The sequence below is a fragment of the Cajanus cajan genome, chromosome 3 (assembly GCF_000230855.2).
Source record: "Cajanus cajan strain Asha chromosome 3, NIPB_CcT2T_4, whole genome shotgun sequence".
NCBI classification, from domain to species: domain Eukaryota; kingdom Viridiplantae; phylum Streptophyta; class Magnoliopsida; order Fabales; family Fabaceae; genus Cajanus; species Cajanus cajan.
The window spans coordinates 63,835,186-63,907,274 of NC_138519.1; the positions used below are offsets into that span (position 1 = coordinate 63,835,186).

Consider the following 72,089-nt stretch of genomic DNA (forward strand, 5'->3'; position numbering starts at 1 on the left):
CCACTGTCTCCAACTACAACTAGTGTCAACAATAGAGCTAACTTGGAAGGCACCAATGCTAAGTTACTATTGTTTCTCTTTGTTCTAACCTTGTGTTTAGCAATCAGGGTCTAGAGTTACAGTGCCACCACTGGACTAGGAAAAAGTTTGTGGGGTTTTCATGTAATTTTACTTCTTGGAGTCATCCACAAGCAATTCAAGCAAACCCGGTTTTGGTGTTTTTTCTTCCTAGTGAAAAAAAAAAAAAAATAGGGCATTTGGTTCCTTCTTTAGTTGTGATTTATTTTGATTATGAGTTTATGACTCTTATAATGGGGGGTTGGAAATAGAACCAGAGTTGATCATTTTCCTCTTGGCTTTTTCTCCATTTGTACATCTAAGACTATGAGAGGCACTATTTTTTAATTTAATGGAATCCGGCTACCCCATATATAATCTTTTTTATTCATCATTCAATTTCATGTTAGCTGCCCCTCAAATAATTTTTGTTTTTCAACATTGTACTGCTTGATTTGCATTCGACGCCATTGTTCATTCATTTTCTATAGTTGTTGTGCTTGATTCGTGAGACAAAGTGTTGGGTGTACGTAGCCTAATTAAAAATTCCTAGACTATATTTTTAGTTTTTCATTTTAAATTAAATTACTCTTTTGGTCTCTCTTTTGATTCAATTGATTTAATTTGGTCACATGTAATGACATATGTCATATTTTTTATGGTGTGTAGTATATAAGATATTAATGTTGTTAATCTAAATTGGACAAAAAGGTAATATTGCATCATTTTTAAAAATTAACAGATTAAATATTTTGATAATAAAAGGATCAAACAAAATCAATTAAATAAAAAGAGACAAAAGAATACTTTAGCCTTCAGTTTAAACATGGATGACTGCAACTTTAATAAGATTTTTAATGTTATTTTGAGGTATATATAACTATATATTCTCTTATTATTTAACATATTTCATTTTTAAAATTTATGCATTTTTTATTTGTCTGGATAATTAGGGGCTGTGGTACTTCTTTCTACATTTTGAGGCTGCAAGCGTTTTTTGAAAATTCCAAGTAGCCAAAAGAAATGTGCATATTAAAGAAAAGTAAAGGTGGTTCTAAGGTCTCTGTATCAATAATACGATGTCACTAGTGAATTTTCTATCCCTTTCTCTCCGCTGTGGCGTTTCATTCATGGTGTGGAACAATTTTTCCCTTGGACGTAATTGCTTCTAAAAGTCAATAACAACCAAGAATACTTTAGTTTACATAATGACATGCATAGCCGACAAATCTGAAATAAAAAATACCACATGCTTTCATCGGCATTTTTTAAAATTGCAAAAGAAATAGGGAAATAATACTAAAATGTACTTAAAACTAATTTTTGTATCTAAATAAATCATGAACAAACATAGCTAGTTGATAGAGTGCTTTTTTATATAGAAAAAAGTCTTATACATAAAGATGTTACTTATAATTAGAGAGATTAGTCAGGTGAAAAAAAATTAATATTAGCTCAATAGTTTCATGATTTTTTTTTCTCTCTAGATGATGTGCATGATTTTAATACCACCAAGAAGAAGAAAAAAAGAAAAAGAAAAGATGTTGTGCATGATTCCTCCACTAAATTGAGGTTGGTAGCTTAGAATGATTCCTTCGAATTTCCAACCTGTTTGAGACTATGTAACTTATTTGTACAACAAGCCAGAGAATAATTTAACTAAAGGTAGACGAGACAAGCCTAACTCACAGCAATTTGTACATTTTGCTATCTTACCAATCAATAATCATGTTGCCAGTTGCCACCGTCACAAACATTTTAAATGACCGATTGCTTTCATGGGGAGGTCGTTTCATCCAAATTAATGACATAAAAAATGGAGTGTCATTCTCAACAAAATCTTGATGAAACAACTAATAAGAATTATCTCTTAACAATACGTAAGCATTGAAATTGATATTCCAGAATATGAATTATCTCTAAACATTAATGCATTGAAAGTTGATATTCTTCAATATGGCGTGTTTTAGTATTTTGGGGTCAACGAGTATAACTCATCAACATTCAAAAGAATTGAACAATACTTGCATGACAAAGGCTTACCATTCAACTATATTAGGCTACCCTACTCTATACTATTAACATAAACACAAATCTTAAATCAAAAGAGAGAATTGATGTTATAAAAGTGAACATGAATCACTGTAGACATAATAAAAGGCTATAGTATATTTATTTTTGTGATTTATATTTTGAATTGGAGTAAAGTTGAGAAAAATAAAAGTAAAAAAAATATAAAATTCTACTAGGAAAATTTGAAGTGTCTAAGATGGATACGTGTCCAACACAACTACGACACAGACACGGCATGCTTCCTTGTCATACTTGTGAAACACACTGATTTTGATTTTCTGTCTTGGTTTTTCTCTGAACAAATTCAACAATTAATTTGACAACAGAATCTGGTCTTTCAACATGAGGAATGTGACCACAATCAGGTATTTGGCGTACAATGGCATCAGGTAATTCACAATGCAGCCGCTGAAAGAGTAAAAGTTCACAAGTCAACTGCAGTCATAGTATTAGCAGACAATATAGAAGTCAAATCAATTGGAATAAAATTAGAGTGGAGTGCTGTGTAACATCTTTTGTGTGTCATAGGGAAGTGGAGTGCTGTGCATTAACTAACCACTGCAAGCTTATTGCTGATTATGCGGTCATTTTCCCCCCAAATGATGAGAGTTTTCTGCTTTACCTGTAAAACAAATTCAATATCAAAACATCTTGGTCAGGTGTTTACCAAGCACGAGTTCAAAAATGCATCAATCATCATTAACAGAGAAAACACACAAAATAAACTGACAAGTCCTAACAACCTTCCAAGGGATCTAGTGTATGCATTTCATCCAACAGTCTCCAAATTGAATATGATTAACTGTTCATTATCTAATAGTTTTTTAGTAAAAACTACTGAAAAAAGTGTATAATCGTAAAATTATACAATAAGAATTTTCCTAGTAAGATAGAACTGTAAATGAAAATCTGAAATTATAGTCATGTACAAAGGGACGGAACAAGGTTAATGATACAGGGGCAGTCTCCCCCGAAAAAAACAAAAAGTCTCTTAATATTTATAGTTAAACCAAAAATTCAACCCTGCTAATATTTAGCTCGAAGTATCAAATTTGGAGTTTTGTAATTTGTGATATTTTTTGCCCGCTAACAATTTTTTCCAGTTGTGTGGCTACATGTACACCTTAAACATTCTTTTTTGAAACTTAGGAAGAACAAAAGTGTAAAGTTGGTATAATTGATTCAATCTGGGAGATAATAGAATTCAATGTGAAACTAAATATCAACGAAATCAAAGACAAAAAAAAAATGCCATTGATCATGTATAATTTCTACAGCAAAGATGACCAGTGAATGATGAATTCATGAGATAAAAAGAATTTTACAATCAGCAAATTTGTAGAAGTGGAGATAATAGTGGTTTGGAAGGGATAGGGAGCAGAGAATATCATAGGAACACAGTATCTTAAGGAATTAAAAAAATGTATATGCTTATTTCTAAGTACTCACTCCAAAGGTTATCTATAGTCCAGATGCCTTAAAAATAGACTATAATGAATACAACAATTGCCAACTTGTAAAGCTTCAAATACCTTTGTTATCTGAGAGGCAACATTATAACCACCACTAGTCATAAAATCAATTGTAGCATCCTCCCACCAAGGTAATAAACAATGCAAGCGACCCACCTATATAAGATTATATGAAGACCATGTTAACTAACTTCATTCAGCAACATCTAAAGATGACAGTGTATGAGTGCCATTTAGTGTGATGTACCATATATGGCTGATAAAATTATATCTAATAAACCCCATATAATACTCCTAAGTCCTAATAAATATATTATATCTGGACTATGAGCTGTCCTATAAACAATAATATGCTTCAGCTTGTGATGCTGAGGTGTTGAAGTGTGCATGTGCCAAGTGGTGCATTATGGACTTAAAATAAATACCAAATATGTACAGCCCCTTATCTAAATTGATAATGTTAGGATTTGGCAACTCACATTAGTCCAATCAAGGCTGGTACTGAAAGATATGCTAGTGAAGCTCAAATAGTTAGCATATAAGCGTAATGGTATGCTCTTCAATACATATACCTGATTCCAAAATAGAGCCAGTGGTGAGCACAACTTGCACCATTCAAAACAAACCAATACATATAAGCTAAAATATAACGTTCATCCATAAACCATGGTTGGAAAGGCAATTCAAATAAGCTGGAGACGCTACAGAGGCAAATGCAAGATAATCATTAGCTGCATTAGGCCATTCTCTATGAATACTTGGATACATCAAACGAACATATCAGAACAGGGACTTCTCTTTTAAGACCAAGGTCATTCTTAGATTGTGGATTTTACATATGCAACTTGGGCTGGTTCTGTTTTAGTTATATGATCAACCACGGGTTATTGTGTGCTAATTGAAGGCAACCTGATATTGTAGAAAAGCAAGAAGGAAGATGTCATTGCAAGTACAAGCATAGAAACAGAATATTGAGGCATGGCATTAACAACATGGAACATGTTTTGATAAAACATTTGCTTCATTGTACAGGGTGAAGCAGCTACCAACTGACCCTTGAAATATTAGAAAAGGTGAATATTATATTTTCTAATTAACAGTGTACAGGGGAATTACATATATATACTAATTCTAAGGAAATAATCTTGTTAATATAACTACAAAAATTAAAAGGGAAACAAAATTACATGGAAATATTTTGTGCATGTGATACACAAATAGCACTTGTCAAATGCCCATTTATCACATGTCAAATATGTTTCAACAGTGACAATCATTCTGCTTTATATATTTCATCAAATTCAGTTTTTCATTAGCAAATAAAACATATAAAAGCAGACCCCCACCACCTCATCTGAGAAAAAATCATATATGGACGCATTGTTACCAATTTGGCCAATTTTAAAGATTAATGTTGGAGATCCCAAATTGACTAGTGATTGGTCAAAATATAACATATAAGTGAAAAACAATCTTCATCTTATAAATTGGTTTTGTAAAATTGAGTTAGGCTCATAACTCACTTTCTAAGAATTAATTTCATGTGTTATTCACAAAAGCTCTATGAAGTCGTCAAAATCATATTTGTAATTGTAGCAAGCTTGGGTCATACAATATACCCCAACTTGAGAGGATGTAGAAATAGAATCAATGAACAGTGTACGCATTATGATATGAATCAGTTCCAATCTAGTAAAAGAGAGATCTGTATTGATTGTAGATATAAAAGTCTTACATTTACATAAGAGCAATGCTTGTTCCCTGCCAGACTATGAGCTAAGAAGCTGATAAAAAAAAATGTCCTAACCCTCCCCCACACTTCTGCGCATGCACAAACTTGTGTGTGCATAAATATCTTTTTATTTCATATTTATATCTTTTTCCCTCTGTAACTAACTTTCCTCCAATTACTCATGTCTCTTTTAATTACAATTAAGCTAAGTTTTTGTGCTAGGCCTATGGGTGTAAACTGCTAGGGCCCACCTTCTGTGTGTCTATAGTATTAGTATGTACCATCAATACCATCCACCAAAACAACTACTTAATCCTCAAGGCAGAAAGAAGATTGAAGATACTGTCAGCATCTTCCCAAGTTACCTCCTTTATTGGCTTAGATTTCCATTCAGTTACTTGTGTTTCCACGCTTCTGTCACATGTGAAGCTTCTTGATCAATAGGGACTGGATCATCAATGCCAAAGCCATTGGGTATAGTTGCCTCCTCAATGTCCCAATGCCTTCTTAAATTGAGAGAGATGGAAAATTAGGTGGATTTTAGCTGTATCAAGTGGCTGCAACATATTATCCCTTTTGAATCAAAATACTGTTACATATTTCCGGTTTGGGTATAAAAAAAAAAAAAAAAAAAACTTTGGTCTGACTTGCTAGATCAAAAGAAGGGGGAACTTCAGTTCATCACCAGCATTAACGAGTCATCCTCCATGCCACTGAAGGTGTCAGACTGAGTTTTGGAAGCAAAGGTGGAAATGGTAGAAGCTAATATTGGATAATTGATGGATGCTATGCAAGACATCCACATGCCTTTCTTGCAATGGACAAAATTCTCAAAAAAGGAGAATACATTGCCCAGCAAGGGGGATTTAATATACATGTGTAGCATAGGAGGAAGTAGTGGAGGGAGAGTGTAACAAATTGTATTAGTGGCAGCAGGGAAATGGAAAGGAAAATTCTACAATGATGAGACAGAGTAAAGAATTCGGAGGGAGGAAAAGAGCAGAGACTAACAATTTTTTAGAGGGTTTCGTGGTTTAGGCTAGGGAGGGAAGAATCTTTCAATTCAACTATGATTGTTAATTTTCTTGTTTACTCATAGAAAGAGAGTTCCCCCTTGAGTTTTATTATAATTTCAGTACGTGTCAATTTGAAATAAAGGCAACAGCTCTTTGTCTTAGGTCAAAATAAGTAATGGCTTGTTCCAAGAGGCTATGAGCCATCCAAGCTCAATTCATTATATGATATTGACTTACAAGTTACAAAATGGCAGAACATGTGTAACTGATGTCTAAGAAAAAGAGAGAACACATTTCCAAACAAAATGCCCTAATGATCTAGCTACTTGAACGTAATATGGAGAACCAAAAATAAATTGAATTTCAGTTTAGGAGGGTAAAACAAATTATTTCAAATAAATTTCTATAGACAGAATATGAAATAATGTTCTAGGTGATTAAATATACACATGAACTTCGGCTAGAGAACATTGGTATGGATAAGACATGATATTCTAGACAATTGCTAGTGACATATGGCTATGGCCTAAGGCTTTATTAAGTTGGAGATATACTCACCCCAGCATATGCTGCTGCTCTAGGTAAGGTTGCTAGATTTCCTGTTCCTTCTGCATAAACACTAGCATCAATCAAAACAAGCTTTTCCACCTGAAAAATGAACTGTGTATCACTGACCAGATCACAACAGAATCACTTGATATAATTGTTTTTTAATAAAAAAAAATCCTCACAAAGTAGGTTAAATATTCAGCAGTTAAATTATTGGATAGCACGTACAGCTTCAGGATAATTGACCGCAAAGTCAATGGCAACTGCAGAGCCGAGGCTTGGACCAACCAATATCATTGGCCTTTTGATGTAGGACTTCCAAAACTGGTAGGTAAATCCAATTCATCCTCAACACATAGAGAAACAATTAGAAAAGCCTATATTATAATGATTTCTTACTCCAAATCATAAAGTTTGAAAAAAATAAAAACAATTTAACAATTATACTCTTTAGAATTATATATAACTTTATAATGGCCAAACTGGCGACAAAGCTATCAAAAATATCATTGCAAAACCCAGGATCCAAGAGATGCATAAATTAACACCTAAGTACCTGATAAAAGTGATCACGCTTTGATACCACATCACATGGAGGAAGTTTTTCTGATGAATACAAGAAGAAAAACTGAAGAATGCATGACTAAAGTGAAGAAGAAAAAGAATGAAAATAACATAGGAAAAGTAATAAAGCAAACCTAGATCAGAGAAACCCCAACCAAGAATGTCAATGGCCCATGTCTCAAAACCAGCTTCCTCAAGCAATGGATATGTGTATCTCCATTCTAAACATGAGCTGAACAATGAGAAGGAGTGAAATGAAATCCATAGGTAACTTGAACATAAAAATGTACAAACTAACTCTGTCCCTTGCATGTTTTGAGTACCTGTCAAAACCATGTAGAAGAACAACTGGATTTGCATTGTTCTGCATCAATGGCTTCACACAACTACTCATGATAGGATTTTCAGAGAACCTAACCTGATCAGGAAATATGGAATAAATCAATAATTTACGAACAATAAAAAATTATTACGGAGTGGGCTCACACATAGCACCATGAAGTGACCATGATCACCCCATTCAGGATCAACAATGTTAGCAAAGAACTCAAAAAACTTGCCAAACTATTTTGCTTCTCTTGGAAATTTGGAAGATAAGCTATATTTCAAAGGAAGAGAACATAAAGAAAGTTCCTATGTGTTAGGAAGCGAAAAGTCGTCTAATTCTGCAGGCTTAAGAAGTTAGAACTGGTTACAAGAAATAATCTAGAAAGTAGAAACATAAAACCCTCTTAGTTTGGTTAAGAACTTGGAATTGGGAGACTTATGTTTTAAGAACCCACAAAAACAGTTATTTAGAAAAATCACTGCTGCTATTCAATTTAAGAGTTGGGATTGAGAGGGAAACAGAAACAACAGTCTAAAGGACCACAATACAATGGGTAGCATGTAAGGAACTTGATAGGAAAATACTTGAGAAGAATGGATAACTCAACAATCAACATATTAGCATAATGCATCTGACTACAACATAAAAATGACACCAGCACATAAAGAAACACAGAAATTCCTGTGCATTTCCAGAGTGCTGCAAGTCCACTAAAACCCGATGGATTACTTAAGAAAGTAACTCAATTTTATAAAATCGACTTGGAAGGTGAATATTATTGCGTACTTATATATCATTGACTTATAAAATGAGGATTGTTGTCCCCTTATATATCATCTAAGAAAGTGAATTATGGATATAACTCGAACTCTATTTGGGTTTCTTAAGAAATTAAACTAAATTAAAAAAATGATATGAACTATTGGAAACAAGAACGACACATACACGCATAACATTATGCAAGTAAATAAGTAGGAAGCAAAAATTGATAAAATGTAGAAGTTACAGAAACGGGTAGTCTCTGAATCCGCATGGCAAGGTTTCGAGCAAAAGGGTCTTTGATTGTGTGGACTTGGTTGGGAAGAAATGAAGGGAAGTCATCAGCCTGGGACAGAGCCTTGAGTTTGAAGGTGGAGGGAAAACGCAAGCGCGTTTGGGAAGCTAAGTGAGGAGGTAATAGCAATAGCATCGCAAAACACTGAAATTGAAAGCACAGAGGGAGAGGCTTAGGTGAACGTGTTACGTGGCATGTATGTCAGTCTTGTGTTCTTCCAAGTAACCGCCACCCAATATTCATCATCAGTTGCAGCACCAACTTCACGCTAGTTTGCTCGCGTAACCTTAACACACTTTTTTTTTTTTTTTTCGGTCACTGGAGTATCCACAGCCCAATAACACACTTCCTTTTTAACATTAAAGATAATAGAAAATAATTAAAAAAAATAAAACAAATAACAAACAACTGTTTCTTTTAATTCTAAAATAATATAATTAATGTTTATTTTCAATTTTTATAGTTAAAAATTGACATTTTTAATCTCTATAACTTAAATTATTTTTTTTTTATTTTTTTTATTTTTTTTAGTTTATGTCCTTAATTTTTTTTTTAATATTTCTTAACATAGTAAAGGTTTAGAGTTTCTAATATTCCCCGTTCTCAGTGACAGTAATTTTTTTTTCCTTTTCTCAAACTAATTCCAACACTCTTGACACCAAACAATGTCTTGATCACAAGTCACAACACGTTTACTCTTGTGGAAAAGTTTGTGTAAAGTATATTTCACAGTCATGGAAAAAAAAAATAACGTGAAAAAATCAAGATAACAAAGTGTGTATTTGGTTTTACGTCCACAACACTTAACTCGCGTAAAAAAACGTGAAAACAAGAAGTTATTATTTCTTGTTTTTCCATCAAATTCATTAAAATGTTGATCAATGACACGAATCCAAACATAAACAAAATTAAATGTAAAAAATGTTTAGGAGAGGAAGAATTATTATAGTTTAAAAACATTAAATAAATAAATAAAATGATACACAATCATAGTTATTTAAATAATCCAATGGTTGAGTTTTAATTATTAGGACTCTCTTTAGATAGTAATATTTGAGTTGTATGGGTAAAAAATAGGGATGTAAGGAAGTTAAGTTGAGTTGAATTTAGATGAACATGTTTTTTCATTCAATTAAAATTTAACAAGTTTGATTGGATTAAGTTTGTGCATTTTTTTTTTAAATCTAACTCAACTCTACTCAATCACGAATGAATTAAATTACGTTAAATTAATCAGATCAACATGATTAAATTTATTTATTTATTTGTAAAAAAATTAAATATTTCATAATAGATATAAATCATTTGATATATTATTTCAAATGTAATGTTATCAACTTATAAAATAAATAATGATACGGACTAAATCGCAAAGTAAATTTGTTGATTTACTACATTATTATTAGCTCAAACAATCAACATTAATACAAAATAAAATTTAAAATAAATATATTGCATTGTTATAATATTATCAATCTAAAAACACAAAATTTGTTATTGAACAAAAGTGATAAAGAGTATTATCATGCGCAGATGGTTACACTTACTTATTATTACTATTATTATTATTATTATTATTATTATTATTATTATTATTATTATTATTATTATTATTATTATTATTATTATTATATATGACTAGATCAAGTTGGATCATGGCTCAAAAAATTAAAAATTTGTTACCTAGCTCATATAGTGTCGAATTTTGATCAAGTTGAACCACGTCTGACTTAAACACTAAAAATAATCTAATTCAAATTTATTGAGTTGGTTTGGGTTAGTTCAGACTCACGAGTTACTCATATTTGTTTACACTCATAGGTAAATAAATGTATGTAATAATGTATGCATGTTATGAGTTGTTTGATGCTTTGTGATGTTTTAATTTGTTGCATTGTGTTATACGTTATTTGTGAGCTTTAAAAGTTAAGGAATTCTTATAATTTAAGTTGTTTAGAGTTGTTTAAGGTCAAAGTTGACCAAGAGATTTAGGTCAATGAAAATTCTTGTTGTTGGAAAGTATTGTAATATTGTAAGTCGTAGAGTGTTGTAGTTGTTTTAATTATTATATGTTGTTGTATTGAGTTGTTGTTGAGTGTTGAGAAATTCTAGAATCTGAGGACTCTTTATGAGTTTAGATAGTTTTGGGAGTTTCTTTGAACAGAGGTCAACTTGGACATGTAGGAGAAAGGTATTTAAGGCCTTACTTTAGAAATAGACTTCATAAGTTCATTTCTTTAGAGGAGTTAGAGAAAGAGTAGTGATAGGAGCTCTGAGGATTTTGAAACCTTCATTTCTTCTTCTCATATTCTTAAACGAGAATTGAAACTTGGAGTGTTAAAAATCTATTCCAAGGCTTAGGGTGGAAATTTCGTGGAGCCTCTTCTTCCTCTTCCCTATAGATTCTTGAATTATAGAGGTAAAGGAAGTTGGAATTCTTGATTGTAATTTAGTTGTTGAGTTATTGAATGATTTATGAATTGAATGTTGTTAGAATCTTTAAGATTTGTATTTGTGTGGATTCATTTCAGAGTGGGTTGCATGTTGAAATTGGGATTCTGGTAATCCCTTGAATGGCTCGAGAAAAAATTGATGATCTTGATACATTTGATGGTTGCATGTTGCATTTTATGAAAATTTTGAGTGTTATGATGATAGTAGATGACTATTTTTGAGTTTCAAGTATGAATCTTATAGTTGGATGAGTGGATTTTTGGAGTGATTAGGTTGTTCTTTGACTATTATGTTCATTTTTGAATTCATGCATGTTTTCTAGGTTTACTTGCTTAGAGTGTAGATGTGTTCGCTTAGAGCAAGTAGGTTTGGTCAAGTCAGGTGTGTTCTCTAACTTGACTCACTCTGAGCGAATTAAGATTGCTCAAAGCAAGATACAATGGTTTAAGGTAAGAACTTACTCACTTAGAACGAGGTGATAAAGTGTTGCAAAGGTAGTCTTTGACTGCACTCACTTTGAGTGAATTCTTTAACGCTTTAAGAGAATCTCACTTAGAGTGATGGTTGACTCATTTGAAACGACCAGATCAAGGTTCGCAAGAGTGTTCTCTATCTAGGTTCACTCCAAGCAAATTCTAAATGCTTAGAGTGAGTTTCTATCCCTCAAAGCAAGCCCAGAGACACTTGAAGCGCTAAATCATTACTTATTTAAAGTTGATTTTCTTTATGTGTGATGAAAAATCAATGTAATTTATTATATGATTGACATAATAAAATATAACATTGAGAGTTTTCAAACCTTATCAAATACTCCATCAATGAAAAGATTATAAAGCAATATCAAAGGATTAATTTTGGTGAGAGCTATACTATTACTCCAACCATAGGAGGAGGTAGATCGCATATCTCACGAAAAATGATGGGTTAAGGATAAAAATTGTAAAGTAGCCAAGTTTAGGATAAAAGGTAAAATAACTACTAAGCTAAAATGCTTATGTGGCACAATCGTGTTATACAATATTGCTTACTTAACGACGATACAGTTCCCCACTTCAAAATTTATATATTTTAAAATAAATAAATAAACAAATGGGAGAGGAACCGCTCCCATATTAAAATAAATATAACTTCTTATATTGATGCATGTTTTATTTTGGAACTTAATTTTTTCTTCTTCTATTGTTGTCTTTTTTTTTCTTTATCCAAATTAATCTTCTTATAATCTTATTTAATGTTACTAAGTAATTAATTTAGTCTTATTTATTATATAAATTTTTATCATATTTTGAATAAAAAATAAATATTTATATATATAACAATATATAAATGAAATACTCATATTTTCAAAGATAATTATATTCTTATCTTGTATTTTTATTTTTTTCATTAATTTTTATTTAAAGATAAAATAGGAACAATATATATATAAGGAGAAATCTATTTACTTTAGGAGTAAGTCTACCTAGACTTATTCTGTTTAATAACTCATGTTCTACATCAAATTTCAACGATCCAACCGTTGAATTTATAGTTCTTAATGCATAGATCAAATATGCAAATTTGAAAACTATTTTATACTTCATTTCATTAATTCAAATTGATGGATAATCATAAAATTATTTTATACATTGATTTGAATTAATGAAACGAAGTATCAAATGATTTTTAAATTTTTTAAAATTTGCAAACTTGATCTATGTATTAAGAACTTTAATTTCAACGGTTGGATCGTTAAAATTTGATGTAAAACATCAGTTATTGAACAGAATAAGTCTAGGTAGACTTACTCCTGGAGTAAACGGATCCCTTCTCATAGAGAAGGGATCCATTTACTCTGGGAGTAACTCTTTAGAATTACTCCACATCCTTACCCTTTATTTTATTTAAATCTAATGGCTCATAATGAGTTACTAAAAAGGGTCACGTGAGAGCTTCTCATAAGTTACTAAAAAGACTTACGTGAGAGCTTTTCTTGTAAAGTTACTTGTTGGATCGTCTCGCTTCCTTTATACTTCTTTATTTCCCCTTCGATATTGATTCTAGTTCATATGGTATATGATTTGCAAAACGAAAAAGAAAAAGGGAAAACAATTGTTTGTATGATATTTATTCCCATTTTACTTGCTACATGAAATCTCACCTACTTCTTTCCACATATTCTCAATCACATTTTTCCTTTTTCTTATGTCATCCGCATTGGACAAACTCAGAAACTTTGTAAAATTACAATGAAGGAATATGACTGCATAATTTTTAAAGATAGTTCACAATAAGCTGCAATTTGCGCTACTGATGCCCTATTATCTGAGTATCAATTGTTTGCCAAAATGATTCACAATAAAGCCTTTTCTTGTAACACCAAAAGGAAGAAATGATTTTTGACTTTGTTTTTTATAATATTAGTATATTATAAATTATTACTTAGTTAATAATTAACGTTAGAAATTTCTTTATCATTTCATAATTTATTATTTAATATTAGTATTGTATATCATTAATAGTAATTATTTTAATGATTTATTATTTATTTGTGACACTAGCTAGTTGTTGGTAATATTTAACATTAGAAATTTCGTTAGCATTTTATAGTTTATTTATTAGTGTCTTAATTTATTTATTTGTTAGCCCTATCATGCATTAATTTGATAGGGGCAAGCTATGTGGTACTTGTTAGTGTGTTTTAAAAAAAAGAAATACTTACGTTATAGTTTAATTTTCATTTTGGTTGTGTGGAAAGGAGGTGGATGTTGCAATTTATAGGACTAAACATGTTCATTTTTGTAGTGTGAAAGGTGCAACATTTCAATTCACTATTCAAATTATCATTAATTAAGCAAGTCAAGGTATCAATAGTTAACACAAGTACTGTATGTGAGCAGATTTACAACAACACAAGTTACAATTATATGATTATCACATGAGTTTTACAAATTGAAAAAAGCGAATGCGTGCTAAATTATTTACGACAAAAGATTACATGTCATAGGATTACCAGATAACATCAACTTAAATCTAATAATATCACCATGACAGGAAATTTTCCATAGCAAAATCGAATTTCATACCAAGTACACCCACAAGCTTACAATTAGTAATGATAAATCAAATCCAACTACAAAATTTAATTGTCAAGACTCATAGTAGAGTCAACAAAGTTTATTCCATGAGTATAACAAAAGCTATAAAAAGAAAACATAAATCAAAGTAGCAAAATATAGGGTAAATTATTAGCTCAAATGACTCCAAATTTGTCATCATGAGTCAAATCATTGCAAAAAAACTGCAAAGATAGAATTGCACATTAGTTAGTCACTATAATAATATATTTAAATAGAAAACAATGAAAATAATTCAAAACATGAAAATCATTACATAAATATTAACCTTGTCTATTTTTTTTTCTTGCAAGTTCTACTATTGTGGTCGTTCTCCCCACACTCATGGCATGCTTTCCTTTTGACTAAGGATTTATTAAGTGATACTTCTAGCCCACTTTTAAGTCTACAACTTTGAGTTATTTTCTCTCCATCCTTTTTTCTCCCTTTTATTTGTGATACGTATAGGTCTCTAATAATCAATTGTGGTATTTCACTTCCTTACTTTATTAAGAAAACTTGGTTCTCATTGTTTTGGATTGGCTCCAAAGGAGTTACTCTATCATCAGTAAACGATTCAGTCTTCATTATCATAGCTAAGGTGTGAACACGATTGATTTCCATAACAATGAATTTATATATCTTTTTTGATTCTTCAACAAGATCAATTAACATGTTTTCTTCTTGTTGTGCATGCATTCTTCTCAAAATCTTTGATGTATTAGATTGACCATCAAAGTTATTTCTAGTAAAACTAATATCAATACCTTTGTTAGCATCCTTAGTCCAGTGTTGAAAAATGAAATGACTAGGAATTTGAACAACACCTTTTGCTTGAAATATTACCAATATATGTCTACAAAACATCCCTAGGAATTCATAAAGTTGGCAATTAAAATGAGTAATCTTTGTGGTCAAATCTATGTCAACAATGAACTTATGTTGAGCTTCAAAATTGTTGGACACTTGATAGACATATCTAGGCCTATCCTTTTGATCTTTTCTTTAGTAAATTTGTTGATCTTCTCAAGCTCATCTTGAAATTTAGAAAACATATTTCTTGTATAAATAGATGCACCATGTTCCTCAAGTTTTGACCCTGTTGTCAAGATGCTTGATTTATGTCTGGATTCATAATCTTTTTTTCTTTCTACCTCTAAGCGACTATCAACTACCTTTTCAAGCTTTAGCACAAATTCTTGCAATGTCGTTGATGCATTTACAAAAGAATCAAAAAAATGAATTAATACTCTCACTTCTTTGAGTTGTATTCATCCCAACAAAAAAGGTGCTTCTATTGTAAATTGGTATCCAAGACTCTCTAATCTTATATAACCCTTGAAGCCATTCATTCTCCTCTAAGTTATACTCATTCATTAAACGCTTCCATTCTCATTCAAAACTTTGAATATTAGATGCATTATGAATGCATTTTTTAGCTCTTGCTTCAAAATGGATTTTTTGTGATAGATATAAGCTAACTTTTTAGGAAACTTCTTTCTAATATGTCATAAACAGAGATGGTGTCAACTTTCAGGAAATACTTTTTCTAAGGCAACATTCATAGCTAAATCTTGAACAGTTATGATAGATATAGGTTTTTTACCATCCATTGCCTCAAGCCAGGTTTCAAACAACCATATAAAAGAACTCGTTGACACATCTTGCAACAAAACACAACCAAATAAAATTGACTAACGATGATTATTCAATTCAACAAATGGAGCAAACGACATATTGTACTTGTTAGTTTTATATGTGGTATCAAAAGTTATGACATGCCAAAATTTTTGGTAAGCTAATCTTGATCTACCATCAACCCAAAAAAAATTGATCATCCGAGAATCATTATCACATTAAATTGCATAAAAAAAAGTTTGAGTTTTCAACCTGTTTTCGTTTACAATAATTGAAAACAACTTGAGCATTTCCAACATCTAAATTTTTCCTCCAAAATTTTTTAGTATGATTCCAACAATCTCTGTTAGAGAATGTTGGTTCACCATTATTGAAAATGGTAGCAAACTTTCCAATTGGTATGCCTTCTTCCTTAAATTTTTCAACAAGACTCTTTGTTGCACTACTCATCTTTTTATGACTTCATATAAGAAACACTTCTTGGTCTAACCATAACATGGTTATGGTCATTGCTAAATGCAATTATAATCCAATTGTTATTTATTGTACCTCAACCAACGAAGTTGGACAAGCATTTCAAAAGATTGAACACTTATTTTCATTTTTATATATATATATATACATATATATATATATATATATATATATATATATATATATATATATATATAAGGAGAGATCCTTTTATTCTAGGAGTAACTCTATCTAGACTTACTCCGTTCAATAACTCATGTTCTACATCAAATTTCAATAATCTAACCGTTCAATTTCAAGTTCTTAATGCATAGATCAAATCTGCAAATTTTTAGAAAATTTGAAAATCATTTGATACTTCGTTTCATTAATTTGAATCAATGTATAAAATGATTTTATGATTATCCGTCAATTTGAATTAATGAAATGAAGTATGAAATGATTTTCAAATTTTTTAAAAATTTACAAATTTGATCTATGTATTAAGAACTTGAAATTGAACGGTTGGATCGTTGAAATTTAATGTAGAACATGAATTATTGAACAGAGTAAGTCTAGGTAGACTTGCTCCTAGAATAAAAGGATCCCTCCATTTATATATATATATATATATATATATATATATATATATATATATATATATATATATATAACCACTCTTTTAAAAATTAATAACTACTCACGTTTTTCTAGACTAATATAAGTACAAAATATATTTCTTCTGCTAGTATATATAATGATAATTATAAAAGGTTAAATATTAATTAAAATAAATAATTATTTATTAACATAAGAAATACTGTTACGTTGTATTAATATGAAACAAAATTTATATAAAATAGACAAAAAAAATAGAGAAATCTTTTGAAAAATATAATAATTTTTTTTACTTAAATATATTTTAAATTATTACAACAGGCTCTGTCTTATTTTAATCTTTACAAAAATAATATAGTTTTTAGATCGTTAATATTTTTTTAGCATTTTTTTTCATATTTACCATTAATTATAGTTAGTTTAGTGTTGATATAATTAATAAAATAAATAATATTAATTAAATTAATTAATATAACAATGAATATTTTAAATTAAATTAATTAAATTAAGTTTAAGTATATAATTTTTTTAATTTATATAAATAATATAATTACATATTATTTTTTTTATAAGTGATTTAAAAATTTTAATATATTATGAACAATAATTCTTATTATTATTAATGTTCTTATTTTTTTAATTCATTAATTCACTTTTTATATTGTGCTTTTTAAAAATATTATAATTTACGCAGATGTTTATAATGTACTTTTAATATATATATATATATAAAATATTTTTTATATTTCAATTTATTAATTTGATTGGTTGTAATATAATTGTTTTTTTAATATATGACAAGCATGATTCGGTCTTCAAAGACAAAAGTAATATATTATAAGAAAATTATAAGATTTGATATTATTTCATTTTCAATACCTTATATTTCACATTAAATTTACTAATTTAATTATTAAATTAAAATTTATTAATATATAAATTAAATTTACAATATTTTTTAAAAAATTGAAATTTTTTAATATTTTATTTTATTAATTCAAATTGATGGATATATATATATATATACACGTTTATTTGAATTTATATAACAAAGTATCATATGACTTTCAAATTTTTTAAAAAAATTATAAATTTAATTTATACATTAAATTTTTTTAATTTAATGATTAAATTTTTAAAATTTAATATAGAACATAAGTAATTGAATGGAGTAAGTCTACTAAAATTCATTTTTAGAGTAAATGGATCCCATATATATATATATATATATATAATGTTAAATGTAAAATAATGATTTAAAAAGTAAAAGTAGTATTAAAAATCATTATTCATAATATATTAAAGGCTAAAAAATTTATAGAAGTAAATTATATGTTATTATATTATTTCATAAATCAATAAATATATTATTTAATTATATTGTAAAGCTATTTGTTTTTCAATATAAGTGCTTTGTATAATTATATTGTTTTATTTTAATATTATTTGAATTGGTTGAATGAGATTAGTTATGAAAGGACTCTAGAGTGAAGTTATAATGAAATAAAATAAAATGGAGTAGAGATAGAAGAGAAGAGAGAGATTGGGAAAAAAAAAAAAAAAAAGAAGGATGAACTTCATAAGTTTATTTCCTAAAATTCTTGAAAGATATAGTTAGAAAGTAGGGTTTTGGGTTTAAAGAAGTCCTCTTCCTCTTCTAGTCCTCATGTAAGCCCTTAATATTTCCTAAGTCATTGATTTAAGTCTTATTTAAGTGAAAGAGGATCCTTAGGACAAAAGTTGTTGAGGTAAAATTGAGAAGAAAAAAATAGCTAGAATCCTTGTGTTTAGGGGGTGTTTCTCTTGGGAAGCTTAGGCCAAGTCTAAAAGTTTGTAAAGCCTAAAGAGTAGAGAATAATTGGATTTTACTCTAATGTTGAATAGTGAAAATCATTTAGTAAGGAAGGGATTGGATGTAGCTCTTGGTATAAAGTGAACCATTATAAAAAGCTTTGTGTGTTTCTTTCTCTCTACTCTCTATTTAAATATTGGACAGACAATTCTAGCCTTTGTTTTCATAAACTAACTAGTTTTGAAAAAAAAATTCAAAAAATATCAAACACATAATTTAACTCCCCTTCTTGTAGTCTAACCTATTTCTTTTTCAATATAGTCACATCTCATTTAAAAGAATAATACACATCATTATATACATCTCATGTCATGCTTCATTGATAATTTAATGCAAGTATACATACAATGCCTGTGTCAAAATACCATGATATGTAAGGTAGCTTAGGAGCACATGATTGACAAAATATCACTTCACCATGAGTATCTTCTAACACCATTCTCACTAAGGTGAACATCCATTAGAACCTGGTCAATGTTATAAAGTCTTGCTAGGGTATTTCAACCACATGGGATCAATCATGGGCCATACGGTGATCCTAAACTAATATCACTGCCAAGGTTCAAATCTAAATGTTTGTAAAAGGGTCTCCTAGACATAGATTCACATTTATACTTCCAATATAGTTTTATATGTATATGATCCATAGCTCAAACAAAATTCGCATCATCACTTTAATTCTTGAGTTTTATTATTAAATAGGCCACACATCAAATGTCATCACAATCTTTTTATTTTTCATCTTAAGGAGACCACACATCAAGTGTCATCAGAAAATCCTATACATCTTAGAAAAGTTGCACATAAGTGTCATCAAAAGCTCTTATTCATCTCAACATCATTATCTATTCATCTTATCATCTCATGTTCTCATCTATACACAATATCTCCTTTCATCTCATCTTATATTATTTCATCAAAGGATCTTAAACTCTCAAAATTCACCAAAGACTAAGTTCAACAAAACAAAGGACTTACGATTACCACCATAGGCATAGTGACTAAAGGTTACTCCTAGTGGCTATCACGCTTAGTGCGACTTGATTTTCACTTAGCACCAAATCACTTGAAGTTCTTATGATATTGGCACTCCTACTTGCACTACTCATTAGGCCCCTAAGAGCTTAGTCATTTTCATTGATACACTCTTAGATACTTACACCATTGTTTACTCATATCAACGGAACATGTTGCTTAACCTTCATACTATTAGGGATATTTTTGACACAATGGATCTCATGGATTTATCGTCATTCCATTGCTTAATACTCATCTGAGTTGATCACTTAATTGAACCATCAACTCTAATATTAAGCATTAAGAACACGAAGGGGTTAACATTTGGGAGATCTACACATCTAGGACATTAGTAAACAACACAACTGAACTTGACACCACATCTTAACCAAACAACTTATTGCATTAGGTTTATAGGTCTTTCTCACTCATATGTTACTCAACATACCCAACTTTATCAAATATGAGACTCTCTTATTCACATTTTCACAATCTCTCCCTCAAATATGAGTCTCTTCCATATGGTACACCCCCCAAATGCAAGTCTTTTTTTACTCATGAGTATTAAATGGTTGCCTTAGAGTTTAACCATCACCACCAATATGCTCAAGATACTTTCACCGTAACTTGTGTAACGACCCGGCTGGTCCCTACACAAGGCACAGCACACTAGAAACACCGCACAGAAAGAACAACTGTATACATATAGAGTCTAGAATATACATATACATGATCCAATCTGAACAGAGTTAAAGTGTACAAAAATTTTACAATCAAATGCTACTATCCCAAGTAGCTCAACAACAAAACAACCATAAAGGAACATCCGCTCCGCCGGTCCGCTGAAGACTCACCACTAGACACCCACCTATCCCTGCTCTGCTCCCATACATAGTATGATCATTGCAGTCCAAACATCATGGAAACAACAAAGGGTAAGCTAGTGTAATTAAAAATCAACATACAATTATACAGCAATATAATAAACACCAGCTACAGTTATTAGCACACCTATACAGCTTATACCTCCTAACAATATCAGCACCGCAATGCGGCAATATCAGCACTGCTAAGCAGCAATCACAGCACCACTCAAGTGGCTATAACAGCACCGCAAAGCGGCAACAACAGCACCGACTTAGCGGCTATAATAGCACCACCTATGTGGCTAGTAACAGCACCGACTTAGCGGCTATAATATCACACCACTCCGCACAGCACAACACAGCATACAACACAGCTAGGTAGTATTCAATACAGCCTACTACTCACAACTCAGCTCGTCATTCTAGAGCACAGCATTATCATATAATTACAGCATTTCAAAATCATAAATTACAGCCCAGCTCAGCACAACTATATTCATCTATTTCAGCTTAACATCATCTTTCAGCATTTACATCTAGTCAGTACAACATAATTATCCATAACCTCTCAGCTCAGCAATTACAACATAATTCAACAACTATCAGCATATAATTCATCTCGACTCAAACAATAAAGTTCAGCATTAGCCAGCATAAACAACATTATCATCAAATTCAGCATATAACTTCACATCCTCATACGCGCCCGGCGCACTCATGGTCGCGCCCAGCGTGGCACAACCAGAGGGCTCCAGGGGCCAGCGCGCCCGGCGCAAGCGTGCCTGCGCCCGGCGAGACTTAGCCAGAGAGTCCCAAGCTCTCTCTCGCGCCTGGCGCAATACCCAATTGCGCCCAGCGCAGGCCAGGCAGAGACTCCAAGGAGTCTCACACGCCCGGCGCGCCCCAACCCGCGCCCAGCGCAGGTAAGGCAGAGACCTCCCTTGGTCTCGCACCCAGCGCAAACCAAATTGCGCCCAGCACCCTCGAGGCAGAGACTCCCAAGGAGTCTCACGCCCAGCGCGACAAGGGCCGCGCTCAGCGCAACACATCAACATCCTCACTTAGCTCAAAAACACTCATCATTAACAGCTCAAAACAGCATGATCAACAACTTCACAACGTACAACATGTTCAACACATAATACGACCCAACCATCTTGTTTACAACTCATCTATCTTGTCAAATTACCCACCCAAACTACACCAATTAACCTAAGCACCTAAAACAACTTTCAACTTAACCAAATCACTCATTGTGAAATGACAACCTTTACTAAACATAGAATATCTGGAGTTATAATACTCCTATCATGCTCATCCTTATCTCATATTAAAGATAAGAAGATTTCCTACAACTCTCATGAAGACACCAAGTCCTAATTCCTTCATATACCTTGTGAAAAATTCTAAAAACCGAAGCAGCTATAACCAATGCTAACAGCTTGACCCCTCTTCACTAAAACAACCATATCTGGAGTTCTACAACTCCTTTTTGGGTGATTCCAACGCCATTGGAAAGATAAGATCCAAATCTACAACTTTATGAAGACCTTGAGACCAAATTCGGTCATCAAGACCCACCGCTGCAGCGCTCAATCCAGCGCTTTAGCTGTAACTCTCTGCCAGTTCAGTTTCCCTTCCACAGCCATGGCTGCAAATCCACGGCCATAGCTGCAAGTTTCTGCCACTTCAATTTTTCTCCACAGCTATGGCTGCAAAACCACAGCCATGGCTGCAAGTCTCTACCATCACGTTTTTCCTCTTCCACAGCTATGGCTGTGAATCCACGGCTATAGCTGTGGGTTCCTGCAAGTACATTTTTCTTCCACGGCTATAGCGGTGATTCCACGGCTATAGCTGTGGGTTTCTGAACTTCCAAAAACTCCATGGATTTCACCTTCGTTTTCACTCAAAACCTCCATGAACTTGCAATCCAAGGAGACCCAAACCATGCTACAACTCAAATGCAATACTACCAACCACATGCAACCCAAAAACCTCAACAATCACAACATGCATGCATCCAAAACTCAAGAAGAAAAATCATCAATGTTTAACCTTCCATCAAGAAACCAAAAACCCCAACTTTACCCACATGCAACCAACACAACCAGAAAATCCCCAAATTTTATCCAACCCCGAAAACACCCAAAAACACATTTTCCTTCAAGACAGCCCATGAGTCAGCCAACATCAAACATCTCATGAGTTTCTAAACTCATTTCCAACCAATCCAAGCGAAAACTAGCTTCCCTTACCTTGGTGGAAGATTCCGAGCTTCGGAAAAAAGAGAATGATGAAGAAGAAGAGGAATGAGTTTGAAGAGAACTCCGTACGGCTCAGCTGAGTCCAACATTGCTATCAGCACCTTGATTTCCAAGAGAAAATGATCAGCCAAAAGAAGATTGAGGAGAAAGGTGTTTTGAGTGGGTAGACAAAGAGAGTGAGTGAGGGTTCGGAGGGGAGAAGAAAATATATGGAAGAACGGGGCCTCACAACTTGCATTGTCATTTAGCCCCAAGAGCTTAGCCATTCATTATTGTCATCAATATCTTCTAGATATTTGCCTTGTTGCTAGCACTGCTCATTAGGCCCTTAGAACTTAACCTTCATACTAGTATGAAAACTTTTGACGCAATGGATCCTTTATTTGGATCTACTGCTTCCATTACCCAATACTTGTTTGAACTGGTCACTAGATGGAACCATCAATTCTAATAGCAATAGTTGAGACGATGAAGGGGTTAAACACTAGGGAAAACTCCATTAATGGGTTATGAGCAAATCAAACGAGTAAACTTACATGTTATTTTAACTCAAAATCTTAAGACGTTAGATCTTTAAGTCTTTCTTACTTATATTATATTCAACATATCCAACTATATCTAATATATTAACATTTTAGGTTAAGATCTAATATTGAGTTCACTTGTATAGTTTACTCAGAAGTCCTTAATAAAATATTTGATATTTAATCTATTCATATTCTTAACAAAATTATGTTATATAATATAATAATATTAAAAATTAAGATGATTATGATTTGTTAATTTTAAAAACTAAAATGGCATATGAATTTAAAGTGTAAAACTTTGTAGATAGGAAAAAAAATCATAAGAATTAATGTAATTCACAACAACTTTGATGTAATTCACAACAACTTTGCTCAATCTACTCGGCTAAATCTGAGCTTTTGTACATTGCTAATGAGCACTATGTTATTTTTTATGATTGTTAAAATAATTATTATATGTAATTCAAAATAACTTTTTTATCTTCTTAAAATAGTTAACTTTTAAAAAAATGGATATGTCATATTTGAAAATTATGACTTTCAAATGCAAATCGTGTTTTTCAAATACAACTCTTATTTTATTTTATTTTTACAAAAGTCATATTTATTTATTATTTCAATATTTTCAAAATGACAAAGTCATGTTTGGAAGACGCAACTTACTTTGTTTTGTTTTCTTATTTCCTTGTTAAAATAATATTTTTTATATAAAATTAAAAAATCATAATTTTAAAGACGACTTTATTTTAAAAAGAAAAGCGAATATCGTGTTCTGTAAAAAAGTTATGTTATGTTATTATACAAACACAACTCATCTGTTCTTAATCTTTTTAAAATCCTTACCATTTCATAAATTTTTCGAAATTTTTTTTCCCTTATCAGTAAAAAAAAAAAAGAAAAAAAGAAAAAAGAGCTTTTCTATATAAAAAAAAATAGTACATAATAAGTTCAATTAAATTGTATACCAAATATTATTTAATTTTACTGTAGTAGTTCAAACGTTGGTTTTGGAGCTACCAGTTTTAGAAACCGGACCGAACAAGGAACAATACAAACGAGTACCATCTGGTTTCTGATCGAAGCAGAAACAAAAGCAGTATTTTCCAACAAGTATTGCAAGTGAAGCAGACCAAATTTCTTTCAATGCCCCAAACATAACGCAAAGAATAAAGGATACACATAAGTGTAAAAAAAAAACAAAAAAGAAAAAGAAAAAATTGTCCACCGCCATGGATTCGCAGCAACGAACGGTGGCTTCTCCTCCGTCGCCGCCAGGCCACGATTCCACCGCCACTCTCATCGCCTTCCTAATATTCTTTGCCATTGCCGCTCTGGTAACTCTCTCGTCATTGTGATTTCGAAATATTTCCAATCGCGCTTTCGATAAACGACGACGCATGAGTTTATTGCACCTTCATTTTTTTCATGTCGTTTGGGAACAGTTAATGTCGTAGAACTGCAATGATGTTTATTTGAATCTCGCTCGTATATGTAATCCTTCTATCGTTTCATTAATCACTTGCCTCAGTTATCTGATTTGGTTTGCCTCTCTCTTCTTGCATGATTGTTTTCCGATTGATTTTCGTGTTTTATTTAACTTGTAACAATGTGTATCATTTTTAGTTTGTTATGTGCTTTTAGTGTAGCAAGCATTCATTTGGTTCTTATATTTGCACCATTTTTGCTTTTGTTCCTGTAGCTAGTAGAAACTAGTGATTTTAATCTCTATTAGAATTACATTTTGGTTTCTGTCCCTGAGTGTGTCTTAAGTCTAATTGCCAGAAAATTTGTAGTGGCTTTACACCGTTAGTTTTTATTTTGTGGTGATGCTAGTTAATGGACACTTAACAATAGGGATCAAAACGGAATCAAAAGTGCTTGTGTAGGTATAGGGATTAAAACGTGTAGTTTCTAGGTATAGGGATCAAAATGGGAAAATGCGGGAAGTGTAGGAAACAAATGATTAATTAAACCAATTTAATGAAACACGCGAGGTGGAGTTGTATTAGTTGGCACATTAAATGTGATAAACTAAATGTTTTATTTGATCACTTTTGGATAAGGTCTGAGGCCTCACATTCAGTAATAACGTGACAAAGTGAATGTAATTACTAACATCCGAATGGGTGAGATAACCTTTTCTGCATGAACTATGATCCGGTATTGCTCATTCATGAGGTGAAAGCCTGGGATAATAAACCTTCAATTATCTGCTTACAGTTTTTAGATTGAGGATGGTGGAAAGTTCTAAAATACTGAAGTTAAATCATAATGAATAAGCTAATAGCCTATTTGTCTTGATTTGTTGTTGCTTTGGCATTAATTCTTGCTCACTAGTTTTTTTGGGAAGATCAGTTCATATAATAAAGATGTTCTGCTTACAATTTTCATCTTTGATTTGTTTTTCAATGTTGACTGTGTTGGAAATTTCCCTGAATTAATTAAGGTTTCCAAAAATTTAGTTTTTGATAATGATCTTTGTAGCCAAACCACATAATGGGATAAGGTTTAGTTATTGTTCTTTTTGAACTATGTCTTACAATTGAAAAATATTTAAATTGATTACACTCAACCTTTAAAGCTTAAAAACTTGTGATATATCTACAGGTTTTGGTTCCTTCAGCATCCCCATCCTTCCAAAATTCCTTGTCCATTCTGCACCAAGTACCTGAAGGCCATGTTGGGGTATATTGGAGAGGAGGTGCCCTTCTGAAAATAATTACAGAGCCAGGTGCTAAATACTCCTTTGTTTTCTTCAATGTATACTAGCACAAAGGTTTGCTTCATGTTCTTGATATTAATTTTACAGGTTTCCATCTAAAGATGCCTTTCATAACTCAGTATGAACCTGTCCAAGTGACACTTCAGACAGATCAGGTAACTTGATTAGAGCAAGTTCGAGGTGGGAATTACAGTCTCCTTTGGCTTTATAATTTGGATTTTTTATTTATGGTGACTATTGCAGGTGACTGATATACCCTGTGGTACTAAAGGAGGAGTTATGATCAATTTTGGGAAGATTGAGGTGATAGCAAATATTTTTTCATTATGTAATCTTAGATTCACTGGTGTTCTTTTTTTATTCACGTCTTTAATACTATGCACTGATTTACATTATTCTTTGAGGTTGTTAATCGACTCCACAAGGAATTTGTCTTTGAGACATTGCTCAACTATGGTGTGCATTATGATAAGACATGGATATATGACAAGATTCATCATGAGATCAATCAGTTCTGCAGCTCTCATAGTCTTCAACAAGTCTATATTGATGTGTTTGACCAGGTTAACTTTGATATTTTACAAGTTTAATTTTATGGCCATAGTTTGTTTTATACTGGTAACTCCCATTTTGTACGGTAATTGTTAAGAATAAGATGACAGTTGGACTTGACACAAAAAATTTCAATGTAGTTCAGTAACTTGTAGCTTCTATTGTCAAGTTTTTATTGTTCCATACCTTGTGATTCTTTTCCTCCATTGTACCTCTGTTGAGATACACCAATATGCATCTTTTGGCTTCTGGTTTTTCTCCTTTCTTGTTGTGTCAATAAGTGTGTCAACATGCTATCATTGGAGCCTTTCAGATTGATGAAAAGATGAAAGATGCTCTTCAAGTTGACTGCACCCGCTATGCTCCAGGAATTGAGATCATAAGTGTCCGTGTCACAAAGCCTACTATTCCAGATAGCATAAGACGCAATTTTGAACAAATGGAAGAGGAGCGTACCAAGGTATATTTTCATTAAGAAGAGCTGTCATTTTCCTGTTAGCGTGTGGAGTTATACAGGTAAAACTTAGTTGATAATTTCATTTGAAGGAGACATGTTTATCAAACATGTGTGAGCACATGCACATATCAGTGCTTTTTCCCCCTTATGGTTGATTTGCACTGTCATTTCTCTGAGATATGTATGTCTTTTGTTGAGTCCTATAAATGCTTCAAGCGGGATTTTGTATGCTAGCTGTTCATCATTTTATTTTAGTTTTAGTTCTTTTCTTTTCAAAACAATGTTAAGCAAGGTGCTTTGGATTTTATGGGGTAGGTCTTAATTGCTATTGAGAAACAGAAAGTATCCGAGAAGGAGGCAGAGACTAAGAAGAAGATGGCCATTAGTGAGGCTGAGAAGAATGCCAATGTTAGCAAGATCCTTATGGAGCAAAAATTGTTGGAAAAGGATAGTGCTAGAAGACAAGAAGAAATAGAAAATGCAATGTACCTGGCACGTGAAAAGAGCCTGGCAGATGCAGACTTCTACCGGTGAGATTTTCCTATTCCTAATGTCTTTGTTGAATGCAAGTTTTATGAATAAAATATTATAATTTATGGTCTTGGAAAATATAAATGGCTAATTTTATTGTTTTTCCAATATCAAGTGTAATAAAGGAAGCTGAAGCAAACAAGTTGAAGCTCACCCCTGAATTTCTTCAGCTTAAATTTATTGAGGCCATTGCTAATAATACGAAGATCTTCTTTGGGGACAAGGTATTACTTTCCCCTCCCAGCTATGTCAATATTTGTCTGCCCTTGTGCACAGACTTGACCTTTTAGTCTGCTCTCCAGGTTCCAAACATGATTTTGGATCAGAGGCTGCTCGGAAACTTACTTCATGATGTTTCTAGAGGGAAAACTACAACGGCCAAAGCAGATATCTGATTTCTTAGCTGTTAGATTATTAGGATTAATAAGGCTTCTCTCATTAGTTTTTTCTTTTCTATTTTTTCCTCTGTACCTGTATTTGTCTTAGTTAGTTTTACATTAGATAGGTCTAACCATGGTTAGTTAGCTTATCTTTTCTTTGGCCACTTATACTTGTATATATAACAATAATCCTGCTCTCTGTAAAGGGTTGATTGTTACATGAGAGAAATTATTGAGAACTTTACCCGCTATCATGGTATCATCGTGTGACTATTCTTCGCTTCCGCATTGTTCTCTGTTCCGATCAGCTTTTCTTTTCATCCATTGTTCTCTTTTCTGATCAATAATGGAAAATTCAATTCAACCCGCACTTTCCGATCACCTCGTCAATCCGGCGAATCCTTTGTTTCTTCATCCCGGAGAAAATCCAGCTTTAATTCTTGTAACACCTTTGCTTTCCGATAACAATTTTCCACAATGGAAACACGACATGCTCGTAGCCCTTGAAACCAAGAATAAGGATCAGTTTGTTCTTGGAACCCTAACCTGTCCAAATCTCTCCGATCCTCTTCACAAAGCATGGTGCCGCTGCAACAAAATGGTTATGTCATGGCTTGCACACTCAATGACTCCTTCAATTCGTCAATCTGTTATGTGGATCGAGTCGGCTTCCGAAATTTGGCGAGACCTTTGTGATCGCTTCTCTCATGGCGATAAATTTCGCATTGCTGATCTGCAAGAAGAATTGCAAAATTGTAAACAAGGTGAGCTTACTGTTTCACAATATTACACTCGTTTGCGTATACTTTGGAAAGAATTGTCAATATATCGCACAGTTTTGGCTTGTTCCTGCCCTGTTGCATGTTCTTGTGGAATATTTTCCAAGATTCAGAAGGAACGTGATGATGATTGCGTAATCAAGTTCTTGCGAGGACTCAATGATGAATTCTCTCAAGTTCGTTCTCAAGTAATGCTTATGGAACCTATGCCTGGCCTCACTCGCACTTTTTCTCTCGTTCTTCAGCAAGAACGCGAGTTTGGAGGTCCAGTTCCTCCAATTCCACAAGAATCTGCAGCTCTGGCTACATTCAATGATGATTCTGCTCGCAACAACTCTTCTACTCGTGGTGGATTCTCTAACACTCGTGGTGGTGGTCGTTCTGGTAGAGGCAACAATACAGGCAGATCTACCAGATTTTGCACTAAATGTAAAAAGACAAATCATACCATTGACACATGTTTTCAGATTTATGGTTTTCCACCGGGGTACAGGACAAATGGCAAGAGTACTTCCACTACTTCAAACACTTCAAAGTCTTCTGTGAACAATTTTGATTCTACTACTTCTCTTGTATCTGCCACTTCTGCTAAGGATGACGTCACGTCTCAGAACACTTTCAATTTTTCCAAGGATCAATATCAAGCATTATTGGGCTTGCTTCAACAGTCCCAAGATCCCTCTCCCTCTGTTAACAGTGCTCACAAATGTTCTGTGAGCACTCCAGGTATCAACTTGTTCCAATCCTCTTGGATTCTTGATAGTGGTGCTACTGACCATATTTGCCCTTCAAAATCATATTTCTCTTCTTTGATTCCTATAAAACCTGTTTCCGTTAAATTGCCTAACAACCAATCTGTTTTTGCTTGTTATTCTGGTACTATTCACCTTGGAAATCTTACTCTTTATAATGCATTATATGTTCCTGATTTTTCTGTTCACCTAATCTCTATTCCAAAACTTGTTACTACTCTCAATTGCATTGTTATTTTTTGTGAATACGACTGTATCATTGTGCAGAGGCATACCTTCAAGATGATTGGAGCAGCTAAACAACAATCTGGCTTATTTCAACTCTTACAACACAATGATTCACTTGGTTTTTCTACTACTGGCAACAATTGTACCACTGTTTTAGCAACTACTCTTAATGATAACTTTAGTAACTCTACATCTGTATGGCATGCAAAACTAGGACATCCTTCAAATAAAGTTCTTCAGACATTGTCTTCCCAATATACTTCAATAAAATTTCCTTTAGTTCATGTATGTGACATATGTTCTTTTGCCAAACAAAAGAAATTACCTTTTCCTGACAGCACTAGTATTACCAATTTCTTTTTTGAACTTATACATGTGGATATTTGGGGACCACTTGCTATTTCATCCATTGAAGGTTACAAGTATTTTTTAACTGTAGTTGATGATTATAGTCGTTTCACATGGATTCATTTGTTAAAATCTAAGCAGGAAGTCAAATCTTTATTGCCAAATTTTATCATTCTCATTGAGAATCAACATGATTGCAAATTAAAACGTTTAAGATCAGATAATGGTAAGGAATTTATTCTCACTAATTTTTATAATGCCAAGGGCATCCTTCATGAAACAAGTTGTGTTGAAACCCCTCAACAAAATGGTATTGTTGAGAGGAAACATCAACACTTATTAAATGTTTGCAGAGCATTACTTTTTCAATCTCAGATTCCTAAAACTTTTTGGTCTTATGCTATAAAACATGCTGTCCACATTATCAACAGACTTCCTACTAGATTTCTCAAACAAAAATCTCCTTTGAAATGATTTATCATCATAAACCTGATCTACATGACTTAAGAGTTTTTGGTTGTCTTGCTTATGCCTCAACTCTTGCTGCCGGCAGAACAAAATTAGCTCCTCGAGCTTCTAAATGTATATTTCTTGGATATAAATCTGGCACTAAAGGATATGTTCTTTACAATTTACATTCCAGATTTTTTTCTTTATCTAGGAACGTTATTTTTCATGAAACTGTATTTCCCTATTCTGATTTTCATAAATTTTCCTCTAATTCTGATGCCATACTCACTGAATCTACTAATGATTTTGCACATTATGAACTTTATCCCATTACTGTTTTGGAAACCACTAACACACACACCCCTAGTGAACAATTACAGCAACCTTTAACAGAAGAGATGCAAGACATTCCTGTACAACCAAGAGTTTCTACAAGACAGAAGTTTAGACCCAACTACCTTAATCAATATCACTGTTACAGTGCCACTTCTTCTAACTCTGCTTGTCTTTATCCATTGCATTCATACCTATCTTACAATAAGTGTTCTTCTAACTACACTGCATTTTGTCTTTCTATCTCTGCACATGTTGAGCCTTCAAATTATGCACAAGCTATTACTCAAGACTGTTGGAAGCAAGCCATGATGACTGAACTTGATGCGTTGAATCGAAACAGAACCTGGTCTTTGGTTTCACTTCCTCCTGGCAGAAAGTTGATTGGATGCAAGTGGGTATATAGAATCAAATACAAGGCAAATGGTTCAGTTGATAGACATAAAGCTCGTTTGGTAGCCAAAGGATTCACTCAAACTGAAGGCATAGATTATTTTGAGACTTTCTCACCAGTTGCTAAGTTGACAACTGTAAGGTTTCTCCTAGCTCTAGCTTCCACTAACAATTGGTTTCTACATCAATTGGACGTAGACAATGCTTTTTTACATGGAGATTTAGAGGAAGAGGTTTACATGAGGCCTCCTCAAGGACTACAATTACCTGATTCCAAACTTGTTTGCAAATTGGAAAAATCATTATATGGCCTAAAACAAGCTAGCAGAAATTGGAATCAGAAATTGAATTCTGAATTGCTTCATTTGGGTTATAAACAAAGTTCAGCTAATCATTCTTTCTTTATCAAGAAACAAGGTTCTTCAATCACAATTTTGCTTGTCTATGTTGATGATGTCGTTTTGAGTGGGAATAATTTTTCAGAAATTCAAATTGTTAAACAACATCTCCATCAGAAATTTCAGATTAAAGATCTTGGTCCTTTGAAATTTTTCTTAGGTCTTGAAGTGGCTAGATCTAAGAAGGGGATCATTCTAAATCAAAGAAAATATTGTTTAGAGCTTATTGATGAATCTGGTTTACTTGGCTCTAAACCAGCACCTACACCAGCTGATCCTGCTATAAAACTGCATGCAGACCATGGTTCCCTCTTAAATGATCCAACTAGCTTTAGAAGATTAATTGGCAGATTACTTTATCTTACTAACACAAGGCCAGACATTAGCTTTTCAGTCCAACAGCTGAGCCAATTTGTTTCTCAACCTCGAGAACCACATCTACAAGCAGCCTTGAGAATTGTTAGATACCTTAAAGGAGCACCAGGCCTTGGTCTGTTCTATCCTGCTGATAATCATCTCAGAATTCAAGCATTTTCTGACTCAGATTGGGCCACTTGTTCAACTACACGAAAATCAGTCACAGGCTATTGTGTTTTCCTTGGCAAATCACTTGTTTCTTGGAAATCAAAGAAGCAGTCTACTGTCTCAAGATCTTCCTCTGTAGCTGAGTATAGGGCTTTAGCTTCCCTTACTTGTGAACTCCAATGGTTGAAATTCCTATCTGACAGTCTTTTTGTTAAGATTCCAGCCCCATTTTTTGTATTTTCTGATAGTCAATCTGCTATCCAAATTGCTAAAAATCCTACCTTCCATGAGAGAACAAAACACATTGAGGTGGATTGTCATCTGATTCGTATCAAACTTCAAGAAGAATTACTACATCTTATTCATGTTCCTTCAGCAAATCAACTAGCTGATGCATTCACTAAATCCTTGTATCCAAAGCTTTTCCTTCATGCTATCTCCAAGTTGGGTTTATCCAATATACATGGCCCAACTTGAGAAGGGGTATTAGGATTAATAAGGCTTCTCTCATTAGTTTTTTCTTTTCTATTTTTTCCTCTGTACCTGTATTTGTCTTAGTTAGTTTTACATTAGATAGGTCTAACCATGGTTAGTTAGCTTATCTTTTCTTTGGCCACTTATACTTGTATATATAACAATAATCCTGCTCTCTGTAAAGGGTTGATTGTTACATGAGAGAAATTATTGAGAACTTTACCCACTATCATAGATGTCAGAGCTCAGATGACTCAAAAGCATCACCAACATTTTTGAGGATTATATCTTCAATTATCTTTACACAACGAGAATGACATATGTTCCTGCTCGGGAACACTCCTCTTGCAATTCCTTCTTGATCTCGCAAGTCTTCGGTGCCGACCGGATACTGTCCTCAGGGTGGGGGAGGGTACCTGCAAAGGCACTCCGACGCTCGAGTTAGTATTCGGTATAGAGCAATGTATGCTACAGTATTAAATAATCATACCTACCTTTCTGTCCCATCAATATTGTATTTATAGTGACTTGTTTGGGCCTGATGGGCCTTTTTGATTAAGAGATTAATAAATTGAGTTTATCCTTTGATTTGGGTTGATGTGGTACTCTGTTATCTAACCAAAATTAGCGTAATGTAACTTCAATAATGATGGGTATTCGGCTTATATTATGACCGAATACCCTTTTAGGTTATGCATTAGCTGAACTAGTACTTGACCTTCAAACTTGGTGATTGGGCGACTGTTCAACCTTGTGGAGAAATACCCTTTCGGGTTGTGTATTGGCCGAAGGGGTATTCGGTTCCTCAGTATGCTGATGATGATAAGTTCCTAACTTGTAACCAAACTCTTTCAAGTTGTGCATTGACCGAAGGGGTGTTCGGTTCCCAGTACACAAAAATGTTCCTAACTTGTAACCAAACTCTTTCAAGTTGTGCATTGACCGAATGGGTGTTCGGTTCCCAGTACACATCCCCCCCAAGCCCAAGGAAATATGACGAAGGGGTTTGATAAAGGTGTTAGTCTTTATACAATGGTCGAGTACGCTCTGGATCGGGTGATATTAGGTAATAGCCCTTCATGCTATGGAAACACTTTCATTGCCGAAGAGGGTGTTCGGCTTCTTTTATTAGTAACTGAATTGAAAAGTTTTGGCCGAAGGGGTGAGGGAGCTTATTCCAATAAATTGATACCTGTCGTACAAGTAATAATTATAGCAATTGGATTATGCATGGGATTTCAACTTTATTCCCGAACATGTTTGATTTGGGTCCTGCAAGTATATAACCAATTATATACTTAATTGGGTTTCACGTGGTGCATTTGCTTTACGCAAGGATTTCTCATCATGACTAAGGGTTGTCAAGTTCAATCAATTTTCTCGTCCTCGATTATGGCAAAAGAAACTTGTTGTGCGTGATGTGAAGGTGTTAGACTTTTCAGTAGTCGAAAGAGTGCACCCCTTTTAGGTGGGAGGTTTGAAGGATGTCACTTCATTGGGCCGAAGGGTGTTAATTTCAGGATGTACGGATGACTGAAAAGGTGTTTAACCGAGGGAGGTATCGTAACACTGTTATGTACTCGGTTGCTTTGGTAATGTTACTAAATTGACGTTACCGTGGTTGTATATTGGTATTGTAACTGCATCGTTTGTCTTATGGGCATATCTCTTTGGATTTCGTGCTTAAATTACGGACGTATCTGTTATATTGACGATGTATCCTTTGTGTGACATTGGTGTCTATTTATAGGTGGTCTTTATATGCTTGTTCGTAATTCACGTTTGCATTTCGAAATAGCCCGCTGCTCTCTCCCGAATACTTGTCAAGGTACGTTGTGCATATTTTTTCAATTTGGGTCTTTTGGGGTTGTGAAATGGTTACTGTTGAAGAGACGGAAGGGTCCTCTAGGTCCTCTTGGTTTACTAGTTCTTCGTCCGGTGCGGGGTATTCAGCCCATTTTAGTGAAGTCGAGATGTCTTCTAGTTCGTCCCGGCAAGTATTAGGTGGTAATGCTGCTGATAGCTCGAGAGAGACTTCCCATTTTAGTGAAGTCGAGATGCTTGCTAGTTCTTCCCGGCGACTATTAGGTGGTGATGCTACTGATAGTTCGGGAGACACTTCTGGGTCAGAGATTCGCAATGCTACTATGGATCCGCGTGACTATCGCCAAAAGTTCCCCCCATGTGAGATTCCGGGATATGAATGGGTTGATGGGGAGGTGGCGGCCTATCACTCACGTTTTAACGAGCGGGTTGCCGTAGAGCGTTTGTTAAAAAGGTGTCGATTGGCCAGATGGGAAAATCTTGACCCTTACCCTATAATGTTTCGTCGTTGCCGATCAGAGGGTGTTGGTGAGGTTGACTTGGTTTTTCTTGCAAAGCGAGAAGGCCAGGGTGACTTCTTTTACATGTATGAATGTTTGTTTAGAGACCTTGGCCTCTCACTTCCATTCGACGAGTTTCAGATGGGTGTGCTTCAAGTCTTGAACGTGGCTCCCACTCAACTTCACCCGAATGGGTGGGCGGCAGTACAAGCCTTTCGAGTTTTATGTAGATATCACTATATTGAACCGAGTGTTGGTTTGTTTTTACACTTTTTCTGCACGCGCCCTAACAGTAGGATCGTGAAGTGGTTGTCATTAATAAGGCATTTGGATCGACCTCTTTTGAAGTCATTCGCTTCTTCTTTTAAGGGCTTCAAAGCTGGATTTTTAAAGGTGATGATTGATCCAGTGGTTGGTCGAAACTATTTTTATGACAATGAAGGGAGTCCGTTATTTCCTTTCTATTGGACTCAGACACCTCGCAAATTTGATGAGTATCCAGCCGAAATGCTCAGCCCGGACGAAGAAGCCTCTTTGACGTATCTGAATACGTTGCCCCGAGAGATCCCAGCTCGATTTTTGGTTCTTTTGCCGAGAGCACCTCGGCCCCGATTTGATCTTGAGGGTATGTGTTTATGAAAGCTTGTTACGGGTTTTAAGTTAGGTTGATGTGTGACTTTTTTCTTTTTGCAGGTTGGATGGCGCAAAAAGGATTAGGACTTTCATATCGACAAGCAGTGCGTAACCGGGCACCGACGAATATCTCTGCAGAAGAGCACCGAAATGTAGTTATTGACCCTACCCCTTCAGCTGCTGACGCACCGAACCCTCCTCAAGATGTTACTTTGCCTGATCCCCATGGTAAGAGGAAAAGGGTTAGGGGCAAAAAGAGATCGGAACCTCATGCGCTCGATGGTTCGCGTACCAAGCATAGGCGTGTCGAAAGGAACCACACAGACTTGGCCATCCCTTCGGCCATAGTTGCACGTGACTTCCTTGATCCTGACGTCCGACCTTCTAAGATGCTAGCGCCAGATCTTCTTTCTGAACAAGGGCATCGAATGCTTGAGTCGACGACTCCTTTGTCTATGTGGGCAATGGTTTGTGAACTTCAGGTTCGTGCTACTGCAATTCTTCGGAAGTTGGCTTTGGAGCCTCTAGCGGATGCACACAAGTTGAAAAGGTCTCTAGAAGAGACAAGGGATGCATTGCAACATTCGGTGGAGGCGCACGAGGTGACATCTACTGAGAAGTTGGAGGTTGAGGCTGAAGTGGCACGTCTGAAGGAAGCTTTTGAGGATATGGAGGGTCGTGCTATGGCTGCCGAAGAAGCCGAGAAGATGAGGATTATCGAGTTGAAGGAGGTTTTGGAGCGAGAGGCCAAGGCTAAGGCCGACATGGATGCGTCTATGGAGGGTTTTCGGATTGATTGTGAGAACAAGATCATTCATGAGCATGAGTCAGGCTTCAAGCACGCCGTTCGTCAGGCTCAGTATTTCTGTAGCATCCCTTCAGGTTTCACTTTTGAAGTAAACAAGGATTTCTACAAAGGGGTGTATATGGAGTATGACGAGATGCCCGAGGATGCCGAACCTGATGAGGTAGCTCCGTCCCGATCTGCAGCACCGGAAGACCCCGGCACTACCATCTAGGCTGAGGATAGAATGATGAGTAACCACACCGTGACTGATGATTGATTAGTTAGGGTCTTAAATACATCTGTTTTGTGAATGATGTATAGGGGTGGGATTTTTTGGTGTATGTTAGGGGGTTATACTTTTGTTTACTGTGACCCGTTGGTCTCATACTTGGTTGTACCTCGAGCCGGTAGTGCTCGCTCTATTTTGCGTAAATGACGAGGTTGTTTCTATCATGTTTATTTTCTGAGTTTTTGTATTTTAATCCTGCCTGGATGTGTATACTATGTCGGCCTTGTGTGTGGTTAAGGATGACTTGTAATTCGTGGATTAATTTTAGCCGAGTGATGAACTTTGGAATGTATTTTCTTTGACCAAGTGTTTTATCTTGGAAAAGGTAGTATTCATTCTCAACCGAGTGAGGCTTTGCGTAATCAACTTTGACCAAACGCTTAACTTGGGCGGGTTTGCGGTATGCGTCCTTAGCCGAGTGAGGGTACTCGGTAGGGTTTACTTTAATCTTGACGAAGTACTCTACTTGGGAGAGATTGTAGTATTTGGCCTTAGCCGAGTGAGTGTACCTTGGGAGGGTTTAAATTGGACCATTCTTGACCGAGTAGGAGTACTCGGGAGGGTTCAAAGTTGTTCATCCTTGACCGAGTAGGAGCACTCGGGAGGGTTCCAAGTTGTTCATCCTTTACCGAGTAGAAGTACTTGTGAGGGTTTAAATTTGATCATCCTTGGCCGAGTGAGTACTTGGGAGGGTTCAATTTTAATCATCCTTGGCCGAGTGAGTACTCGGGAGGGTTCAAATTTGATCATCCTTGGCCGAGTGAGTACTCGGGAGGGTTCAAATTTGATCATCCTTGGCCGAGTGAGTACTCGGGAGGGTTCAAATTTGATCATCCTTGGTCGAGTGAGTACTCGGGAGGGTTCAAATTTGATCATCCTTGGCCGAGTGAGTACTCGGGAGGGTTCGAATTGTTCATCCTTGACCGAGCAGGAGTACTCGGGAGGGTTCAAAGTTGTTCGTCCTTGACCGAGTAGGAGTACTCGGGAGGGTTCAAAGTTGTTCAGTCTATTGAGAATAACTCGAGAGAAAATGTAAGGTATTTCTTCAAAAGGGTTTGTTTCATTGATGGGTGCCTCGTTAAAAACCTTTTCTCAGAAAAACCTCTTCACATTTTTATGAGGAAAAAACCTGGGAAAAGGAAAAGAGTGCACCGAAACAATTACATAATGTTTGCTAACTAAAGTAGTGCTTCAAGTGTGTGACATTCCAAGTTCGAGGAACGATCTTCCCATTGAGCTCTTCAAGTTTGTAAGCTCCATTATTAAGATTGTGTCACACTCGAAACGGTCCGTCCCAATTGGCGGCTAACTTGCCATGAAGCCTGTCCTTTCTAGCTTCTCCAGCGGCTCTCCAGACAAGGTCGCCTTGGTGAAACTCTCGGGGTCGGACTTTGGTTATGTGTTTTCGGGATGTTCTTGTTCTACATGCTTCCATGTTTATGAGTGCCCGATCTCTCGCTTCTTCAAGCAAATCAAGCTCCACGCTAAGTGCTTCGGCATTGGTTTCCTCGCTGAATTGTTGCTGCCTCAGTGATGGTTCTCCAATCTCGACTGGTATCATGGCGTCCGTGCCATAGGTTAGCCGAAAGGGTGTTTCCTTAGTGGAGCTTTGCGGGGTGCATCTGTATGCCCACAAGATTTCGGGCAGGTGATCGGGCCACTGTCCCTTGGCTTGTCCGAGCCGTCTCTTTAGCTCTCTTAGGATGACCTTGTTTGCAGCTTCAGCTTGACCGTTGGACTGAGGGTGCTCTACCAACGTCGTCCTGTGTTTGATATGAAGTCCATCAAGAAATTCATTGAAACGACGGTCCGTGAATTGGAGGCCGTTGTCTGTGATGAGAGCATGAGGTACTCCGAACCGGGTGATGACATTTTTCCAGAAGAACTTTTGCACATTGTTCGCTGAGATGACGGCAACAGCTTCTGCTTCGATCCACTTTGTGAAGTGATCGACGGCCACTATCAAGAATTTCACTTGCCCTTTTGCTGGCGGGAATGGCCCCAAGATATCCATTCCCCATACCGAGAATGGCCATGGGGTCGTGATGAAGTGTAGATCTTCGGCTGGTTGATTCGTTAGGGGTCCATGTTGTTGACACGGTTGGCACTGTTGAACGAACTTGGTACAATCAGCCGTTAGAGTCGGCCAATAGTAACCGGCCCGGATGACCTTAGCTGCGAGAGTTTGCCCTCTTGAGTGAGTTCCGCATATGCCTTTGTGGATTTCTCGGAGGACATAATGTGCTTGTTCAGGTGTTAAACATTTCAGAAGGGGGGACGAGATGCTCCTCTTATATAGCTCTCCAGCTACTAAGGTATATCGTGCGGCCATGGTTCGCATCTTCTTGGCTTCGAGGGGGTCGGTGGGTAGCTCTCCAGTCAAGAGATGGTTAACTATGCTGGTCATCCAATTAGGGCTTCTTTGCTGGATGTGTAAGCATTCGGCTCCCCCGATGCTTGGACTTGGTAGTTCTTGTTGTATCATGCTGCGCAAGTGGCTAGTCTTTTTGCTGCTTGCTAGCTTGGCCAACTGGTCGGCTCTTGCGTTGAGTTCCCGAGGTGTGTACTCAACGTGGACGTCTTCAAAATTAGATTTCAATTTTTGGAATGCATGGAAGTACAAAAGTAGTGTTGGCTCTTTGATTTGGAATTTGTCGTTCACTTGTCCTGTCACTACTTGTGAATCACTCCAACATTTGACCCGTTTGATGCCTAGGTCGTTTGCCAACCGCAAGCCGGCTAAAAGAGCCTCATACTCGGCTTGGTTGTTAGAAGCTTTAAAACTGAATCGGAGTGATTGTTCAATCACTATGCTACCCGGACCCTCCAATATCACACCGGCTCCACTGCCTTGCCGGTTTGATGATCCATCTACGTGTAGAGCCCACAAGCATGGTTCGGGTGGCAATTCCGGAGAGAATTCATTTATGAAGTCGGCCATGCATTGTGCTTTGATGGACCCTCTTGGTTTAAAGCGAATGTCAAATTGTGACAACTCAATGGACCAGGCGACCATCCGTCCTGCGAGTTCGGGTTTTCTTAGGACTTTGACAATTGGGCTATCTGTCTTGACCACGATTTTGTGACTTTGGAAATAATGACGGAGGCGTCGGGCTGTGTGTACCAGAGCCAGGACCGTTTTCTCGAGATGTTGGTATCGGATTTCCGCTTCTTGCAAGACTCGACTGATGAAGTATATTGGCCTTTGTTCTGTTCGCTCCTGTACCAGAGCTGTGCTGATGGCCTTGTCGGACACCGCAATGTAGATGATCATGTCTAATTGAGGGTCTGGTTTTGCTAGCAGTGGTGGTGCGGTGAGCACTGTCTTGAAGTTTTGGAATGAGGACTCACACTCTTCGGTCCATTGGAACTTGGTAGTTTTCTTTAATAGGGACATTATGGGCCTTGATTTGTCCGCCATGCATGGTAAGAATCTGGCCAGTGAGGCTATGCGCCCGGCCAACCGTTGCACTTCCTTCACATTTCGTGGACTTCTCATGTTGACAATGGCTTGGCACTTGTCGGGATTTGCTTCTATACCTCTTCTTGACAACATAAAACCCAAGAACTTTCCGCCGGCAACTCCAAAGGTACATTTTGCCGGGTTCAAGCGCATGTGATGTCGCCTGACCTCATCGAATATTTTTCCAAGATCCCGAATGTGGTTATTAGTAGAGGTTGACTTGATCACCATGTCATCCACGTATACTTCCATGCACTTTCCTATGTGTTGGCGGAAGATGTTGTCCATGAGCCGCTGATAGGTGGCCCCTGCATTTTTCAATCCGAACGGCATAACCTTGTAACAAAAATTTGCGGAGTCCGTGATGAACGCTGTTTTTCCTTCGTCGGGTTGATACATGGGTATCTGGTTGTACCCGGAATAAGCATCGAGGAAACTTAGCATTTGATGGCCGGCCGCTCCGTCGACCAATGCGTCTATGTGTGGCAAGGGATAAGCATCCTTCGGGCATGCTTTGTTTAGATCTGTGTAGTCTGTACACATCCGCCACTTGCCATTGGACTTCTTGACCATTACTACATTGGCTAACCACGTGGAGTATTTGACCTCCCTAATGAATCCCGCCTGGAGTAGTTTGATTGTCTCCTCCTTTACCGCTTGGGCCCTTTCTCCTCCCATCTTTCTTTTCTTTTGGGCGATGGGCTTAGCATCCCAGCACACTGAGAGCCGGTGACAGTGAAAACTTGGGTCGATGCTTGGCATGTCGGCCGCCGTCCAAGCAAAGAGATCCGAGTACTTCATGAGGATTTGCTTGATGCTTCTTGCCTCGCCTTCTGATAGTTGGGAACTCAAGTAAGTCACCTGTTCTTCATTTCTCCCTAGCTGAAACGGGATTGTTGTTTCGATTGGTTCGACTCTGTGTTCGCCTTCAATTCTCGGGTCAAGTTCTAGGTCTACCATCGGCCTTTGTTGGCAGACATTGCCGATGACATTGACATCTCGCCTTGGCTTCGGAGTTGGCTGTACCTTTAGGCTGGCGAAGTAACATTCGCGGGCTGTCTTTTGGTCGGCGTGCAGAGTGATAACCGTTCCTTCTTCAGAGGGGAACTTCATAGCTAAGTGAGGAGTGGAGACAATAGCTCGGAGCTTGTTTAGGGAGGGTCGGCCCAATAGGATGTTGTACGAGGTATTAGCATGCACCACCACGTATCGTACTCGAATTCTTCGTTTTTGTTGTTCCTCCCCGAAGTAGGTGTATAGGTCTATCGTTCCCCGGGTGTCCACTCTTTCGCCAGAAAATCCGACCAAGGGCTCGTTGTAAGGTGTCAATTCGCGCTCGGGTATACCCAGCTGCTCGAAAGTTTTCCAATACAAGATGTCGGCTGAACTTCCCTGATCCACCAACGTCTTCTTCACTATACAATTGTTGATTTCTACACTGATGACCATGGGGTCGTCTTGCACCGGATCGACACCCTGGAAGTCCTTGTTGGTGAAGGTAATTGGTGGCATGTGGACCGTCCCTACCCGTGTTACTGCGTTGACCGATCTGATTGCTCTTAGGTGTCTCTTTCGTGCCGAGGATGTGCCTCCGCCTCCAGCGAATCCCCCAGCTATTGTGTTTATCACCCTTCTGGGTTGATTCCGGTTTTGTTGCTGATCATTTCTTTCCCGAGACTTGCTTCTTTCCCGTGATCTATACCTCGAAGGTGCTCTTTCACGGTTCCCCCTTCCGGACTCCCTCTTATTATGGTAGCTATCATATCTCCTTTTACCTGAGGATTGGGTGAAGTTTTGAAGGTGGCCTGACTTAACAAGATCCTCAATGCGATCTCGGAGGGCTGTACATTCCTCGGTGGTATGTCCTCTATTTCTGTGAAATTGGCATGTTTTGGTTTTGTCCGCGTGAGGCGGAGTCATAGCACGACGGGGGACTGTGAGGACTTCTGTGGCCAAGGCCTGCTCCAACACCTTGGCTCTGCTTGTGTTAAGCGGCGTGTATTGTGCGTATCTAGGTCCCCTATTATTCCTCTCCCTCTCAGGCACGTCTCGAGGGCGAGACCTTGGAAGGTGCTCCTTTTCCGCTTCTTTCTTCCCAATGGAGAGGTCGGGCCGGTTCTGATTTCTGAACACGGCCAACTCTTCCATCTGCATATACTTGGTGGCTCTTTGTCTCAGGTCATCCAGGTCCCGGGGCGGCTTCTTACATAAACTATTGACGAAAGGCCCGGGCCTTAGTGCCGTGGTCAGGTGATGCATTGCCACAGCCGGGTCTAGGTCTCGAATAGAAAGCGTCATTCTTCCGAACCTTTCCATGAACGTTCTCAGGGGTTCCTTCTTTTCTTGGCGAATGTTGACTAATGCGATTGAGGTAAGTTGATGGGGACGGCTCGTGGCAAACTGTATCACGAACCGGGAAGATAAGGTTGTGAATGAGTCTACCGATTCGGATGGGAGTCTCATGAACCAATTAAGTGCCGGTCCTTTCAATGAGGTAGGGAAAACTTTACACATAATGGCATCGTCGTCAGTGTACAAACTGACCTGAGTGACGAAAGCATCAAGATGTTCTTCTGGGTCGGCCGTTCCGTCATACTTCTCTAAAGCCAAGTTCTTCCAATTGTCGGGCAGTCGGGCCCCGGCTATGTCTGGAGTGAAAGGCGTCTTCCCTTGCCTTCGTTGTTGATCCAGAGTGGTCGTCGTCACACCACCAGGCGACCGAGGGGCCTTTGTCTCCTTGTACCACCCCGAAGACTCCCCCTGATGTCTTGTTGATAGAGTATTCAGGGTGCTGTGAGATGGATGCCATGATCGGTTGTCGCTCCTGAGCTCTGCGTTCTCCTTTCTTAGTAATGACAATTCGCGAGCGTCCTTTTCTCGGAGCCTCTTCAATTCCATCATTTCAGCCTTCAATTGCTCGATGGCTGATGATGGGTTGGGTTGTTGAGATCGATCTACGTAGGATTCCTCCATTCCTTCTTCGTTCTGATTAGTTTGTCGTCTAGTGGTATCGCGGGGCATCCCGAATGGGTAGTTGGATACGTTTTCTTGCTGACTCCTTGTCGTTACCATCTTGCTTTAGGGTCGAGAACCGTTCTGGTTTCGGCCCCACGGTGGGCGCCAAAATGTTCCTGCTCGGGAACACTCCTCTTGCAATTCCTTCTTGATCTCGCAAGTCTTCGGTGCCGACCGGATACTGTCCTCAGGGTGGGGGAGGGTACCTGCAAAGGCACTCCGACGCTCGAGTTAGTATTCGGTATAGAGCAATGTATGCTACAGTATTAAATAATCATACCTACCTTTCTGTCCCATCAATATTGTATTTATAGTGACTTGTTTGGGCCTGATGGGCCTTTTTGATTAAGAGATTAATAAATTGAGTTTATCCTTTGATTTGGGTTGATGTGGTACTCTGTTATCTAACCAAAATTAGCGTAATGTAACTTCAATAATGATGGGTATTCGGCTTATATTATGACCGAATACCCTTTTAGGTTATGCATTAGCTGAACTAGTACTTGACCTTCAAACTTGGTGATTGGGCGACTGTTCAACCTTGTGGAGAAATACCCTTTCGGTTTGTGTATTGGCCGAAGGGGTATTCGGTTCCTCAGTATGCTGATGATGATAAATTCCTAACTTGTAACCAAACTCTTTCAAGTTGTGCATTGACCGAAGGGGTGTTCGGTTCCCAGTACACAAAAATGTTCCTAACTTGTAACCAAACTCTTTCAAGTTGTGCATTGACCGAAGGGGTGTTCGGTTCCCAGTACAACATAGTTTTGCAAAACCTTTTTCCTTCTTGTGTGTGGAAAATGTAGATAATTGGGTGTCCCTTTTGATACAGTAGAAAAACTGGAAAACACATACAATCAGAGATCAACTGTTACGGCTGGGCATAAAGGACAATTATATCAGCTTGTCATTACGTTTTCTCATCTGTACAAGCTGGTTTTTTTATTGTCCTTTCACCTATCACCCTTTCCTATATTCCTATTTGCACCGTCAGGTTTTTTGGTATTTGGTAATGCATTTAGATAAAAACGCAATGCATTTAAAAAAAATCCCATCAGATCAAAATTATGACTATGCAAAGAAAGTGAGATTGCTTTAAGGTGGTGAGGGTGCGTTTGAATTGGTTTGTGAAACTGTTTGTTTCCATTTTAGGCAAAATGCATTTTGTTAACTATTGATAAAAAAAATTCATAAATTTTCTCCAATTCATGTTTTGAGTCGTTTGTTTTATGACATTCAATATCCTAAAGATACATTGAATCCTGATTAATTATAATCAAGTTAAATTTGATGCTTTCTTTTATTATTATTTACAAGAACTGAGCTTAAGACTTTATTTAATGAAAACCATGTCTTATCACTTGGGTTGGGTGAATTATGGAGAGTTATAGTGTTTTATGTTATTTGAATTGTGAATAGCCATGGAAGTCAGAACTTACGATAATGATAGAAATGCAGTCTTCTTTTGCATGTTAATGTAAACAGTCAGTCAAATGTCAGACTTACAGTACTAATTCAATTTCAATCCATATTGAACCTTTAGGCAAACCCAATCCTATGAGCACTGCCCTCGAGGCTATGAAGTTCATGCTCAGGTATACTTCCAAGTTTAACATGGTAACTGAGTCATCCTCCAAGAGAACCCTTAAGCAAGCAAGATTATCTAGACCTAGCTTACCCTAAATTGAGACCGACATCTATCACCGTGGCCTCCATTCACCTAGTGAAGCTCATGCAAGCATATATTGAGTTTATTTGGTCAGGCATTTGAGGAGCTTATCAATTTTCTTTTTCACCGATTTATAAGTTAATTTAACTAAAATAAATTGTTTTGGATAGAGTTTTTTAAAAATGATTCTAGGAGAGAAAAATAAAAATAAAAACTGAAATAACTTTTTTCATAGACAAAACTAACTTATGCATGGATTAAAATAAGATTTTATAAAAGATAATATAATAGAATTTTTACAAACTAACTTATCTGTAAGCTAATTTCTGTTTATGAAGGAACTTATTTAATTTTTCTTTCATAATTTTATCTCCTACTAATATTTTGGAGAAATTTACCCAAATAGCTTATTTTTATAAACTAATTGAGGTAACTTAAGCCTTATAAGCTCTTAGGGTTTTTTCTCTTTATTTTTTATCTTTATTAATTTATTTGAATTTTTTTTATCCTTTTTAATATAAAAACTTTTTTTTTTGTCTAGTTTATCATTCTCTCACTCTTATTATCAAATGAATAAATGTCATTTTATAATAATCAATTAGTTTATCAGTTAACTTTACTAAACACTTTCAATTCAATCAATTAACTTATAAGCTTTTCAACTTTTCATGTCCCAACTTATAACAACTTATGATATTTTAGCTGGTCTATAAGTTAATTTTATTAAACTCAACCAACATAAGAGGTATTATAATCTCAATTAAGAGGTAATATCTTTTTAGAAGATTTTTAGCACTCTACCTGTCATATCCAAATATCTCTTGTCACACTAAGTAGCTTAAGTAGAGGACAAGAATAGCTCTAATTCTTAATTTTATTAAACACAACCAACATAAGAGGTATTATAATCTCATTTAACAGGTAATATCTTTTCAGATGATTTTAAGCACTTGTCACATCCAAATGTGACTATTCACACTAGCTAGCTTAAGTAGATTGCTAGAATAACTCTAATTCTTAATCCTAGATACAAATACGAATATGTTACGATTCTTCTCATTTAACACTGAAATGTGGCTTTAAAACTTTAAAGTTAACCACTCTCACCTATAAATTGTAAGACTCTTCTCTCTTTCGAGTATTTTTTTCCTTTTCATATTGTTACTCTATTCAAATCAATCTCTGACTCAAGTAATGAATTCCTTACAAATTTTGACATTAAAGTCTCTTTTGCAAGTGCAATTACCGCTTTCAATCTCAAAGATTGAAGACTTTCCATCATCATTTCCCTACAAGTATACACCATGCTAAACTAATTCTAGAGTAGCAATTCATTAGGAGAGCAACCCTACATGAGTGTCAGACGAACTCAATTGGGTCACCTCATATTAATTACCTAGTTATATGTTTAAGATCAACAGTTGATAAATGCTTTCACCAAACAAAAACAACCAATAAATATTTTCATAAGATTATAACTATACAAGCCAATTATACATAAGTAAAATGATTTTCTTACTTAGTTGTGATTACTTTAATGATAAGAACTCATTCCTAATTTTCTTTAATGATATTCCACCGAACATATCGTTGAATATGATGGCTAGTAAATGAGTAGTTTCATAAGACACAACAAAACTCAAGTAAGTGTATATCATAAGAATAGGATAATATTGACTAGAATCATGACTTGTCCTAAGGTTTGCATAACTTTATGAGTAGCCTTTTTTTATGAGTAATCATATATAACTATCGTTTGTTGCAAGATTCTATTGGATTATTGTTGCTAATTTATATTTTTATTGAAGGAAGCTTTGTATAATTTGGGTTCAATCAAATAGGACCTTGTCTAAAATAATAGACCTATGTCAATCCATTATTTTCTATTGATCCGAAGGAAAAAAAATCAACAATCAATTTTAAAAAATTTCAAGTTGAGAATATTAATTTCTCATTATTTAAAAAATAAAATTTCAAAGATATATTGATTTCTTAGAATTTTTTACATAAATTTTTCATAAAGTTATTCTCACCAAAAGTGAGAATCTAACATTATCGAGTTTCGTTCTATGAAAACAATTCTCAAGTTTTAAAAAATTATTGTGATAAAAATATCAATTTCTTTTATTTGTTTGTTTGATCCAATAAAAAAAATTATTCTCAAATAACATATAAATATTCACAAAAATATTAATGAGCCACCAAATAGATTTTACTCATCACCAAGAATCAAAATTTTCAAAATTTATGATTATTCAAGATCATGATATTTGGACATAAAAAATTCATTGTACCAAAGTATCCTAAGAATTGTGTGCAATATTTTAAAAATTGGACCAATCAAGATATTGAGTTAATGGATTAAAAGTTGAATTGACAGGTTACTAATCGAATAAAAAAACTCAGTTTCTATTAAATTTATATATATATATATATATATATATATATATATATATATTTCATACACATAAATTTTAATAAAATTGATACCATATCATAAAGGTGTTTCTAAATAGACAAAAAAATGTTTAAAAATTTTTATTTTCATAGTATACATATTAAATATATGAAATTTATATTTAAGAATAGAAGAAAAAGTTGTCATGTATATAATAAACAAAAGCATTGGATTGGTGAAGATTTTTATTTTCATGATATATATATATATATATATATATATGAAACTTTGTTTTAGATGATATGAAAATAATATGCACATATACAACAAACAAATGTAATAGACTAGCGGGTAGGCCCGTGCAATGCATGGACAATAAATTTATTAATATTTAATTTTATTTAAAAATATATATTTACATAAATATCAAATAAATTATTTAAGTATCTATTTATATATCTAATATATTGTAATAATTATGTTATATGTATATATTAAGATATTATATATTTACTATACTATATATTAAATTTTTTATTAAAATTTTAAAATATTTGTTAAATAGGTTGAAAATAAATAATATAATTATAAATATCTTCTCAATCATTGTAATTTTTTTGGTCATTATCCCTTTTAAAACTTTGTAATATATTTTTTAAAATAAATAATTCATGTCTCCTCATATGTTCAACAAAATTAATAGGCAAGTTCTATTAACATAGTAAATTTAATATTTGTTATAAATATAATATTATGAGAAAAAAAATCAAATAGATACACTAATTAGCTACTCGTAGCTTGGTAATGGTATAAATAACTTTGTAATTCTTCTCTAATTGGCTGTTGGAAGCAACACAAAAGACTCTATTCGATTGTCCGAAAACTTTAGTAGAATATTATTTCATCTTTCATGTTGTAAACATTTCAAAAGGAATTGTATCTTCACCTACTGCATTGACTTGTTTTGTAGATTGAGAAGTAATTACCTATTCAAGTAGGCCTGGTAGTGTGGTAGTGTGGTGCATGACTTTTTCATTACTAATATCTGAAAAATAGAGTGTCAACAAAGTGGAAGCCATTGTTCTCCTCACAAACAAACATGAACCAAATAGTGCATGTTTGGGTTTCAACACAAACGTGAATTTTCACGTTTAGTTGAAGCAAAAATTTTTTGCTTCCACGTAAAATCCATCTTCAACATGGAGAGAGTGTAAAATCAAGTTTCAAAATCCAATCCAAACATGCACATAGTCCTCAAAAACTTTAGCATGTTGAGCAAGTGAAACACATGGTTTGTGAAAGTGAGCTCCAGAGATAATTGCCAAACATTCATGAATGATTTGAAACATATTAGTGGGTGTCACTTCATATTCCATGTTCTGTATACCGGATCTACATATTTAAAATATTATTAACTTTATACTAAAATATTATTATATATTTAAAATTATAATAAATATTTATATTTATTTTATATTATCAATAGCTTTAAAATGTGTAATTATACTACAATTGTAAATACGTTATAAGATTAACAGAATTAAAAGATTTATAAATAAACATATTTTATACCCATTTATGATTATATTTTATTATGTTTGTAATCTTACTAATTTATAATAATTTCAAAACACAATTATTATAAAACGCAAATCAATTTTATCTTTATTATAAATAAAATTACGATCATAAATTTTATATAGTTTAAATTCTTCACGTATTGTTAAATTGTATGGTTATAAGATGTTTTTTATGTTAAAAATTAAAATTTATAATAATTTTTCTATAACCTTTTAAAGCTAAATTAATATACTGATTTTTATAATGCTTGAATTATTGAATTTCATTTATTGTGTATAAATTAATTTTTATTATAAATTTAATTTATTTATTTAATTACAATAAATATTTTATATATAACTTTTTTTTATTTATTACACAAAGTTGGTTATAATTTAAAATTCACTTTATTAAGCATGATAGAATAGGAAGACACATTATTCCGTTTGTCACTCTAACTTCCAATAATTTATCATTAATCCATCAAAATATTATTCATAATTATATTGAATATAATAATTTATTATTTACAACATAATTATAAAAGTCAGATGAATTTTACATATAGTATAAATAAAATAATAAAGATAAATTTTACGTACTTTAAATCATCAACATATTATTAAAGTTTTACATGTTTGAAAAATATTAAATTCAAAAAATATTTTTTTTTTATATTGACTATAAGTTATTTTTTTAACCAAAGAATAGTAATTAAAAATTATTTGTTAATAATTTTTTAAATCTAAATTCACATTTTCATCTTTTATAATGCTTGAATTTCGGTATTGCATTTATTATGCTTAAATTAATTATTACTAAAAAATTAAATTTATTTATTTGATACCTAATAAATATATAATTTTTGTTAATTATCAAATGCAATGGGTTAAATTTTTTAATTCATTTTGTTAAATGGAATAGGACAAAGTTAGATACGAGACCTTTGTCACCTTAACTTCGAATAATTTTTTATAATTCACAAAAAAATTAAAATATTATTCACAAATATCATAATCTATAAAAAAATATTATTTACAATAAAAATTTAAAATAATAAATATATTTATTATTTCACATTTTAAAATTATAAATATTAATTAATTTAATGGGAAATGATTGAGTAAAAAAAATATAAGGTTAATTTTGGAAAAATAGTTTATCTATTACAAAATTTAATATTCTTAACTAAATTAACTTTCTTTCTTACGTTGTAAAATTTTACTTGAAATATTTTTATAATTTAAAATAGAGCCATAAACATAAAATTGTATCTAATTTGAATACTTTATTTTTCATATTCTTGAAAATTTTATTACATTTAATTATATTATCTCAATATTAAAATAAGAGGAGGGTTCAAAATATCAAGAGACCAGAAAATATTTTACTGTATGATAAAATTTTTTTTGTTTTGAAAAACTTGATCTGCCTTTTGCAGCTCCTCTTTCTTAAATAAATAGCAAGATATATCCTTTTACAAGGAGATAAGAGATTACAAGAGTTATATAAGAAAGGGAGAGATTATAGGAGATTTCCTAACAACTATGCAACTTACAAAATAATACAGCTATGCTACGTACAAAATAATACAGCTATAATCTTATTAAAACAAGTAATAAATTACATTAAATATATATAAACAATCAAATCTTGCTTTGTTGAATTGTTTAAGCATCAATGTTGACCCTGAAGATGAGCGATGGAATGAGAATGTTATTAGTGTTTTGGTTGAATTTTTTGGATTAAGCAAACTGAACTTATGGAACTCATTCTAGCCACAAGACCCCTCAATTTCAAATTGATTATTGGTCATCATATGAAACGGTTCATATCGCGTGTAACACCTGAACTAGAACAAAAATTCAAACATTATGACTATAGTTTAAATGGTGTAAATGTTCCAAATGAAGTCAAAATGAATCTTGGACACTTCAAAGCCTTGTACCTAGGAAGGTAATTCACACACTTTGAAACAAAACCTGATTACAAATCAGGTTGCTCGCTCTAGATCACCCAGGAAGGTAAGTCACAAAGACACCCATAAGATCACAAGACAAAAATAATTTTTTCTATGGACCAAAACAAATATATTTGTAACGTATATAAAAATGATAGTAACTTACCACATGCAATATAATAAATAAAAATATTTTAATAGATAATTGAAGAAGAAAAAATTTTAAAATGTATACAACCAAATCGAGAATATTTAAATATAAAAGTTGACACTTTTAGAATCACTTAGAGTAGAAACACAATAATTCAGTCTTCTCTTTGCGAAAAAAAATTGTCACACCCTCTACCCCACACACATAATACACAATAAATATAAAGTACATTCTTGAGAAAATAAAACTTTCTTAAAAATAAGGTTTCAAAACACATAGATAGAGAGTTCACATTCATATTTCGCAAATTGAAGTTCAATGCGGAAATGATAACAAAATAAAACATCAATCTTTCCAAAACACAATAACAGTAATGAAACTCCAATGCTAAACCTAGCTAAGTCCCGATGTCATGTATCCTATCAGAGCATGCCCAACTGAAGCCTAAGCCTCATCACCAACATCCTCATGCTGATGATCACCTGCAACACAATTTAAACACATACAAAGAACAACAAGGGAGTAAGAAATATTTCACTCGGTTCCAGGTGCAGAAATAAAGGTTAGATAGCACACACACCCACAACAAACATAAGTCACATGTAAACAATACACATACACAATCAATATCACATGCACACTCATTTATTATACAATGATGTCATGGACTCGACTCATAAATGCATGCATGTGGCGTCATACGGAAGTTTCACATTTCTCATCATTTCATCACATAGCTTGTTACATCACTGGTATACGGCCTAAGCGGCACACTTGGAATAAGTCATTTCATCACATAGCTTGTTACATCACTGGTGACCCTAAGGTACACCTTGTTAGCTGGTTACATCATTGGTGACCCTAAGGTACACCTTGTTGGCTTGTTACATCACTCGTATGCGGCCTAAGCGGCACACCTGGAATAAATCATATATGCACATGATGCATGTCACACATTCACTATTTCATTAACTCAACATTTCACTTGTCATGGAATTTCATGTCTCATATCATCACATTTCACATTCTCATAGTCATAGCTTATCTCATTTCATCACGTTTCGCATTCTCATTCACATCATGTCTCATGTCATTTGTTCATATTTTACATAGTCATATTCATAATTGTTCCTCACAGGGTTCCGTACAGGAACGCACAAAGCACTCTAATTCATATCAAAACATATCTAATTTTGAAATTAAATACATATTTACACTCTACATCACACAAGGAACGCAACAGAGCATTCAGAAAGCAAAACAAAAAATATTCATATTTTGTCTGTTTCTCATAGGGTTCTCTTAAGAACTCACAGAGCATTATAATTCATATCAAAACATATTTATTCTCAAAATTAATTACATATTCACACATTACATCCAACATAGAACACAACAGAATGATCAGAAGAAAAAATAGAAAACATTCATATTTTGTTTGTTCCTAGAAGCATGCATCAGGCAAGGGATTAGGGCCAGTCTAGTTACCCAACAATTATTCTCACACCCCCGAGCGAGGTTTCTCACTCCCCCCTTACCTCTATAAGCAGGAGTTGAAACTAAAATCGGATCTTGTTGGTCTCCTCCTCTAGGTTCCCTTGGTCATCAAAAAGTGTAGAAGAAAAGAGGTCAGGAGTGAAAAAATGTGTTTCTGGAGTGCCAGAACGTTCTATTCATAGGCATCAAATGTGGCCAGAACAGGCCATTTCAAATCTGGAACGTCCCGTTCTGGACTCATGCGTCATACGTAAATTTCACATCCAGAACGGCCTGTTCCAAAACTAGAACGGTCCGTTCTGAAATTACATATTACCTACAACAGCCATGTTTGGAACGTCTCATTCCCAAAGTGGAACAGCCCATTCTGGAATCGTGTATTACTCATAAAATCATGTGTTGGAACGACCCATTCCAGTCTATGATTTAAAGGTCATTTTAGTAGTTTAGAACGGCCCGTTCTGGGCTAAACAAAGGAACCAACTAGTAAATTTTGCAAATCTTGCCCTAAAATCAAATTTTATCTGCTGAATAACATCTAGAACATGGCACACACAACTAATACTCGAGAGGCCAAGTAAGTTCTCTTCAACTACATTTATACTGCATACATGAGGATTTTGTGCTTCAAAAATGCCATTAGAAAATGTATATACTCTTTTTCAGAATTAGAAAAGGCCAACAAACTTAATAAGTTGTAAATATTGTTTATAAAAACCCAAAATCAACATGCACTCAATTTCATATTTAAAGTCTAATTTTTTTTTTCAGAGGTTCCAACTTGATCCTAAAAGACAATGGGTTCCAACATTTGACAGTCCAATATTAGTGAAAGGTTTCCAAGATCAACAATTGAAACTTAACACAAAGAAAAACTATGGAATTGTCTCAATTGTGAGTGGTAGACATATCTACCATACATGTTTGTTATAGAAAAATGTTTCTTGGTACTTTTTTATCTATGTAGGTAAATTGGAATTTCAAGTCATAATTTTTTATCAAATAACAATGGAAACTATACACACAACATATCAATTAGATGAAAGACCAATTCACTTTTATATTTGCATTAAATCATCTGACAATCTCAAAATAGTTGAGTGTTTACCATGAAAAAATGTAGTTAAATGGCATATTTACTTAACACATAGGTTACTATATTTCTTCAATAAATATTAATGTACTCAAGTTTATTTTGCGGCCTTTACCAAAAAATTTTACAAATGTATACTCAAAAAATCTACCAAATCCCTTGTTCTTTCATTGATTGCAATGGTGTCACACATAAAGTTTATTGGGATCTAATTGAAGGTACAACTTGTTGACATATAGTTGATCAAATTTTGTCCGAGTTTTCCAGTTGAAATTTCAACCATGATTGCAAAAAGAATATGCAATGGATCCAATAATAGGATTCCACTTAATTTCTGTATTACACAAGCTTTATATTAAAATTTAAAATCAAATTGTTATACTACAGACAATGTCTATCTATACACATACAACACGTCTAGTTTAACCAAAAAAGTTCTGAAATACCAATAATGTTATCATGTGAAGATGTATAAAATTTCTCACTGCTTGGAATAGTCAAGATAAAAAGAAGTACTACATTAAACAAAGATGGTACCGCAATACTAGATCACTTCAGTTGCAAGTAGATGACAAAGCTCATATATTCAAGAGAAAAGATGAATCTTATTTTGAGATATCTATCATGAGAAATAAAATTTAGCTTTAAAATGACTTTTATAAAGTTAAATGTTTTGATATTTGAATGTAATTAAGTAATTGAGTTGGTGTTATTTTTTTTTCTATCTTTTCGATTATGATGAGAAACAACAAACCCACAAGAGTGCGATGTTACAAACAATACTCACTTATTAAAAGGAATTAAAATTTCTATATTACAACATTTGATATTGTGTTTCAAATTGTTAACCATATGACAAATATTTAATGATTGAACATATGTTAAATTCAACATATGACACAAGTTGGACAATGTGCTAGAAACTTAAGAATAAACAAATCTATTTGAACTTTGGATGGAACACTTTCAATAATCATTATAAGTTATTAATCTCAACAAATATTTCTTTACTTATCACAATAATGTTGACTTTTCTATCATCGTGCCAACACACACAATCACCAAAAATAAATTATTGAAACAATTAGTATATCAAAATAAATTACTCAATGAATTTTTCATTAACAAAACAAACTTAAATTAATCAATAAAAAAATAATAGCAACGTCATAAGCCACGAAATTGTAAAAGTAACATAAAAACATTAAAAAGACTATGGACAAACTATATAATATACATAGATAAGCAATAGTTAAAAATTCTTAATTAAAAATTTAGGTAGCTAATGTTACAATTGTTATAAATATTACATATCGAACATATATCAAAATAATAGGTTTAATTAACTAATGTGAAAACTAAAATGAAAATCTCCAATCTTTATGAATCATCATAATTTAAAAAAAAATACAATTACATATAAATTTGGTAAACAATCTACATACAATTCAAACAAAAAGAACATGACATAATGGGCAATGTCAACAGAACAATTTCATTTATATTTTATGGTATACTTCTTTATAAACAATATTTTTTGTAAAATTACATTCATTTGTCTTTTCATCACAAATTAAAATCTTTAAACCAGATTGCAATTTTACCCTAGATATTGCAACATACAATTGACCATGAGAGAATACTGGTTTAAGGAGATAAACACCAACATGACCTAGTGTTTGTCATTGACTCTTGTTTATCGTACATTGCCAAACATATACACAATGGGAATTGCCTAAGTTGAAATTTCACAAAGTCAAATTATATATGTTAAGGTTTCTCGTAAACATTATTGGAACCCTAATTTTAAAACCAACCTATATTCTAAAATTCCTAAGCAACTAATATCATTTAAAATTTCAGTAGTTAACTAATCTAATTGAATATTAGAATCCAAATCAGCTTCACAGATTGTGTCGAAACTAAGGTATATTTTTTCATCTCCAAGAATTTTTGACATCACATATTTATTCACTATGTCAACCATTTCCAATTTTGGTGCGAGAATTTTCTCGTCCTTAAAAAGTTAAACAGAACGTAAGTTTTGCAGCAAATATGAGTAAGTAGAAGATAAAATCTCCCAAATATGATCACAACCATAAGAAAATAACAAATTAGTAGGAATCTGAACAATAGATTCACCATCAGTATATTCTCCTACATTTTCATCTTCAACATTTAATATTCACTCAGCAAAAGATTTAATATGTTTTCCTTCAATTTGTAACCTATGTTTCCCTTCAATGTGAACACTTTGCAATGCTTCCAAAGACATGAAGAGTTAATGGTTGTCATCACTATATTTACTGGACTTCCCCTCGAGAAAACTGGTAAAATTTGTCTAAAATCACAAAGAACAACCATTTTTCCACCAAATAGTTTGTCCATACTATCATTAATCTTAAATCTCAAGATATCTCTCATCAAATGATCTAGGGCTTCAAATGCCCATATTATTAACCATTGGAGCTTCACCCCATATAATCAAGCTTGTATGCTTCACTTTTAGACTTCCTTACTTTGTAGAACATGAATCTTCATTCAAAACCAAAGGAATTAAAAACTATGAATGTGCAATCCTTCCACAAGGAAACAATAAACTTGATATCCCACTTGATGCAACATTCAACACTATTTTTCGTTTAGATCTTAATTTATACGTGAACCGTTCCTCAAAAAAGTCTTCCTAGTACCACCATAACCATGTACAAAAAAAAATAACCCTTTTCTTAATCAACAACCTCAAGAATTCTATCATACACTTTTCTTTTATCTTGGTTTAATTAAACAACCAGTAACTCATGCTTTCGAAACATCTCATCTACATCAAAGTTAAGTTCATTGAATAAAAAAATATTTACCATTCTTCAAGAGTATTTGTTCAATTTCAATTAAACATAACATTTTCAATTCCTTTGATTACAGCTTTAAATCTGTTCAAAATTTTCACAAAATATATAATACAAAATTAATAAATTTTATAAGAATGTTCCAAAATTTCAAACCAAAACTAAAATACTCACAAGACAATAAATATAAAAGAAATAATTGTGATTACTTGGAAAATTTGTAATCTTGCATTTATCATGAAAAATACCATCTACTAATAATTCTCAAGTCTCATTCCAAACGTTTAAGGGATTAGAAAGTGAATTTGACAATAGTAAGTTGATAAATTGCAGTGTTTTCACATAATTTAATAATTAGAAAATTAGAATTTATGAGGGAAAATATTATTTAATTAGAAGAGGTTATAAACCTCTGCAAATAAAATAAAAAAATTGCAGTGTTTTCACATAATTTAATAACTTCAAGAGGTTTTTAAAACCTCCGCAAAATAACCTCCACTATTTATCATTTTTTTAGTAGTGTGTTTGGTCACCATGTAAATGTTACCATTAAGCAAAACTGAGAAGTTTGCCATATCATGCACCTCTCATTCAACCATAACATTGATAAATTTCTTCATCATTGACTTCTTTATATGTGCATTTATCCTTCCCCCTAAGTATAATTAAACATAAACTTAACTACATTAATAAACACTTAATCAAAGTATGAAAACAAAAAAAAAATTGAATCAATACCTCAACATCCATTCATATCATTTGGATTGCAAATGGGTTATTGGGCTGATCAAACAGAGCCATCTTCCACAATCTCACAACTCTAACTTTCAGTTTCCATATGTCTTTCCTACCGCATATCATTCCAATAGGATCATAAAACTCACACACACTATTTTTCACACAGTATCCATCAACAATCCACTTAAGATATATTACCAAAGTGTTGTACATCGAAACCATTCTTAAAATAGGTATATATAGACAAGGAAAACAAAACACTTGTTGGGAAAACACAATGCTACAAAAATTCAAATTCAAATTCAAAATAAATAAAATACAATGACCATTACTGAACCTCATCCCACATTTTTCTTTGCCAATACGAGATAATCAAGGGACAGATAAAAAAAATGCAAAATGACACTCATTTACAACAACTCTTTTGTACCCTATACAATGCAAAAATCACAATAAACAAGATTCGCATATTTAAAAACACATCAATCACAACAACAATATGTACTATGTCAGATATCAAATAACTTACCGTAATTTCAAGTAACATACACTAATAATGCTCACATTTACTTACTTTTGGTTACAAGTTTTGAGCAATATCAACTCTTTCATTTAACTTTGCACCTTTTTATTTATCTCTTTTTGATCTAATTTTTGTGCATATATAGTTAACTTCAAAATCATCTAACAATACCATGATACACTTTCTTTTTTTGTATAGGTATTGAGTAGAAGATGTTGGTGTTGAAGATCTCTTGGACTGAGACCTACTGAAGCTGAGATTAAGGAGTTCCTGAGCTGAAAATGCAAATGGTATCGGGCTTGATTTCTTGTGTTGGGCTTGGTTTGAGGCAGAGAGCACTGGTCTCTATAACATGTTAGTGTCTGGCATGAAATTAAATGGCGTCAGACGTGAGTTCTCTGAATTGGCTGCCTAGCTCGTTTTAGGGAAAGCTCTCGAGGGTTTTCCCCTCATTCAAACATAGGGCTACTTCTAGGAGTTGTAAAAAGGATTCATGGTGTTTGGGACCTTGCTGTGTGTGGGTCTTTCCTTTGGTTCTTACATCTTTTTTTCCATCTCTTATTTTATTTTTGTCTTCATAGATTTGAGTGGCTAGACCCATTTTTTGTGGGGTTAGATGTAACCAAATGAACTCTTATGTAATCTTTATCCTATTAATGATAAATGCTTGTTTCATTCATTGTTGTATTATGTTTATATCCTTAATGCTTGCTTTGGATTGATCTCCCATTGCTTTATATAGGGTCCATTAGGTATTGGAAAATAGCCCTTGAAACTAGCTCTAAAACAAAATACCTAGTGGAAAATGTATCTAGGAAAGGAGATTGGCCCATTAGTAGTCTTAAACCCTAGTCATTAATGCAGGTTCCTATGTTGGATACTCAAAGGATTGATATTAAATATATGTTCCTCGGCTCTTTCTCTAAGGGATTAGGTTTGAGTATACTTATGGGTTGACTAAACAATATATGCAATAAGAGAAGAATTAATTTCATGAGAGTGAGGTTCGGTGAAGTTTATCTCTCACAAATGCACAAAATCATTTCATGTCTTTTCCGCACATAAACTGTTCGACAAAATTATCTGTAGAGTAGTTTATGTTATTTACCTTCATTCCTAACCCCAAAACCAAAGAAGCATTACACATACACATTTTCGGGTTTGAAGACCTTATTCTCCAAAAACACGACAAAAATTGGCTAACAAACTAACCTAACAAAAACTATACAAAATTAAAAAATGGCTATGGGTCCTGAACATTTCCTGAAAAATAAAACAGGGGAAAAATAAAACACAGACATAAAGGAGAAAAAATTAAAAAGACAAAAATCTCAACAAAAAAAATCAAATCTCAAAAAGAAAAGATGAAAAATTGTAGTTTCACATTCATATAAAGTATTGCTTCTCCTTGCAACTATTAATACCAACGAATGGAAGCCAAGGCCACTGATAGACGCATTGCACACCAAAGGACGCATCCCACCGTCCACCAATGCAAATCCTAGACCAGAAGTAAAACTTTCAAACAACACAAAGGAACCAAAGGAATTTGGAGTGCAAAAGTAAAAGCTGGGTAGTAAACCCTATTAGGTAAGAAAATCAGATATGGAGACAAATGCATTAAAAAAGAATAACACAAAAAAGGATCCCATTTCAAATTTCCAACAAAACACCAGCAAGGAATCAAATAATTTGAGGTGTAAAATAAAAAATCGGGTGCAAAATCGTAAGAAAACTAAAGAAGAAGAAGATAGGTGCATTAAAAGAGTGTAGCACAAAAAAAGGATCTTTTTCAAATATCAGAAAAAGTTACAGTATAAAATAAAGAAAAACTCAATGTACCAAAATAACCCTCAATAAATAAAAAATATCGAAAAAGTTCCCAAACAGTAAACTACAATAATTTTAAAAACTCTTAATTGTATGTTGTATTTGATTAGTGTCAACAGTATTGTCCCTGAAATCCCACTATCTAGTTTTAAGTCTAACTTGTGTCTAAAATTTTAGATTTTAAACTCACTAAGTGATAAAATCTTGTGTTAATAGTTGGACGTGTGGATGCCGCTAATGATGATGGACAACATGATGGACATTGCATGATGATGTGGGTAGATGTTGATGGGATTTGCAAACTTGCAATGAGAGTTAGACAATGTGAACAATGAGAGTGACATGCAGGTGTGTAGAGAGTAATTCAAAAATTTCAAAACTATAACTGGTTTAAGAACCCAACAATTCTTAGCAATTTAAAGGCGTGGTTGTTGATGTGTCACGAGTTAGTTATATGTGCAATTTAAAGGTTTCCAATTGAACTAATCAAACCACTCGATTCGGTCTGAGAGCTTTAAAACTATGGATGTGTGAACATTGAAATCAAATTCTAAAGGAATTTTTCGCTCTAAAATTAAAAGAGATAATTTCATTGGTAAATAAGAGAGGTTTCTTGAAGATGATTATAACACCTCGATTTTTTTATTAAAATTATATATTTTTAATTTTTAATTATTATATTTTTGTTATAATTATTTGGATTGATTTTAATGATCATTTTAATTGTTTTATATTTATGTGTATATATTATAAGGTTTTGTAATTAAATAATTATTTATTTTATTAAGTGAGAGAAAGGTTTTGTAATTTGGGTTAAATGTTTAACTATTGGGTTAAGAGGGGGTTGAGTTTTAAAAAAGGAGGTTTCTAAACAGTTATATTTTACGGTTCTCACTTTTTTAATGTGTGGTTATGCTATGAAGGCTTGATAGAGAACTGGAACTCGTAAAAGAACATCCCAATAATTCACATCCATCTTCTAACGCTCATTGAGGTAAGGAAGAGTCAATAATCTCGCTCTAGACGTGGGATGTATGTTGGATAGTGTGGTTGACCCCCAATGCCTCCTCTATTGTTGTGTTGTATGAAAGGGATTTTCCCAATTATGTGTCTTTATCTTCTCTATGATTCTTCTATGTTCAATTTGATATTTTTAACATGTACATGTGTTCAATTTTGTATTTCGATCTAATATTGTGAACGTTGGATTGCCTGTGGGTTCTTTGTGAGAACCCTAAGGAGCTGATAGTTATTGTGTGAACAAATAGTAAGAGTATGTAATTGATTTGTTTAATTTGTGCCTTTGTAGTATAACATGTTCTTTAGAACATTTTTATCAATTGAATGATCACTTTTGGTGAATTTTGATTAATTATGGTGATTAGATGAGTTACAAGGTTCAAAGAATTGAAATTCGCACTAGTCAGATTCCATCACGGGTGTGACTAATAAGTCACAGTTGTGACTTTGGATTTTGATCCCTCTTTGGACTTTGTTGAGTCAGTCATAGGTGTAACCAATGTCATAGTTGTGATCCATGAGTCATGATTGTGGCTCATGCTATTACTCATTTTTCTCATTTTATTATTGTCATTTCTCCTTTTATCACTTCTATTACTTAAGATAAGTCATATTTATTAGTTTGAGATACAATGTATGATACTTGTGTATGAACCATATGTGAATTGAATGGTGTGTTACCTCGATGTCTTGATATAATGAGAAGTCTAAGTAAGGCTTAGCCATGATGTGATTATGAAATGAAATGAATTAATACACCGTTGTGAGTATCTATTATTATAATGTGATAATGCGTAGACTATTGTTTGACATGCATCATATGCATAACTTGTTTTTGGAAAGGTGTGATATGGAATGCACTATCAAGGAAAGTCCCCTTATGTAAAACTTAGGGACTGGTCATTAGAGACAACAAAGTTTGAGAAATCATGATGTGCTTGGGGTAGAGCTTGCATGGCTTTGTTATCCTAACTATACCCTAGTCGTATATCTTCCTAGTGAGAGTGGGTTGAGAGTGTGACCTGACATGTACTCCTAGGCTACTTTGTGTGTTGACTTATGGTAATACACCACGTGATTGCTTTGACTAACACCACATACATGATTACTTGTAGTTCGTGTCTATTACATAGTGCATATGAGTAAATTTATTGTATTGACTTGTTTTAGTTATGTGAATTCATTTTGTGATAACAATTGAACCATGCTTATTGTGTTTTAAATATTTGTATCACATTTCTACTATTGATATGGTTATGTCCTTGTATCTTGCTTGTGTTTGACTATTCGGCTGCATTTTACATCGTGAGTCAGAATAAGATGTTTCTCACTCCCCTAGTTTTGTGCTATTCCTTTTGTATGTTGTTGTAGGTGACCTATATTTTATGTTGAAGATGTTGGCAATGAAACATAGTCCTTACATTTGGGTTATGCTCTGATAGGATGTGACATTGGGGCTTAGTTAAGAATTGCTTTATTTTGTCATGTTTTAAGACCTTTGTTAGTTTTCTATTATCTTCAATTATAATGTGATACCTTCTATTTAAACATTAGAGATTCATTTATGATAAAGTTTTTTATTTATTTATTTATTTTGATGTTTTATAGTACGTAGTGTAAAGGGCTATCATAATGATAATATATATATCTATATCTATATATATATATATATATATATATATATATATCAAAAATACCAATGAAGTTAAAAATTAAGGATAACTACAAATTCAAAGACTAAAATTAAAATTCACTCTAGCTAAAATACAAACAATGAAACCAAATTTCGTGCCAAACACTTCTTAAAGTTTGCAAGGACATTGAGATAAAATTCTAAAAGAATTTTTTTGCTTTAAAATTAAAAGAACTAATTTTATATTTCAATGGTCAAAGGTACATAAAAGAGGTTTCTTGAAGATAATAAAAAATATATTAAGGATGTCAATAAAGTTAAATATCAAGAATAACTTGCTATTTATACATTTAAAGACTAAAATTAGAATTTAGTCAAACTAAAAATGCAAAATCAAATAAAAAATTATGTGTTAGAAAGATTAAATTAAGTTGCCTTCAAAATTACTACATCACAACAGTTGGCTTGCCATCACAACTTTTTTCTTAAGCATTAAGGTTAGAGTCCCATTATTGTTTATTGTTTGAATTTTTTTCTATAAAAAAGGCATACAATGTGCTACATAATGGAATTAATCAAAGTGAATCAAATGAGTGAATATCAAACACTCTTCCTCTCTCTCTAAATTTATTTTCATCACGTGAGTGGATTTATATTGTTATCTCACTAATAACCATTGGCATCAGGACTTGAGAATAACAAAAGGGTTTTCATTTTTGTCAAAAAATATAGAGTTGTTATATTTTTATGAAAGAGAGATGGCCACTAATTAAAATATTATTTAGTATGGTCCCAAGCTAGATGTGATATTAGATTTTAGATATTGGAAAACTTTGATAGCTACACATTTGAGAGCTCACAATATTTGGAGCTTTGTTAAGCCACGATTATCGAAAGGAGCTAATGATACTGTTAAAAGGAGAGACCAATTGGTGGTCAAAGATTCACTAAGGAGTAGGTTATTCTATTTTTGGCAAAATTACAAATGCCAAAACTATCAAAGTAACGTGAAATATTTTGAAGTTGTCATATAAAGGATTGGAAAAGGCTTAGAAATTCAAGTTGTTATCTCTATGAAAGGAATATGAAAGGTATGAAATACCCAATTTTAAATATGCAGAAAAGATATTCCTAACAGTAAAGTGGTGAAAAAAATTCTTCAAATGATGTCGATGAAATTTGATCATGTGGTGACTACAATAATTAAATCCCATGATATAAACAATATGACTGTAGTAGAGTTGTAGAGAAGCATTAAAAGTCTTGTAAGAAAAATCATGGAGTAGACGAGAAAAGTAAATGAAGAAGCATTAACAAACCATGTGAATCTCAACAACGTTGTTGAAACCAGTCAAGGTGCAAAAAGAAGAGAACATGATGATTCCAATAATAGAGGAAGAGGAAATTATTGAGGAAGAGGTCAAGAAAATTACAAAGGTAAATGTCGTGGAAATTCAATCAAGGACAATATAATAATTTTGTATCATTTAACCAAAGAAGAGGTGGAAATAATTTCAACTATACCAACCATGGAAGTGGACGAGGTAATAATTACCTGACAAAGAGAAAATTTTCATTGTTTCTACTATGGAATATTAGGGCATAGAGCTACAAATTGTAGATTTAAACAATAGATAAACATGACAGAAAGTTGTCAAAATATTGGTAAGAATTTTTATAACCCACAGTTTATTTTTGGCAAACAATACATTTTAATAAAATGAAAATATTAGGTATTTGGATACTAGATCTAGCAATCATGTGTGGGAAAAATAAGTTATTTTCTTTTCTAGATGAAATAGTAAAATCTACTATGAAATTTGGAAACAACTTAAATATTTCTATTTTGGGGAGAGGCTAAATTACTATCAGACTAAGAGATGGTTCTCAAGATTTTATCTCTAATGTTTTTTTACTCTTAGTTTTCATCACAATTTGTTGAGTATGGAACAACTAGCAGAGAAAGGTTACAATATGTAGCTTCATCATGGATATTGCACGTTGATTGACAAAAATAGAAGATTCATCACTAAGGTAAAGATGACCTCCAACAGCCAATTCCTTTTGAAAATTTATCATGAAAAGTTTTATTGCATGAGTTTTGTTATTCCTAATGATAATTGGTTATGACATGCACTTTGGACACTTTCATTTTTATGGATTAAATTATTTGTTAAGAAAAAAAATGTTTATGGCTTTCCTATTGTGAATATTTTTAATGGCGTATGTGAGATGTGTAAGATTAGGAAGAAGCACAAAGAATCATTCTAAATTGAAATGTCTTAATTAGAGGTCGAAGAAGTTATTGGAGATATTTCATTCAAATCTATGGATAGTTGAGATACCAACTCATGATGGTAGTAGGTATTTTATTATTTTTATTGATGACTTTAGCATAAAAACATGGATATACATTTTGAAATAGAAATCAAAAGTATGTGATGCCTTTAAGATGTTTAAGGCATTTATAGAGAAGCAAAATGGTTGCAAAATTATAACATTAAGAACTGATAAAGGCCAAGAATACATCGCATGTACAAATTTCTTTGAGCAATATAGAACTCAACACCAACTAACAATTAGATACAAACCTCAACGAAATGAAGTTGTTGAAAGGAAAAAAACAGGATTATCATGGATATGGTAAGATGCATGCTAAAATGCAAATAGATGCCTGGAGAGTTTCGGGTAGAAGCAATTGTTACTATTTTATGTATCTTGAACAGGTATCCAACAAAGAATATTCAAGACAAGACACCGAAAGAAACTTGGAGTGGAAGGAGACCATCAATCAAAAATCTCGAAGTTTTTTTGGATGTGTAGCACATGCACATGTTTCAAACCAGCTTAGAAAATCGAATGACAAAGGATAGAGGTGTGTTTTCATTGGCTACAGTTCAATTGGAGGCTTATAACTTTATAATCTAGAGACAAACAAGGTGATCATCATCAAAGATGTGATGTTTGATGAGAAAGTCATGTGCGATTGGTCTCCGAAGTCCCAAAAGGAAAAGATGATGATTCGTGACAATTGTGAAGAGATCGAGAAACAACCAAATCTAGTTGTTGATGAACTAGAATCATCTAATAGGTCAAAGAGGCATTGTCAACTACCAGCTAGGTTGGAAAATTATGTTGAGTAATGATAAAGATTCATTTGATAAGAATATTATTAAAAAAAATTTATTTGCAAATTGTGAGCATATGACTTTTGAAGAAGTCTCAAGTGATGAGAAACAGAGAAAAGTAATGGATGATGAAATTTATGCCATTGACAAGAATGAAACGTGTGCTTTAACAAACTTGCCAACAAATAAAAGACTTATTGAAGTGAAGTAGGTGTACATGACCAAGTACAATTCCAATAGAAAAGTTTATTACTTTAAAGCGAGGTTAGCAACTAAAGGGTGTAAGCAAAGATTAGGTATTAATTACTTGGAAGTATTTGCACCTATCACAAGGTTGGATACAAATCACATGATCATTTCTTTCTCAACTCAAAATAATTGAAAGATATATCAAATGGATGTTAAATATGCATTTCTAAATGATATTTTGGAAGAAGTGTATGTTAAGAAGCCTACCAAATAAATCATTGTCTAGATTGAGATAGGTACCAAGAGCATGGTATAAGAAAATTGATTCTTATTTTATATAACTTAATTTTGATAGATGTCCTTCAGAGCACAGTCTATATGTTAAATTTGTTGATCACGGGGATATTTTTATTATGTGTTTATATGTGAATGATCTAATTTTTATTGACAACAATCTAAATATGATTGTAGAATTTTGGGAGGCTATGATCAACTATTTTCATATGATAAATTTAAGCTTAATATCTTATCTTATTGGAATTAAGGTCAATCAACAAGAAGATGGAATCTTTTTATCTCTTCAAAGAAATATGTAGGTAATATTTTGAAGAAATTTAAGATGGAAAATTCTAAGGCACTTTCCACGCTAGTAGAAGAAAAATTAAAGCTAACAAAAAAAGTGAAGACAAAAAAATGGATGCAACTCAATACAAAAGTTTGATTGAAAGTCTAACATATTTGACTACAATTAGACCAAATATAGTTTTTGGAGTCAAGTTGTTTAGTATATTTATGAAGCAACCATGTGATAATCACTTGCAAGGAGTAAAGAGAATTCTTCGTTACATCAAATGTACTCTAATTGATGGAAATTTTTATGCTATTAATAATGATGTTTAGTTTGTTGGATGTAGTGACTTAGTAGGAGATGTTGAAACAAGAAAAAAATACGTCAGAATATGCATTTCATCTAGGTATTGATATTATATCATAGTCTTTAAAGAAATATTTGATTGTTGCACATTTTACTACTGAAGTTGAATACATTGTAACAGCTAATTGTGTTACACATGTAATATGACTAAGAAGAATTTTAAAGTGTTAATCATAAGAAGACTATCCTGTGAAAATATTGTGACAAATTATAATTACATTGAGTTAAAATTTAGTTTTTTACGAGGGATCCAAACGTTTTAGATATTCAATTCACAATATACAAAACTTGATGATCGATAATGAAGTAGAAACTAATTATTTCCGTTGCTTAAGTGAATCTCTCTTATAACTTTATAGATACAAATAAATAAGTGAATATTTAAAAACTCCAACACCCCCCACCCCCCCCACCCTAATCTTCTACTATACTTCATTACTAATTATTTGAGCCTTTCATTTTGCTTACTAACCACCCCCATTAAATTTCTAGACTTTATTTTGATGAAACCCTCTCACTACATATCTTAGAAATCCTCACAATCCATTAAAAGATTTAATCCTATCAAGCGTATACCACCAGATCCTTCACTTACCATACCTTTCCAAGCTCGTGCAATCTCAAGGTAAATCATCGGGAAATTTAATTAGAGAACTTTATCCCGACTTAAAATTATGAACGAAAAAATCATACAAATTACGAATTAAAGTTTACATTCATTTGAATAAGTGCTGATAAATATTAGCGTTCTTCTCTGTTTTTATTATGATTATGAATTTTGGAAGACAATCAACACGAATAAAAAATTAAGCATCTATATTTTGCATCATCATTTGAACAAGTAACGATAACGTTTTTTATTCGTTTATACATTTTACTATGTTTTAAAAACAAAACGACACCTTAAAAAAGTATGTGCTCCATTAATATACGACGATACCTTAAAAAGTACAAGTGACGAAGGTCAAACATAAACCTACAGTAAATGACCAAGGCAATTTATTCAACTCGCTGCATATTAGAGTTGCATGCATATTAATGTTTAGGAAAAAATATGGACAAAATTTAGCATATTTAAAAATAGCAATTCTAGTGGCAAAACTTTCTAAAAAATAATTTCTCCATTTGACTATAAAATTATTAAAATCTCTCCAGCAAACATCTTCAAGTATATCATAAACACTATTGTTTTCGAAAAATCTTAAATTTCCAATAAATTAATTCAATTGAAAACGAGGTTATCAATACCCAAACAAACATACCTAAGTAACTTGTAACAAAGAAAATCAACTTGAAACAAACAGAGGAGCATAGGAATTTTATAAAAAAAATGGCATATAATTTTAACCGATTCCAAACAATTATTCCGGAATATTAGATACAAAATGTAACAAAATTGGAAAAAATAAGAAAAGAAAGTATAGGAGAGAAGTAGGTATGGGGAATCATGTGATTTAACCAAAAAACTCTTAATCGAAAGGATCATGACAACTATAAAGAAAAAAGACTCTAATGCAGTTGAAAACCAAAAACCCTAGATGCCGCTATCTATAATAATAAAGAAAATTCCGTTGTCACTCAATTCCCAAACAATAAGTAGTAGAACTTTACTGAACTTTCACTGGTTGACGAGCGACTTTTCCTCCATTCTGATAATTCCTTGGCACAGCGTCTCCATTGCTACGTCCACCATTATTGCCTCCTCGAGGTCGTCCCGAGAACTCACCCCGTTTCTCAAAATCATTCCTACTTCCATACCCGCCACCACGGCCACCACCGAAGTTGCCACGGCCTCTGAAGTTATCATTTCTGTCATTTCTGTATCCACTCCTTCCTGATGAATATCTCACCCTATCATTATTAGCTGTAACAAACAAGAATGCACACGTTATCAGAACAAAATTTCACGTAATACAAGTGCTGATGAATATCTCACCCTATCATTATTAGCTGTAACAAACAAGAATGCACACGTTATCAGAACAAAATTTCACGTAATACAAGTGTAACTAGAATCATGAGCTGGTGACATGTCTGAACTATCATAGGAACCTTAAAGCACCCAAAACTATTTTCTAGCATATCTAGATGGGAAGGCATTAACTATTATGTGGCATATATAGAGCACAAACATTGAAGTCGTGGGAAAAATAATAAACAAAGCCTGAAAATAAATGTTAAATTTGACAAGCAATATGGCTGACTTGCCTCGTCTTTCTTCAATTGAAAGTCTACGGTTGTCCAATGTAACAGGAGGAGAAGCCTGAAACAATACATAGAAATATGACTGATTAGTGTCGCACTCAAATAAAAAAAAATATAAGCATCCAATTTTTAGCCAAAAAGGTGAAACGCAAAGCACATGGCATGAGCTATATCAAAATCAGATACACTCATTTGCAGAAAAAGCACCCACTGTAACACATCCCAAGGAATAGGAAGAAATATCACCGGCTTTGTGATATGATAATATCAAATTTTTTCACACTAGCTATTAGATTATACAACTCAAGAAACCACTTCGACTGTCAACACAAGAAGCGACTACTAATATAAGAAGAAAATCACAACTTAGAAGCTACAATTAATTCTCCTAGCATGCATACAATAGGATCAACTGATCAAGACTCCAAACAGTAGTCAGACAAGTTACAACAATTTGAATCGGCAGGTTATGATGTACCTAACATAACACAGCTCTATTATTATATCTTATTTTTAAAATTAAATTGTGTTGGTGCAAGCAAATTTTAGCAAGTTGTGCTTTAGCATGTCAGTCCAAAACAGCCCTAATAGGAAAAAATTATGATCCAATGGTGCACTACCTTTTAAGAAGCAGGGTCTAAGACCTATACATCTTATAAATCAGAGAACTTCGAAAAATGCTTTGTTTCAGGAAACCTAATGTTTGGTTTGACATGATAATATATGAACAGTATGAACTAACCTTAAAGAAACAGACCATGCAAACCACAATACCACACATATCATAGATAAACTCGAGAATATACAGGTCTTCTAAGTGTGACATGAATTTAAGAAAAATAACCATTTTATACTTTCATATTCTTCCAATATATTACTCACAGCTCACAACTTTAGTAAAGTATCACATGAACACCCAAGAGAGCAATAAAGTTGAAAGATGAGAAAAACAAGTAGATAAAGCATATTTCGAATACACAACATACAAGTTCCCAAAAATAATCAACCACCATAAACCAATCTACATATAACTATGCATTTAACAAATGTCTATGAAAATCACTAGCAGTTTTCAATCTCCACAGTCTTCATATATTATTTCTCAAGTCAAGAAACAATACTGTCTAACATATGCTGCTAAAGCCAAATAACCAATCAATATTCAACACCTCCATATGTCAAATGAATTTCACAGAGAAATATATAGTCTAAAATACCTCCATATATGCTGAGCATATAATAACAAAAGGCAATATCAACATTAAGAAACTCAAATAAATGAACAAAATGAATACAAAATCTAATTAGAAATAGTAGCAATTCAAATAGACAAATATATCAGGCATGTTTATACCTCAAGTGCACTTTGCATTGAAGTAGCAGATTCAAATTCCACAAAACCAAAACAAGATCCTTGTTGCTGGAAAGGAGCAAAGAAGTGTATCAATACTTGTTCAAGTATACTCAGCAAACTAAATCATAGAAATGCTTGTAACAGACTAACCTTATTACTTCTAACTTGAATACCATCACGTTTTATGGTCCCAAATTTCTTGAAAACACGTTCCAGTTGTTCTACTGTAGCATTCATGGGCAAATTTGCAACAAATATTGCATATGCCTTGCCTGGGGAAAACAAATTACAGAAATTACAATGAGACCAGATCAAATGAGACAAAATTTATAATAAACTAGGTTCAAAATTAACCATCCTAGTAACAGAATGGGAACCACCTCCATTCTCATTATTCTTTTCTGTTGGACTGTCAGAGCTAGGAGCTGGGGCTTCTGGTGCAGGCATGCTAGATACACGTGGTTGTTCTACAGTTTTCACAGGGGAAGCCCTCACATGGAAGGGAGCAGCATTTTGTTTCAGTTCATTCACCTGAAACAAATAAATGCAGAATAGTCACATGCTCAGACACTACAAAAATACATTGAATCCATAAATAAATGAATAAAACTTACAATAGAAGCAAAAGACTTCTTTGGAGTATCCTCCTGTGGATTAGAAGCAGCTTTCTCAACAGTTGAATGATGTTCCTGATGACTTGATTCCTTAACATGACTAACAGGAACCGCCTTTTCAGTAACTGATACGCTTCCATTCTCAAGTGGTTTGCTGACTTCTTGGGTGACATTAATGTCAGCATCAACAACAGCAGTTTGAATAGGTGCAACATCTTCAGCAACATTAATGGGCTCTGTATTCATAATCGCAATTAATAATTAAAATGCCCAGACCCAGCAATAAAAGTAAAATGTCCAGGTTAAATGATACAATAGGAATAGGGGCACAAATTTATAACCAGAATATGTAAATAGAAAATTTACCAGGCTCTGGGGTAAAAGCATCTGTTGGAGCACTTTCCTCAGCATCATTTACTGGCGGCACAGACTCAATATCAACTGCCTTATACTCATCAACATATCTGAAAACATCATTCAAAACAAAGTAGCCTTTGTCCTGTGGAGCTAGGAAAAAGGACTGAGTAAACTTCCTTTTCAGATTGTCGCTTCCAGTTAAGCAGCCAGTCACTACAACCATTACCCCATCCTTGTATGAAGGCTGGGCATCAGCACTCAGAATTTCTACCCTAAAGCTTGTGTAATCCAGAGAGAGTATCTTTTTATTAATTTCCTGTACAAAAGAAAAATAAAATCATCTGTCAGTAAAATGTTGAATCATTCATAGCAATGTGCATTAGTCAAAATAACAAATAACACAAAAATAGGACTTGTGGACCCCAAATAGACTCAGATAGACATGAGATTTGGCAGTAAAATTACGGATTACCAAAATACAAATGGAAACAACCACTACTAACACATGACTTCACATATTTCAAAGAATATTTCCTCTTTTTGATCTCTGACAGGAGAAGCTGTAAAATTAGTTAGGTATACCCCCAAAGGAATGTTGCCAATTGGTTATGCATGCTTTTAATATCATACTAAAACATTTCAAAAAAAAAAATTTGACACAATATCTGCCTTTCTCATGAAAAGCACATAATCCATGGTGCTTTCCATATATTACGAATTGAATCATGCTCAAACAAATAAACACTTTTTAATATATAAATAAATAAATATTGCAAAAGGCTAGTTCAACATTAAAAGTTCAAGACAAAAATTTAAAAGAGAAAGTTAGAACATATTCTGCTTAACAAAAGCTAAATCTGCATGTAATGTAAACAACTCCACATGTATTCATAATTACTGATAGGCTATCACGTGTACTTAC

The 72,089-nt window shown here is 33.7% G+C and overlaps 5 protein-coding genes across 7 annotated transcripts in view; 3 read left to right on the top strand and 2 right to left on the bottom strand.

Annotated features, from left to right (window-relative positions):
* The window catches only part of LOC109798027 (Carbohydrate-binding X8 domain superfamily protein), a 2,387-nt gene extending 1,931 nt beyond the window's left edge, over positions 1 to 456 (top strand). The window contains exon 4 of the mRNA XM_020358219.3: positions 1 to 456. This exon is cut by the window's left edge and continues 103 nt beyond it. Within this exon, the coding sequence (XP_020213808.1) occupies positions 1 to 114 (114 nt within the window). The 3' untranslated portion in view covers positions 115 to 456.
* Positions 457 to 2,153: 1,697 nt separating this feature from the next.
* On the bottom strand, positions 2,154 to 9,146 carry LOC109803371 (alpha/beta-Hydrolases superfamily protein). Of its 2 annotated transcripts, none has more exons than XM_020364920.3 (10): positions 8,798 to 9,146; positions 7,787 to 7,876; positions 7,598 to 7,695; positions 7,456 to 7,505; positions 7,128 to 7,223; positions 6,909 to 6,998; positions 4,082 to 4,174; positions 3,663 to 3,758; positions 2,687 to 2,752; positions 2,154 to 2,538 (listed from the first exon to the last, which is right to left on the bottom strand). In XM_020364920.3, exons 1-10 carry the CDS (start codon positions 8,890 to 8,892, stop codon positions 2,377 to 2,379), a joined length of 936 nt encoding a protein of 311 aa, XP_020220509.1. In that variant the 5' UTR covers positions 8,893 to 9,146; the 3' UTR covers positions 2,154 to 2,376. The 2 variants fall into 2 exon arrangements, with proteins under 2 accessions (XP_020220509.1, XP_020220503.1); XM_020364914.3 differs by having other exon boundaries at positions 7,787 to 7,881.
* Positions 9,147 to 24,638: 15,492 nt separating this feature from the next.
* Positions 24,639 to 28,525, top strand: LOC109803490 (SPFH/Band 7/PHB domain-containing membrane-associated protein family). The gene is made up of 9 exons (XM_083071058.1): positions 24,639 to 24,966; positions 26,240 to 26,363; positions 26,442 to 26,509; positions 26,598 to 26,657; positions 26,759 to 26,917; positions 27,220 to 27,366; positions 27,679 to 27,893; positions 28,010 to 28,118; positions 28,197 to 28,525. The coding sequence occupies exons 1-9, from the start codon at positions 24,862 to 24,864 to the stop codon at positions 28,287 to 28,289; spliced, it is 1,080 nt and encodes a 359-aa protein (XP_082927184.1). The 5' UTR covers positions 24,639 to 24,861; the 3' UTR covers positions 28,290 to 28,525.
* Positions 28,526 to 28,620: 95 nt separating this feature from the next.
* Positions 28,621 to 30,855, top strand: LOC145956392 (uncharacterized). The gene has a single exon (XM_083071984.1). The coding sequence runs from the start codon at positions 28,621 to 28,623 to the stop codon at positions 30,853 to 30,855; it is 2,235 nt and encodes a 744-aa protein (XP_082928110.1).
* A 37,073-nt stretch (positions 30,856 to 67,928) lies between these two features.
* Positions 67,929 to 72,089, bottom strand: part of LOC109803347 (nuclear transport factor 2) — a 5,124-nt gene continuing 963 nt past the window's right edge. The window contains exons 3-9 of one of the 2 annotated variants that reach the window (XM_020364881.3): positions 71,177 to 71,483; positions 70,811 to 71,046; positions 70,577 to 70,727; positions 70,347 to 70,468; positions 70,197 to 70,262; positions 68,846 to 68,900; positions 67,929 to 68,501 (exon numbers count right to left, since the gene is read on the bottom strand). In XM_020364881.3, coding sequence (XP_020220470.1) covers positions 68,245 to 68,501; positions 68,846 to 68,900; positions 70,197 to 70,262; positions 70,347 to 70,468; positions 70,577 to 70,727; positions 70,811 to 71,046; positions 71,177 to 71,483 — 1,194 coding nt within the window. In that variant the 3' untranslated portion in view covers positions 67,929 to 68,244. The other variant, XM_083071060.1, reaches the window with a different exon arrangement.

Excerpts from the sequence above, each read along its gene's own strand:
- LOC109803371 (XM_020364914.3), bottom strand. The coding sequence starts at position 8,980 with ATGCTATTGCTATTACCTCCTCACTTAGCTTCCCAAACGCGCTTGCGT. Across the intron at positions 6,999-7,127 it reads CGGTCAATTATCCTGAAGCT|GTGGAAAAGCTTGTTTTGAT; the intron begins GTACGTGCTATC and ends TTCATTTTTCAG. Across the intron at positions 4,175-6,908 it reads GAGCAGCAGCATATGCTGGG|GTATATGTATTGAAGAGCAT; the intron begins GTGAGTATATCT and ends TTTTGGAATCAG.
- LOC109803490 (XM_083071058.1), top strand. The coding sequence starts at position 24,862 with ATGGATTCGCAGCAACGAACGGTGGCTTCTCCTCCGTCGCCGCCAGGC. Across the intron at positions 24,967-26,239 it reads TCTTTGCCATTGCCGCTCTG|GTTTTGGTTCCTTCAGCATC; the intron begins GTAACTCTCTCG and ends ATATATCTACAG. Across the intron at positions 27,894-28,009 it reads GCAGATGCAGACTTCTACCG|TGTAATAAAGGAAGCTGAAG; the intron begins GTGAGATTTTCC and ends TCCAATATCAAG.
- LOC145956392 (XM_083071984.1), top strand. The coding sequence starts at position 28,621 with ATGGAAAATTCAATTCAACCCGCACTTTCCGATCACCTCGTCAATCCG.